This window comes from Aedes aegypti, chromosome 2 (genome assembly GCF_002204515.2).
Source record: "Aedes aegypti strain LVP_AGWG chromosome 2, AaegL5.0 Primary Assembly, whole genome shotgun sequence".
Lineage (NCBI taxonomy): Eukaryota > Metazoa > Arthropoda > Insecta > Diptera > Culicidae > Aedes > Aedes aegypti.
Window position 1 is genome coordinate 56973409 of NC_035108.1, and position 72089 is coordinate 57045497.

Sequence of the window (72089 nt, forward strand, 5' to 3'; positions counted from 1 at the left end):
CTAATTTTCTGTAACTGCTAGATAATTTGACCACATTTTATTAGACACAATAGTAAACGATTATCAATTCGTCATCAAACGTCAACATCCCACCGCAAAATCGCTAGTGTTTGGAGGGGATTTTAACCTCCAAATTGCCAAATAACCTCCAAATCATCACCTCCAAGTTGGTTCTAATACACTCCGTTATATGGAATATGGTGGCGCGTCGATCGTCGCAAGTTTATCGTTAAACAGTCAATAGTATAATTTTATTCTCATACGACATGTGTCGCTTCCGCGCAAGGTTTGATGAGGGCAAAGCCTAAAATTTGTTTACTCAGCACTAGCGCCACACAGATGGTGGCGGCTTCAAGAACTAGTGCTTCCTTCAGGGGGTTGACTATGCCCGACATTAGGTTCAAGGTATAGATTTTGAGAAAAATCGATTGTCGCGTGTCGATGATTTCGGCTTCCAACTGGAGTCATCATATTTCACCTTCTATTCTATTGTTAGATACCATTGAATTAACCCGTATAGGTCACTGCTCGACGAATACTTCTTCTTCTTCTTCTTTCTGGCGTTACGTTCCCACTGGGACAGAGCCTGCTTCTCAGCTTAGTGTTCTTATGAGCACTTCCACAGTTATTAACTGAGAGCTTACTATGCCAATGACCATTTGTGCATGCGTATATCGTGTGGCAGGTACGAAGATACTATATGCCCTGGGAAGTCGAGAAAATTTCCCACCCGAAAAGATCCTCGACCGGTGGGATTCGAACCCACGACCCTCAGCTTGGTCTTGCTGAATAGCTGCGCGTTTACCGCTACGTTTATCTGGGCCCCCTGATGGATTTCAATTATTTGTCAATATGCTATCGAATGCGACCCAAGTAACCACATGCATGATATTATTGCCCCAAATAGGGTAACGACTGTTTATTTCTTTCTTAACCACTGACAGTTGGCGCAAGCGGCAAAAAGTACAGACAATAACCTTTCGAATATTCAGTTTCTCTCACTGGCCGCCGAGCAGTAACCCTGATGTTTGTATTCCACGCGCTAAGCTGGATTCTCAAATTTCTCAAACTTCCAACACAAGCGCATGGAAGAATGGTAGTCGAGAGCTGTCAAAACGTATGGAAAATAATGAAAAACATAAATTAATTGCAATTAGGAAACTGGATAAAAAAATAGTGAATAGAAATCTAGTGTAAATTGAATACATAACTTTTTGTGTGTAGTTCATCTTCCGTGGTGCTTTCTTTGCTTCGTTCATTCATTCATTTATTTAGTTAGCATCTAAACAGATAAGGGCTCATTCATTTATTTCATAACGCTGAAATTGGCCATTTTGGACATCCACCCACCCCCTTGTAACGCTTTTTGTATGAATATTATTACATTTTTGTATGGGCCATAACATCGCGAGGACACCCACCCACCCCCTCTAGCGTTATGAAATTTGTGAATGGGCCCTAACACTGAATCAACAATTTCACGCCACAATACTCGATTCGCGCTTGATCCGCCCAACTAGCTCGCTGCGCTCCTCGCCTTCTTGTACCAACCGGATTCGACACGAACACCATCTTTGCAGGGTTGCTGTCCGGCATTCTTGCAACATGCCCTGCCCATCGTATCCTTCCAGCTTTGGCCACCTTCTGGATACTGGGTTCGCCGTAGAGTTGGGCGAGCTTATGGTTCATCCACAGACAAACAGACGTAACACTTAGAACAAATTTCTTCAAAATCCATCGCCCAGTTTACACCATCATCATCTGGTGAGCATGTTGCACGAAAAGGTGTGGGCTCATTCATTTATTTCATAACGCTGAAAATGACCATTTTTGACACCCACCTACCCCTTCGTAACGCTTTTTGTATGAATATTCTACAAATTTTGTATGAGCTGTAACATCATGAGGACACCCACCCACCCCCTTCAGCGTTATGAAATTTGTGAATAAGTCCTGTTTCGTGCAACAAGATCGGCAGATGGCGCTAGTGGGAAACGTCAAACGCAAAGAAAAACGATGCGCGCGCCTCTGGTTGTGAGATTTGTAACATAGCGAATTTGAAATGATCGTTAAGGGGTCATGCACAAATTACGTCACGCTCCGAGGGGGGGGGAGGTGGTCAAGCCAAGCGTGACAAGCCTTACAAAAATTTCGAAGGACTCATACAAAAAACGTGACAAAGGGGGGGGGGTCAAATTTAGCGTGACATAATTTGTGTACCATCCCTAAATGAGTGGTCGATGGAAATTTCGTCAGTGTTACGTCTGTTTGTCTGTGGTTCATCCTTCGCCGCCACACATCGTTTTCCTGCACACCGCCGAAGATCGTCCTAAGCACCCGACGTTCGCGTTTTGTACATGGTACATTTGGTGCGGGCGTGAATGTTTTTTGACCGCATCTTCTTCTCGAGGCCATAGTAGGCCCGACTTCCACTGATGATGCGCCTCCGTTTTTCACGGGTAACGTTATTGTCAGCCGTCAGCAAGAATCCAAGGTAGTCGAACTCGTCGATCACCTCGAACGTATCCCTGTTTATCGTAACACTGCTACCTAGGCGAGCCCTGTCGCACTCGGCCCCACCAGCTAGCATGTACTTTGTCTTGGTCGCATTCACCACCAGCCCAACTTTTGCTGCCTCGCGTTTCAGGCGGGTGTATAGGTCTGCAACCTTTTCAAATGTTCGGCCGTCAATGTCCATATCATCCGCGAAGCAAACAAATTGACTAGATCTTGTAAAAATCGTACCCCGGCTCTCCGCAACAACAGGCACGAAAGTCCCTTACCCTGTCGTAGTCCCCGGCGGGATCCAAACGAACTGGAGTGTTCGCCTGAAACATTCACACAATTTTGCACAACTTCCATCGTCGCTCTTATCAGTCTCTTGAGCTTCCCAGGAAAGCTGTTCTCGTCCATGATTTTTCATAGCTCAACGCGGTCGATACTATCGTATGTCGCCTTAAAATCGATGAAAAGGTAATGTGTTGGGACCTGGTATTCACGACATTTTTGGAGGATTTGTCGTACAGTAAAGATATGGTCCGTTGTCAATCGCCCGACAACGAAGCCGGCTTGATAACCTCCCACGAACTCGTGACAGAAGATGATCTGGGATAATACTTTGTAGGCAGCATTTAGAATGGTGATCGCTCGGATGTTCTCACAATCTAACTTGTCGCCTTTCTTGTAGATGGGGCATTCCTTTCACTCCTCCGGTAGTTGTTCTGTTACCCAGATTGTGCCTATCAGCCGATGAAGACAAATGGCCAGTCTCGCCGGGCCCATCTTTATGAGTTCAGCTCCTATACCATCCCTACCAGCAGCTTTATTGTTCTTGAGCTGGTAAATGGCATCCTTAATCACCCTCAAAGTGGGGGCTGGTTGGTTTCCATCGCCTGCAGATTGACGAAGGCATTTCCTCCGTTGCCCCGTCCTTCATTGCCAGTGCTTTCAGCGCCGTTCAGGTGTTCGTTGAAGTGCTGCTTCCACCTTCCGACCTTCAAAATGCTCCCATGCTTATCCCTGCACATCTCGGCTCGCGGCACGAAGCCGTTGCGGGATGCGTTGAGCTTCTGATAGAACTTACGTGTTTCTCGAGACCGGCCCAGCTGTTCCGTCTTCTCGCACTCCGTCTCTTCCAAGTGGCGTTTTTTCTCCCGAAAGAGGCGGGTCTGCTGCTGCCGTTTCCGTATATAATGTTCCACATTCTGTCGAGTATGTAGCAATCCATGTCACCCACCGTACAACACAGTGTGGTCAAAAGTATAATGCCAAACTGGTCAAATCTAAAATGTATATGGTCATAAATATTGCAACTGTGGTTAAATAAGCCGAAGATATTTTCTTTTGTAGTGATGTTGACTATGTTTTGATAGAGTAACAGATTAATGTAATCGGTTGAAAAAAGTTGGTGCAGTTCTTAATTTTACCATGGATTCAGTATTTACAGTCGACTCTCCACATCTCGATGTTCTACATCTCGATATCTTTCCTTATGTCGATGATTGCTTCGGTCCCTTCATTCTGCATACGATTTCTCTCTCCATATCTCGATATCCTCCTTATCTCGATATCTCCATATCTCGATGTGTTCCTGATGATTCTATGTTTCTAATTTTCTCTCCATATGTCGATATGAATATTATCAAAGGTTACTAGACCAAATTTAAGCGATTCAGATCAATTTGAATACTCGAAATGAAGCTTGTTTGTTTATTGTTTTCCTAGTAACGGATTGATTTTCAATCTAGTGTTCATTAAATTAATGTACTGTGTCTCGATCTCTCCCTATCTCGATGGTCCCTTCGATATCGAGATGTGGAGAGGCGACTGTAGTTTCTGCAATAAAATTCATTTCAGTGTACCTGTGGTAGTTATGTATATAGCTAAGTAGGCCATGCTAACAAAAATAAGGATTATCATTCAATCTGTCAAGTCCACAAGTACCACATTGGCGACGAGCAAGAACCCAAGAACAGCGGATAAACCAGTCGGAAGTTGGATCAGAATAGATCTCAAGGCATCTATAAAGGGTAACTATAAACGTCTGATTTTCCGAAAGATAGAATCTTATCGGATCAGACTCGATGGAAAAAGAAAAGTCTCGCCTCAATTGAGGGAGATGCCTTAGCGGTGGATGAAAATCCACCCGGAGAAGGCAAGAAAGTCTCGCCTCAAAAGAGGGAGACGCCTTAACGGTGGATTAAAATCCATCCGGAGAAGGCAAGAATGTTTCGCCTCAATGGAGGGAAACGCCTTAACGGAGGATGAAAATCCTTCCGGAGAAGGCAAGCATATCTCGCCTTAATGGAGGGAGATGCCTAAAGGGCGAAGTAAAATCCATCAGGAGAAGGCAAAAATGTACTCAAGGAACGTAGTAGAAAATTTGAAAACTTGATCGCAACATCAAAGAGATAGAAATGAATACGAATGTCAAAACCGGATATAAATTCGGGTTTCTATGGTAAATAAATCTCCCGTAGAAGGAAAAAAAATCCTAAGCAATAGGTAAATGTCCAACTGAAGAATTTATAAAAAAGACAGACCTACATGCTCAATAAATGTTGCAAATATTCATCTTAACGTGCATGAAATAGAGCAGCCACAGGATTGATCTGAATCGCTGAAAATCGCTGAAAAAATAATCAATGTCAAACAAGACCATCTCTCGTTATAGAAAAGGAGATGTGGTAGTTATGTATATAGCTAAGTAGGCCATGCTAACAAAAATAAGGATTATCATTCAATCTGTCAAGTCCACAAGTACCACAGTACCCATTTATGGGTTTTGGAAATTTACCTATTTATGGGTAAGGCCCACCGCAGACAGACGTTTAAGCAGGAACAAATTTATTCAAAATTCCTGTGTAAATTCTACCGTGGTGTCACCTAGGGAGCAAATTGCTGCAGTACAGTCACAGAGAACAGACGTTCATCTCTTCTCGTCAGCGTGTGTAAAGCATTGTACTGGTCATTTTAAAGTATGTCGTTATGCTCCTGTTACGCGGCGCTGTCGTCAAATTGAGAACGCCGCTTTTTACACTTTGGCGCTAGTGTCGATAACAAAAATTGCCACTTGTCGCTAGCGTTACTTTGTGTGTTAATGCATTTTGATGTTCACTAGTGACATCGTGTTGTCGAAACGAGTTTGTATGTCGGGCTGTCATCGTTGGCGGCGCTGATGTTTGATTCGAACCTTTACACATGGTTCAGATGAAATTTTGTTCGAGCCTCCATGTCTGTTCTCTGTGGTACAGTGACAGTTCGTAAAAGCACGTGGCTTCATCTTCTCGCTTACCACCCAGTCCACCACCCACTGAACAAAAATATCAAAACAATCACTTTAAAAATGATTCACACAATTGTGATATTTTCACGCCAATTTATTTTACATGAGTTACGATCATTCAAGGGTGTTATACTAGCATGAATCTGTGAGTAAATTAAATGCCAACTTGTGGTAAAAATTACAATGGATTTAATTAACTTTTACATGAGAAATTAAAATCAAAAGGGAACATCACCCACCCAGCGCGAAAAAAAGGTGCATAGTTTTTAGCGTTGAGCACGTGGACTGTGGGAGCGGTTGTGTGTCATGATGTCAACGAAATGTGATCAGGATGGTGGCGGGACGCATACGCCACTAACGCCATCTGTTAGCTTATTGCCACTTGGCGATTTGTGGCGGCCATGTTTTTACACAAGTGGCTGAGTCTAACTTGAACGTCTGTCTGCGGGCCCACTAAGTGTGTGCACTCTTCATCAATTATGGGTAAACTTTACCCATATTTGGGTAGACTGATCTGACCGTAGTTGAGCCCAATAATCCAAATTTGGCTAAATTTCCAAGGCCTTCATTAGGTACTTTGCCTTTGAAGCTATAAGAAAAATTTACTTGAATTTGGTTTGATTCAACGCAAAATTGAGTTCATTCAACCCAAGCTTGAGAATAATGGCACAGACAAACAGACGTAACACTGACGAAATTTCCATCGACCACACATTTAACGATAATTTCAAATTCGCTATGTTACAAATCTCACAACCAGAGGCGCGCGCATCGTTTTTCTTCGCGTTTGACGTTTCACACTACCGCCATCTGCCGGTCTTGTTGCACGAAACACTTTTTCGTGCAACATGCTCACCAGATGATGATGGTGTAAACTGGGCGATGGATTTTAATGAAATTTGTTCTAAGTGTTACGTCTGTTTGTCTGTGATAATGGCATTTACCCAAATTTGGCTTATTGGGCCAAACTACCCCCATTAGGTAGGTGCAGCTCTCTCTGTTTATGACAACATTGGTGGGGAAGAGAGAGAATACCGAGAGATTTTGATATACTTATTTTTGGGTAAAGGCCACTCAAAAATTAGGTAAACTGTTTTTTCCGTGTAGCGTGTAGGTCATACCGGGATCACAGAGAACAGATATGGAGGCTCGAACAAAATTACATAAAAATCATGTGTAAAGGTTAGAGTTCTCTCCCCTCTTCTCTGGTCTCTGATTGTTGATGACCTACTTATAAAGCTAAAGCATCAAGGATTCGAAGTAATAGGGTATGCAGATGCACGGTGCACACTGGTCCAGGAAGCTAATTTAGGCGGACATGAGGTTTTCGTCAAGATTTATTGATTTTAGAGCCATAGTTTCTTCTGAGAATATGTTCAGAATTTTTAGTACTACAAAATGTACGGAACAAAAATGTGTTTACGCTGATCGCAAAAGTGACGTATACGCCAACTTTTTTTATTTTAACGAATCGTAAGTTGGTATGTTCAGCAAAGTTGTAGCAAATGATCATAGAAACAACTTTGCCGTACAAACTTTTTCTCGGTTTTGCTTAAGAGCCGAGATAATTAAGTATTTTTAATAAATAATCGTTTTTTGCTCTTAAGTGTTTTATATTTTAGTTTTATTGGCCTACTATGTTCTACAAAGTTTTTGTGCTTATCATTTGCTACAACTTTGCTGAACATACCAAAGTTGTATTTCCTATGGTTTTCATGTTATATGAGTTTTTCGTCTAAAATTAGCTATTTTGTATGCCTTGTATCTCAACTATGAGCACCTCAAAAAAATATATCTTTCCACCAAATGATTTTGCAGTCTTTCAAGTACCTGTAAGCAAAATTTGGAGAAGATGATATTTTTCTAACTCGTTTAAAAGCGATTTTACCAATAGACGATATGAGATAAATCTATATTTATTGAATATTCATACATGTTCAACTCACAAAAGTCATGGCTACCTAAGCATATCAAACCAAAGGTAACACGTGTATTTATATAGCAATATAACGTACATCGTTTTTCAGTTGTTTTCGATTAACTTGGAAGCTTCTGCAAGAAGTTCATCGTCTTTTTCTCTACTAGTATTTAATCTATTCCTAAGCAAGATCATCGGGTTGGAAGTCAACATAAGCCGTATAAAACACATACCGTCAAGCTACCATTAATAAAATCTGCATCTCAAAATATTTGTTTCCATATCACTAGGAACCATAAATATTGGAAAGGGTCCATTCACCGTGCATATGTGTTTCGACTGAAACACAATAAAAAAAATCTTATTTGCATGAAATCTCATGGTTCATACGATGTAATACATCTTCCTAGAAGTATCTACAGCGAAAACTTGTTGAAGTTATGAAAAGTTTGATACTCTAACGTTAAAATGAAAAATGTTAATTTCTGGCGTTTCTACTAAGAGTCTACTAAAGTCCCATTATTAAACAGAATTCACATGATTTTGACTACATAAACTAGGTTTTTCAAAATGTTTTGTGATAAGAACTACTACATTTCATCAGTTTTATTTTATTTTGCTGACAAAAGAATGATTTGTGGACATTGTATGAATATTCTGTAGGAATTTGTAGAGGTGCACGGTGAATGGAGGCCGTACGGTGACTGGTGACTTAACGGTATACAAAATTTACAGTCCGATTGAATTTTGTGGCATGATTTTCCCAAAATCTTCTGATGGATTTATTCCGCATTTCTTATGTTTTTTCGGCGGCATGCCGGACAACATCACTTCATGCTAAAGTAGTTTTTGTACCGTTGGAAAGAGTACGTACCAAAAGTTGACTACTTTTAAAATGATTGAGATCCGTAAAAAGAAGCTTTTACAAGTACGTAAACGCTAACAAACGTGCGCGATTGAATCAAATCGGGTAGGTGTCTTCGGGGGACTTATTCTTCGATAATCGAAGATAAAGTGCTGTGAAGACACCAACAGGATTCAATGAAATCCAGCACTTTTTCTCACAATTTCGCACTTATGAGGCCGCACTTTGCAGTCCAGTAGTGAAAGAAATACACAATATCTACTTCCCGTAAAAAGCGGCGTGCCGTGTTACGACCATTTGAGTTCCTACCAGCTGGTTCGTACAGTCTCAGCCCCAACCTTCCTTTGAGGGCTTTTCGTGGCGATGCGATCCTTTAGAATGTTGTTACACTGCTGTTGGTGTTGTCCGGTATGCCGCATTACCAAAGAAAAACATGAAACGTGGAATCCATCAAAAGTTTCTTGGAAAATCATGCCACAGAATTATCGGACTGTAAATTTTGTAGATGTATTTTATATGGCTTATGTTGACTTCCAACCCGGTGATCTTGCTTAGGAATAGATTAAATACTGGTAGAGGAAAAGATGACGAAGTTCTTTCAGAAGCTTCCAAGTTAGTCGAAAACAACTGAAAAACGATGTACTTTATCTTTCTACATAAATACACGTGTAACCTTTGGTTTGATATGCTTAGGTAGCCATGACTTTTGTGAGTTGAACATGTATGAATCTATATATAAATAAAAATGGAGTGGTGTTTGTATGTCACGAAATGGCTTCCGAACGGGTCAACCGATTTGAATGATTATTTTTCCGTTTTGTTCGTCAAGTGTTCCGACATGTTTGTGTGTATAAAAATCCCAGGATAATCACCGGAAAAGTCGGAAAAACGAGCGTGAACGGAACTGTCATTTTGTATGGGTCGATCCATAGCGTTTTTCAACAGCCTACTTGATGGCAAGACGAAGTTTGCCGGGCCCACTAGTATTCAATAAATATGGATTTATCTCATATCGTCTATTGGTAAAATCGCTTTTAAACGAGTTAGAAAAATATCATCTTCTCCAAATTTTGCTTACAGGTACTTGAAAGACTGCAAAATCATTTGGTGGAAAGATATATTTTTTTGAGGTGCTCATAGTTGAGATACAAGGCATACAAAATAGCTAATTTTTAGATGAAAAACTCATATAACATGAAAACCATAGGAAATACAACTTTGGTATGTTCAGCAAAGTTGTAGCAAATGATAAGCATAAAAACTTTGTAGAACATAGTAGGCCAATAAAACTAAAAAATAAAACACTTAAGAGCAAAAAACGATTATTTATTAAAAATACTTAATTATCTCGGCTCTTAAGCAAAACCGAGAAAAAGTTTGTACGGCAAAGTTGTTTCTATGATCATTTGCTACAACTTTGCTGAACATACCAACTTACGATTCGTTAAAATAAAAAAAGTTGGCGTATACGTCACTTTTGCGATCACCGTAACCAAAATTTTGATCCGTACATTTTGTAGTACTAAAAATTCTGAACATATTCTCAGAAGAAACTATGGCTCTAAAATCAATAAATCTTGACGAAAACCTCATGTCCGCCTAAATTAGCTTCCTGGACCAGTGTGCGGTGTCTTTGTGAAGCAATTTTATTACAAAAAAAAAATAGGTAAGTCTGAAATTTCAAACTAAAAACAATTAGATTATTCTCTTTCATTTGCGACCAAAATCAAAATAATCGGTCGGGGGGTCCAGAACATTTTTTTTAATTTTGTGTTAAGTGTTTATGGATATGCGTTGTTGTACCAACGCACATTGCGTGGAACGTATGGAGGTACGGGACAAACTGCAAGATCAAACCATTTGAATACCTTGGCATGAAAATTAAAGTTGTTCTTGCGGTCAAAAGAGCTGTAATAAGCATAAATGACATATGATATACGCATAATCGCAAAACTGTCTCAAGCATCATTTTAATTATTTTCCACGAAAACCTTTGAAAGTCGTACCTAAATTGATCATAATGATGTAAGAAGTTATTAGGAAATATTTCTCACATAATTTATGATCTCGTCCTAAGGTGAAGATGCATCGAAGTCAAACCTCGAATTTTCAAGAGCACAAATCTATAGAAAAAGACAACCGTCGAACATTTTATTGATTGGTCGCCACCAGCGAGTGACCAGTGAGTTACCGGTTGTCTGCTTCTCTAGACTTGTGCTTTTGTAAATTCGAGATTTGGCTTCTACGTATCTTCACCCTAAAAATCATTGGTAACTGAGTGTGTAGCTCGTTGTTATTAAGCAGATAAACGGACCAAAATAAAAACTGTCACTGCTGGGAGACAAAGGAGGATCTTCTCTTCATTGTAGCATTGTGAAATAAAGTGTAAATCCATTCGTTTGCTCAGTAATAACAAGCTACGCACTTGGTCACCTATGGCTCTTAGGACGAGAGCGTGTTTGGAACAAATCTAAAAATTTCTTTATTGTTATTTCCATATAAAGCTACATTGTCTTTGGGCCACCTTTAAATCTCCACCTAGAAAGCTGAAAATTTCACAGAACACTATTTATATAGTAAGGATGACAAGGAACATATGGAAGATTGGATTCTCAAACATTTTTAAATTTTGAACCACCCCAATGTACATAAACCACATAAACACACGGATACGCAAATACAAACATATGTGCAAGTCTCTCGAAATCAAACAAAAAACAAATTGTCTAGACCCCCCAACCGATTATTTTGGTTTTTGCTGCAAATGAACGCGAGAGACCTAGATTACAGACAAACAGTCGTAACACTGACGAAATTTCGAGCAACATGCTCACCAGATGATGATGGTGTAAACTGGGCGATGGATTTTAATGAAATTTGTTCTAAGTGTTACGTCTGTTTGTCTGTGCCTAGATTTTATTGTGGCGAAGTTTCAGACTTACCTATTTTTTTGTAATAAAGTTGTTCTACGAAACACACCGTGAGATGATATTGTTATTATAGTCCGCGGTAAATTCGATAAAACTGTTTCCGAGCGAATGCAAACAGCACTCAACTTAACTCTGTGTTTGAACGATTCCTTTGACAGAAATAATTTACAACAATCGGATTCCAACTACCAAGGGGGTGGCATGAGCCAATATTTACCAACCCAACATCAATTCAACATGGCGTCCAGTGTTCTTGTTTTGATTATTTTGGGAGGGGCAAAACATATGTTTTTATGGGTAGGAGACATCAATTATACCTCGCTGATGCGTTAAACATTAAACAACATGATGAACTAATGAAAAGCGTCATCAAATACGACGATTCAATGCGATATGTTTAATTGCCAGAATCTAGCACTAGCAACGTATGAGCCGTATACTCGAAAATCAGGAGCACGGTTAGGGCAAACCTACCAGAAGGTGGGTACCAAAACTCGAAGTACCAAAACGACGTGAGGAAGAGCCGAAATGTATGCAGGATGACAGCCGTGTCAGTCCCCTGCCAACTACAGCCATGGTAAAATCAAGCGCATTTCTGGTGTGCTGAAAATTGCCGGTGCGAGCGCTTAAGTTAACCCACAGAGAACAGACATGGAGGCTCGAACAAAATTTCATCTGAACCATGTGTAAAGGTTCGAATCAAACATCAGCGCCGCCAACGATGACAGCCCGACATACAAACTCGTTTCGACAACACGATGTCACTAGTGAACATCAAAATGCATTAACACACAAAGTAACGCTAGCGACAAGTGGCAATTTTTGTTATCGACACTAGCGCCAAAGTGTAAAAAGCGGCGTTCTCAATTTGACGACAGCGCCGCGTAACAGGAGCATAACGACATACTTTAAAATGACCAGTACAATGCTTTACACACGCTGACGAGAAGAGATGAACGTCTGTTCTCTGTGGTTAACCCCCTATAATGGTAGTTTTTGCGGCACATTTTTTTTTGCGTGTAGTCTTTTGATAAAGGCCGATACGCCATCTGGATCTGGAAAGAAATGAATTATTGAGTGATGGCAGATTGTTTTCTCAATAATGGATCATTAAAATAACCAAAACGGCCGCTATGAAAAGCACAGATAGCGCCACCGTAGTCTTGTGTGTTTGACATAACAGCGATGCTGTCACAATGTTAAATTCCATATACGGTAGCGCCGCTGTTTTGATGCGGTGAGTACCGAAAGAGTTAAGCCCTCAGTACACTGTTTGTCAAGTGTGCAAATTTTTCCGCACGCATAAACCAACATGCAACCATCGATCTCAACAATGACAAAACATCTGAAGTGTCAAGTGGATATTGAAGTGTTAGTTTATGCGTGTGGAAAAATTTGCACACTTGGCAAAGAGTGTACTGAGGGCTTTACCACGCTTTACCTTCAATGATCCATTTTGTTTAAAAAAAATAGGGGACATTTATGATCTGCGTTTAGGGTGTTTAGGATTTACTAATGGTGGTCTGAAAGATAAGGAATTTTGCCGCACAAAGGTTTAATTGATTCAGGCCAATAATATTTTTCTATGGTAGCTCTATATTAGTACGAATAAAACTTGCAATTTGGTTGAGGACCATTCGCAAATTTTCCAAATTTTATAATACTGAAGGGGTGGGTGGGTGTCCAAAAGTTGATACAGTTCATACAAAATTCGAAAAATATTCATACAAAATGCGTTACGAGGTGGTGGGAGGATGCCCAAAATTACTATATTTTGCGTTTGATTTTTCTTTACGTCATTGTGCGGCGACTGAGTGGAAAATTCTCGCCGTGTGCAATTTCGTAACTCTCACCCTGAAAACCAGATGTCGCGTCCGTTTCACTTTCCTTCCGTTCCGTTGGGCACAGCACTGTCTAATCCAAACCGTCAAAACTGACAGCCACCAAACTGCCAGCAGCCAAAGTTGTTCATCAGGTTCATCATCTGTGAAAATCGCACGCTCCTGGAGTTGCTGCGTGAAAAAGTTCAAAAAGTCGTGAAATTACCATTCAAACCCCGTCAAAAGTGTGAATTATCGCTGTCGAAGGTAAGTTCTATTCGAATTGGATGAAATTTTCGCTCTGCAAATGGATTCTGGGGAGAAAATGGTATTAGTGAAAATTTCTTTCCATCATGGATGTTGTGTCGCAGTTGGAGAAAGGCAGCGCTATGCCCTGGCGGCCATTTTGAAATTCGTTGGCACGACTGGGTGCGAAATCAATATATATTTTTTATTTATCTATTACCTGTTACAGTTTTAATCGTTTGTTATATTTACATATGTTGTCGTTTTAAATTTTTCAGTTTATTTTAGTGGGCTTTTTTTCCAAAATTTGTGATGTGATGCAGATAAAGTGTAAATAAATAACAGGGCTGGTGGCGAGTCACTAGTTTAAGACAGTCACCTAGGTTTTGTTATACGATTTTGAACAAAAATGTACATATTTATTTAAATTATGTAAAAAATCATAGGCGGGATGGGATTAAAAACAAGTTATTTCAATTACAATGACCCGCACACCATGTTTGGGGTGAGATAAGGTCATTTTATATTCACTTGTAATCTAAAACCAATTTTCACCCGTTCTAGGCACCTAAATTACTAGCATAAACAACAATGGCACGCTACCGCGAGTGGGACCTCCAGTGCAAGGTCTACGTTGGCAATCTGGGATCGTCCGCCTCCAAGCACGAGATCGAAAGCGCCTTCGGAAAGTACGGCCCGCTGAGAAACGTTTGGGTGGCCCGCAATCCGCCCGGTTTCGCTTTCGTCGAATTCGAGGACAAACGTGACGCCGAAGACGCAGTGCGATCGTTGGATGGAACGTAAGTTGGGAATCGATTAAATTGTAGACAGATTCTCATCTGTAATTTTGTTCTTACAGGAGATGTTGCGGAACTCGCATCCGAGTGGAGATGTCCTCCGGCCGGACCCGGCGTGATGACCGCAGAAGGCCCCGTCGCTCGTACAGGTAATTTTGCTCGTTTTCACACACGACCCGTCGCGACAATTCAAGTTACCTCTGCCAAAGAGGAAGAAGACTACTCTTGATTGATTACTCTTTTGCTCCCCATCTACCTACACCTACGTGACATTTTTTACACCTGTCGACCAGTCTGTTACGACGCGTTTCGTTCTCATTAAAAATAGAACGTTTTCATCCGGTTGGACAGACAGACAGTCGAAATATTTGCATATTTAGACTCGAAACTGAACATTCGCATGACATATATAACGAAATACTATGAGATTTCTCAATCTTTAAGAAGACACTGATGCTTCTTTTGATTCGAATTGTGGTTCAGAGCAGTACGATCTTCTACGTAGCCGGTGATAGTTCAGATTAATGTTTAGCCAGGGTACTTTTGCACCAATTTTTCACAAGTTCTCGAAAAACTCTTTCGTGTCGATATTAGTGGTTGCTGATCTGGTTTTGAAAATATTCCGATGTTCCTTGGGGGACCGACTTTCTTCATATAAAATAACTTTGGCGGCAATTTTATTTTTGATTTTTATTTTATCAAACAAATAAAATGTGGACTATAAAACGGCAGTGAATGAGGATCTATTCTGCAAAAATCATACAAATCGGTTGAGTATTATTGGAGATATCTGAAAATTACGATATGATGTTTTTTGAAGTTATCAAAATGCTAATTTGGCCAGCGTGGTACCACCACGCACCAAAATGCTCATTACTTAAAGACGGCTGTGCCATAATGCTTAATTTTCTCACAACATACTCTCATTAATGTATTGTTCCCAAGAGTGAATATCGAAATACGAGAAAAATCTAGCCTGAGAAATTTACGTGGGTTATGGCTTCGCGTCGGCTCAGTTTCAAAAACAAGATGTGTTTTTTGAGTGCTTGTAAAAAAATGTTGCAGAAATATCGTGAAACAAAAAAATATCGCGATTCGAATTTTGTTTTTGCGGTAAAAAAATGAAGCTGCTAGTAAGGATTAAAGATTCCTGGCGAGATTTGAACTGGATTCTTGCCGAGATTTACGCAATAAAATCCAGTGCAATGTTTTCATTATCATTGGATGAATTTAATGGTATTTTGTGCTGGTGGATGACATGTTTTGTAGAAAGAAATCTACTAAAACCGTGGCAAATGTCTTAACGCACATCAAAGAATGTTCTGGGAGCATCCTTGAAAAGTTCTCAAAGATTTTTTTTAAGATCTCTGACAGTTTCCTTCTTGGAAGAATCATGGCGAGAAATGTACCTTTAGTAGGAGATATCCGCTTTTGTTCCAGGGTGGCCACCGAACCGGGAAAAACGGGAAAAAGGCTGAAATTTGAGATGACCACCGTGAAAATTGTTTATAGTGACCACTTTTTAGCTCTAAAACTACAAACCATAACACAACTAGGGTTATTGACGCTGTTACGGCTTACCAGCCGATTGGTAGTTAGAAAAACCTAAAGTTTATAGACACATATGTCAATTTGGAAAAATTGAGATGCAAAATTATTAAAAATAATGGAATCGTTCTGGTGGGCTTCGATCACACAACTCCCTAGTACGAAGAAATCCAGGAATTTAGCTAGAATTTTCTCCAACATTTGTTCCAAAAATTCTTGAGTATTTTTTCAAGTGAAATTTCCAAATACTCTTCCTAATATCCGACCATTTCTACACAAGATTCCACTTGTTAGAAGTTGGGAGTTTTTCAGAGGTCCATTCAAGAGCTCATTAGGACTTTTTACAAAACATTCATCAGAGATTACTGTAACAGGGTGTCCATCCATCCGAGAAATCCGGGAAAGCAGGAAAACCCGGGAATTACAAAAGGCCGGGAAATACCCGCGAATTTGTACAACATACCGGGAAATATGTATTTCATACATTAGAATACCGGTTTGTTTCAATAGGGCGATATTCGAAACTAAAGAGGCAATAGATGGCTCTTTTTCAGTGGTAGGATCGGTGTTCCCTTAATGGACAGTCCCCTATAGTCGCACTAGTGGCTTTTTACGGCCGTTTTGCTATAAATCTTTTCAAAACATTTTTTGACATGAAGGTCAGGAGCTATTTATCTAAGTACCAATGATTTACAGCTTGATTTTGTTCAAAAAATGGTCGAAATAATTAGTTTTGCTTAAAATTTGAGCTCCCTTGCGCCTATAGTAAACCTATTGTTCCTATAGTAGCACTACTGAGAGAAACTATTTTCTATTATACGAAATAATTGAAGAATTCAGAACTTTTTTACATCAAACAAAAGCTTTTGATCCACACTTTGTAGGAAAAATATAAAAGTTTTGTAAAAATACGGTTTTGATAAGTATTTTGCCAACGCCGTGATGCTAGTGCTACTATAGGAACTGAAATTAGAAATAATGCTACTATAGGCACATGTATTCCTACAGTGGCACACGCGATAATAAACATAAACATTTGAGTTTTCGTAGTTTTCATATTTTTCCCACAAAACCAAGATAATAAGCTATCAGATGATGTATAAATATTGACGCTAGCGTTATTTTTCGATTTTATACGAATTTTTGTTCTTAGCTGTGCTGCTATTGGTACATCGACCCTAGTAAAAACGAAATCGTGAAGCAAAGAAAGCATCACGCAAGATGAACTAAACACAAAAAGTTATGTCTTCTCTTTACACTTGATTTCTTATCACTACATTTTTGATCCAGTTTCCTAATTGCAAGTAATTTACGTCATTATTTTCCATACGTTTTGACAGTTCTCCGACTATCATTCTTCCATGCGTTTGTGTTGAAAGTTTGAAAAATTTGAGAATCCAGCGTAGCGCGATCATTGGGTGGAATACAAACAACAGTGTCGTCGCTCGGCGGCCACTGAAAGAAACTGAATGTTCGAAAGGTTGTTGCCTGTACTTTTTTGCCGCTGGCGCCAACTATTAGCGGTTATGAACGAAATAAACAGTCGTTACCCTATTTCCAGCCTATGGGCGAAACGAGAAAACTGTACTGTCCATATTCGCATAACAATCCCATGTCTATAAGAAAACTCATAGAACATGGGACTGTTATGCGAATATGGGCAGTATATGTCAACTCAGAGAGTGCAGAGCTACTTGAGCGCTTTCATGATTCACTTTGGTATGGGGGTTTCCTCGACCGAATTGGCTGAAACTTTGCAATAAAAAGCACATCAACCCGACGCATATTGTAGCCAAATATGAGCTTAGCAGCTTTAAAAAAAACCCCACTGTCGTCAGGTTTCCTTAAGTACCCTCCTTAAGTTCTTGATGGGATGCTTGATAGATTACTATTTAGATTCATGGCAAATTTTTAATAAGATCTTTGCAGGATTCTCCACAGGAATCGAGGCAATAATAGGCAGGGTGACCAGCGCACCGGGAAATCGGGAAAACCGGGAAAAAGCCGGGAATTTCGAATCACCGGGAGAAAACCGGGAAATATACGGGAATTTCAATTAGCACCGGGAAAATTTTGCATACCAGCACGATCTCTATTTTAGTGGATTTTTATAAAAGCTTCTGAATTAGAATCCCAAGTTAGCCAATAAAGTCAAGAACATATTCTTGTATGTTACCACTTGCTCTAATTCAGTAAATAATTAGCCAGTAAATTAAAAACTTTTAATGAAGAAACATCTTTTCATATAGTTTTATGAAGCATTTTATGTTAAAAACTACATTTTTTGGATGTTATAAATTTCTCTAAGCAAGCTTGAAATTCACTAATATAAAAAAATGCGTTTACAACATATGATATTCATTGAAGATTTGCCATTCGCTTCTTGTTTGGGCTTGGTAAAAATAGTATAAAATTCTAATTCATTTCAGAATTATGATTAGAATTATTTTGTATCAGCAACAATTGGCCTGAGAAAATGTTGTGGGTATTAAATATAACAAAAAAATCTATGCTGATGATTATGGAACGAAATGTTGAACAATTGGGTCCTAAAATGTTTAATAAAATCTTGTTTTTATTTAATAACACGAAAAAGCATGTTACTGTAACTACTTTAACAATTTTTTCCGCTCAAATAATGGCTATGTCATGTTTAAAGTTTAATTTAAAAATTTGGTCCATAAATAAACCTTGACACTTTTGCTCATGTTTGACGTTCGCTTAGTCGACAAAAACACCACAGGGGTTTTAGTTCGACCACTGGGGTTGTTCTTATCTGACATTTCGTAAGGGACACGGAAAACAAAATACACCCAAAATTTGAGTTTAAGCCAAAGGATGTGACAAAATCTAAAAAAAATGTTTTTTTGGGCTTAAACCAACGGAAAACATTAGAAAATTGAGTAAACATGTGTTTTTGGCCTAAACTTAAGCGTTTGGCACTAAAATTGGGACAGGGCTTTAGGACCCTATTGATAAATTCATTTTTATGTCTATAAAATCTGTGACCGTTCAAAATTTAAACTGTGATTCATTCAAAGATTTGCTAGATCCCATCGTATAAACAAGGGTCAAACTTTTTTTAACACTGAATTTTTCCATAACAAATTCAACGATTACTTACCGTCGTAAAATATTGCTTCATAGATCAAACTGGAATTTAGCAGAATCAGTATAAGCCCAACAAATTTGAATGCGCAGCAAAAAATCTGATTTCCGTATATCCCTTATAGAAATTCTTTGGTTTATAATCAAAAAAATCGTACCTAAAAGTCGTTTGAAATGGTAAAAAAAATCGTAAGAATGTTTCTTATCATATCATTAAACCGGGAATATTTTTGAAGTACCGGGAAAAAAACCGGGAGAAAACCGGGAATTTGAAACTGACTTTTCACTGGCCACCCTGAATAGAGTGTAAGTGGCATTTTGGTCGGTTTTGAGTTGATTATAGTGAAACAATCTACTTTCCAAGCTTTCTAACGGTAATTTTTAGGTGAGTTATCCGTCAAATATAAAAAAATAACATAATTCGCAGAAGAAAGCATTTTTTTGGTTCCCATACAATTTGTATGAAAATTTGCTAAAAAAACTTCAGTCGATTTTTTTCAAAACGAGCTTTTTGCTTTTGTATCTAGCCGCCTCAATTGGTACAGTGGGGGACCGAAATCCGTACAGGCTCAAAATCCGTACACTTCATACAAATAGTAGGCGTTTTGTATGAAGTGGGTGGATTTAGATTAATTTTATAGGTGTACGGATTTGGGTCCCACACGGTAGCTTGCTTATAAGGTTTTTGGTGGATTCTCCAGAAGAACCTAAGCTGATTTTTTAAATTTTTAGTAGATTCGCTAACCGCCGAAAAGCTGAGACAAAAACAATGTCAAAATTCTTGGGAGATCTGTTGAAATTTTGGGAAAATTTATTAAGAATTCCGTTCGATGGTTTCTGGAGTTACCAATGACACTGATTCTTGATGAAGCCTTGTCTGTATTACTAGTTTCAATAGTCCTTATCCTATGACAGAGTTGTTATGTTACTCTTAACACGATTTTGTATAGTTTCCTGCAGATTTACAGTAAATTCTTTCAATCATTGTCGTCAAATTTGGAAGATCTTCAACGGATATTCCTTTAGCAAAGTCCTTGGGTATTCTTGGGCAGATTTTTCTTGCCGAGATTCTTGGCCAAATGTTTGATATATTGTTTAGAAGATGCTTTTTCAATCTATGTTGAAAATTGTATATGGCTTCATATGGAACAGTAAAATGCTTTATGTGGAACTATCGTTTTTGTTGAAAAGCTCTCCTTTGACCTAGGATGAGTTTCACAAGAAGAATTTGAAAACAGCCAAAATTGTCTTACGTAATTAATGGACAGCCCCTTAGACCTTAAACCTACACGGAGCCACAAATCAACCCAACTTTGACTTCTTTTGGCTTGATTCGGCTCTTCCGTAGACTACATTAGATAGTTTTCGTTCGCGAAAAAAAAATCCCAGGGTAAAAAAATACCCAGCGTTTGCTTTAGAAGTCTCTGTAGTGGGTTAAAACAACTTAAGGTGAAGATGAATCGAAGCCAAACCTCAAATTTTCAAAACCACAAATCTGGAGAACCAATCACCCGTTTGAGCTGGAAACTTAATCGATTGGTCACCACCAGCTTAAACGGATGTTTGGTTCTCCAGATTTGTGCTCTTAAAAATTTGAGGTTTGGCTTCGATTCATCTTCACGTTAAACTTAGGTAAGCTCGAAAGAACCCAAATTTAGCTTATTCCACGTTCGACGCTGGGTTGGTGCGTCTCTCTCTGTTTTTGACAACATTGCTGTTGCCAGAGAGGCAAAACAACCCAACCGTGGGTAAAAACTAAATGCAGTTTACCCAAGTTTAAGTTTAAAGAACTTATTTTTTGGGTAGTCTGACTTCTCCGTGTTGATGAACCATACACGCAAACAAATTGTGCGGTAAAAACTACCATTTTAGGGGGTAAACTTAAGCGCTCGCACAGGCAATTTTCAGCAGACCAGAAATGCGCTTGATTTTACCATGTCTGTAGTCGAAATCAGATTGTTGTAAATTATTTCTGTCAAATGTACCAGTAATGTGGTGGGGTGTACCGTAAACATAGTAAATTGGTCTAAAATTGCATGGTTGTTTCAAGAATGGGCGTAGTCAGCTAAAATAGTAATTTCTACCACAGACTTTTTTCCCGTGTATGGGTGAACGTGGTTTACGGCTTAAGCGAAGGTGAAACAATTGGCTCTAAGGGCCGGCCGATATCTCCCCTTTGTTTAAACCAGGCCTTTTCGAACCGCGGGCCAATTTTATGTGGAAGGCCATATCGTCTAATACCAAAAAATCTTTTTTTCTTTATATCATGAAATAATTTTGCCCAGAATATTTTGAAGAAACCATTATGCATTTTTTACCCTGTGAGAATAATGACTAGGATTTTATAAAAAATAAATTTAGAATTCTGTCAAAATCCCGTTTTTTTAAATCCTGCTTTAAATTTTGTTAGAATCATGATTCATGATCCGAAATGTGTCAAAATCCCAGTTAGGCTTTCGCAAAAATCCCTCTCAGTACTAGGGGAGAATTCAATCGAAGAGGAATTGTGCCAAGGACTCCTTTACAATCCAGCCCAATATCTATTTTGAAATTCTACCTTGAAATCTTAGAGAATGCTATCCAGGATTACAAAAGAAACCTGTTATTAAAAATTCGCCTAATATTCTGTTAAAATCTTTCCTAGAGTTCAATAGTAAACTTGCCAAGAATTTCGCAAAACTACGCATAACAATATAAAAATCGTGGCTAAAAGTCTATGGGATGTTGCTGAAGATTCTGTGCGAATCCTGCCCATGTTATTCGTGCAAGGCATTGACAGAGCTCTTCGAAAATCTTGTGCATTATTTTTATAATCTTGCCTAAGATTTTACGTGAATCGCTTACAGTCAGTTGATTAAATTATTTTCCAAGATTCTGTGCGAATATTGACCCATGATTCAGTGAAATTATGTTTGAAAATTTTGCCTTTCGACATTTTAATTATATTTTAGCTTCATTCATCAAATATTGATGGAAGTCATGATAGAACAATTGTTGTAATCCTAAAAAGGTTGATGTTATTAAATTGTTTAATTTTATAATGTCGTTAATTATATATCGGTCTTTTTCAAGTCAGATTTATCTGTAGAACAAGTTGAACCGTTATTAAAACAACAATTGACAGTGCTTAAAATGTAGCTGCAAACAGAGCTGTTGAATGTCTTGAATTTCACGTGACTTTGACAAATAAATATTGCTAATATCATCGATCCCCGTGGAAAAAGTCATCGGAAAGCATTTTTCCAGTGACCTTTTCCAAACTACTATCGGCTGGCATTATGAGCTCAAGTGATATTTCGCATAGAAGGGTGCTATGAGCATTCTAAATTTTCCAAAATTATGACATTTAACAGTACTGGCTGCACGACACGAATGCACTATTTCAGTGTAAAGTGTCGCTAATAAAGAAAAAAAAATACTAGCTGCAAAACACCCAGAAATTTTTGAAGGTTCAACTTAAGACTTCGAATAATTTTAGTATGCAAGATGATTTGTTAAAATAATTTAAATCAAGTTAAAATATTAACTGGAAACAAAAGTGACAACTAAACTAATTAGCCCTAGTATGTTCTTACTTCAAGTTGGTAGAATAGTCAACAGTCCATATATGAGAACAATCTTTAAACCCGCGAGCCGCACGAAATGTAGTCGCGGCCCGGATGTGGCTCGTTGGACAGCCCTGGTTTAAGCAGTAAATTTCATTTACTCATATGATTAAACTAGGTTTTAGGCCTAAGCGGTGGTGAAGAAACCGCTTATAAGTGTGATACATTGAAAGTGGAAGATAGAAGCAATACAACTGCAGAGTACGAGGAAAGGGGCGGGTCTGGGATTGACCCAAGACTTTCTAATGGATCATTAAAATAACCAAAACGGCCGCTATGGAAAGCATCGATAGCGCAACCGTAGCCTTGTGTGTTTGACAGAACAGCAATGCTGTCACAATGTTTAATCCCATATACCAATGTTGCTGAACAACGATCGGAAACGCGAGGCACGATGAATTTTCGTAGGCATCAAAACAGAATCTGCGAATAAACACAAACAACCGTTCGGGCGCTTCGTTCGTTCGTGTTTCATTTTCGGATCGCTGTTTCTCCCGACGCTATCATCGGGTGATTTTCCATCGCTTGGTAATGTGAACGGTACGATCCACACCGCCTGCTCTTCGCGAAGAACAGAAAAATATTCATTTCGATCATCTTCATGTGGGCTTGCAACAATCACGCTAAACTTGCTCCGCTCAAAAATGAGTGCCGAGCGCACAAAATTGGCCTCTTTTCGTGCAGCACAGATTCTGTGCAAAGGGGCTGTACACAGTTTTGTGCAAACGGTGGTAAACAAAACTGAATGAGTGAGTTGCGCACAGAGGAGGAACGCTTGGAATGCGGAATTCGTTTCCATTTTTGTTTTGCTTCTGAAAACATTAAAAAAAAACATTCCAATTTTAAAGATTTTCAGAGATTTTTTCATTTTCAATAGCCGAAGCGGAAGCAAATGGGGAAAAACTTTCGCATTTGCGACCACCTTCCGGCTTTTCGCTTGAAAACATCTCAGAAAACTCCCCATCTTACCAACGGCCAACTCTTTGCTGCCACGTGGGATATCATTGACCGTTCCCTTTCCATCGGTCTCGGACAGCCGAAGGCGAAAACGTCGGCAACTCACAGAATTAGTGCGACCTACTCAGAATTTTCACTCAGTCAGCCAGTTCTGCATTGGTTGTCTCATTCACATGCGCTGCGTGGAGCTGGCTTAGCGTGGAGTGTTTGCTTGACTTTACGAGAAGAAGCAACCTTGCAATGAATCACGAGAATGAACAGCACGTGGATAAATGAATCCTACGAGGGTAGAGGCTTCGCGAACCACTTATCGGTGTGTTCATTTTGCTTCTTCGACGTTGCATCCGTTCGCTTTTTGCGATGCTCTTCGTGACGCAAAAATGAAAAATGAATTTTGGCGAATGTTGGATCGCGAAGATGCGTCGATCATTGTTCACGAAGAAGATCCATCGCAACCCTGCCATATACAGTTGCGCCTTTGTTTTGATGCGGTGAGCACTGACAAAAACGACCTTCAATGATCCATTATGAAGCAAAAGCGGTAGCCATTAGACCACCAACCCCGTCAGCCTTTTTGGTTCTTGTTCGGTCCCTTTTTGATGGTTGTAAAGTTGTATTTTTCTGTATTAGGTGCATAGAACAGTAAAAGCGAAAATGTCTATGGCTGGTTTATCAGAGAATTTTAATTGTCCAAAAGGACGACCATCATTATTTGCTTGAAAACTGTTATCATCGTTGTAGCAACTAGGCTATCGATAGAAGACCGTACTGTAAATTGCATAAATTTCATAGAAGCGACTATTGCATGTAAAGAATATCAAATGTCATTACGACGGACCAATTTCTCAGACAAAAACTATGACTTATCGTATATCTAGTACTTATCATCTTTCGTTTATTGAGTTTACATTTAAAATCATGTCTTGATCCCAATCAAAACTATAAGCGTATGCCAATGTTTTTTTAACCTCCGGTGATCAACCAAATTTCAGGGCAAGCTCTTCCAAGAAACTCTGCGTCAGCAACTTCCGCCACAGAACTTCATCTAACCAACCTTCTACTAGTAGTTCGTCTGTAATGACTAGCGAAAGCATCAAATCCACCACCAAAACCACCACCACCACAACCACAGCCATCACCACAACCAACCAAATCACCACCACCACCATCACCGCCAAAGAAACCTCTTCAGCCTCTTCGATCTCTTCTAGACTTGTTCGCTTTTTCGTCGTGCAAGCTCGTCAAGTAGTCTCCCATCTGCTACTACTATCGAAAGTGCAACCGCCTCAACCGCAACCACCAACATCACTTCTTCTACTACTACTACTACCGCTACTACTACTACTACTGCTACCACTGCAATCGCCAACGTCAGCACTTCAACAACTGCTGCATCGTTCGACGACATCGCTCAACCAGCTGATGCTGCTGCTGCTGCCGCTGAAAACAAGCTTCTTCACTTGCTCTCAACCGCAGCAACAACAACAACAACTTCGACGAAATTTGTTGAAACTTATTCTTCCGACCTGAGGGAAAGCGGCCAACCCTTTCAACCGGGCGGAATTGAGCTTTTGCTTTGAACCACATCAAGGCTAGCAAATACGAGCACACAAACACTTGAAACGTGTGCCGACCGCGAAGTAGATTCTTCGATGAATATCTTCGCGTGCGATTGGGCAACCAGCGATCTTCTCCATCTCCATCAACGGCGAGCTTCGACGATCTTCCGGGCGATCTTCTCCCAACCGCCCTCCGTAGTCCGAAACCGAGCGCTATCAACTCTACTCGACGGCTACTCATCTCATCAGTCTTCCGAATTGTTCTTCCTACCACTTCTACGACACCATCGTGACAACCCTTCTACTACTACTACCTCCACCACCACCAAAAAAAAACACCAGCCACCTATAATACTACTGCTTCTATAGTATCGAAATGTGTAGTGCGCCAAACCGCAAATTACGCTATCTGCAAACGACCTTAACATCCGCGTAGCCATCCGTAACGTGTGTAAAATGTTAGCTCGCCAAAAAAAAAAAAAGTTCGAGCGCTGTAGATAGTCACCACGCAAGGCGTCACCAATTTGTGTCGTCGTCGTCGTAGTCGTCACCGTCGAACCTTGGTCATCATTTCAACAACACCACCAAATCAACATCCTAGCTTTTTCGAAAAGATAGTGAGAGAGAGATTCGCCACAGGCCTGTGTCCAATACAACACAAAACTCAGTAATAGCCTGCGACCCTCACACACACCTCGTCCCTTGGAAAAGGTAGGATGCAATTGCAATTCCTGTATTTTTCTACTTTCTGTTTCGTTTTTTCTTTGTTTATTTTTCTTATGTTCGTTTATTTTTACTCATGTAATCAGATGCGATTTTTTTTAGATGCTAACACAGGTTTTGATTTGCTCTTTTTTCTCATATCGTTCATTGTTATAATCTCTTTCCTTTTTCTCGTTGAAAACCAGTAGTAGTCTATAACCGATAAGAGACCCGTGCGTAGTTTAAGTACGTGGTAGCTGTGTGTAGTTTAATCACTCGGATTTGTTCTCAAATCATCCTAACATACAATCCTTCCCTGGGCTCCATAGTGGTTGAAAACGACGTTTTCAATAAAATACATCCATATTTGAAACCCTTTTGAAACATATGTGCATTGAAAGCTGTTTTATAGATGGGAATTATAAATAGATCATTCTTGGAAACCTAAAGTTCTAATATGTTCGACAAAAATGCACTTTATACTGTTTCAAACAACTTTGTAGAACATTGTATAGTCCTAAAACCTTTACAATTATACCCGTTTTCTTGATAACGTGTTTTTGGAGGTCAACTTTAACAAAGCTCTCTGTTTCAATTTGAGTAAAATCATTAGTCATTTATGTTTTAAGCAAAGTTGTTTGCCAAAAAATGCCACAATTTTCTTCTTCTTCTTCTTCTTCTTTCTGGCATTACGTCCTCACTGGGACAGAGCCTGCTTCTCAGTTTAGTGTTCTTATGAGCATTTCCACAGTTATTAACTGAGAGCTTACTGTGCCAATGACCATTTTAGCATGCGTATATCGTGTGGCAGGTACGAAGATACTCTATGCCCTGGGAAGTCGAGAAAATTTTCAACCCGAAAAGATCCTCGACCGGTGGGATTCGAACCCACGACCCACAGCTTGGTCTTGCTGAATAGCTGCGCGTTTACCGCTACGGCTATCTGGGCCCCAAAATTTTCTTCTTGAGTGTTTTGAAAAATTCTTCTAGGTTTTGCATCAAGGAACCCTATATCGAAATTTTCTAGAAAATATTCTAAGAAAAACTTCGGAACGAAGAATATTAGATTTATGGATTAATTACTGAAGTAAACTGCATATATTATAGCAACATCCACCACCTTTTAATGAAATTCTTGTATAAATTACTATTGTAAATTCCGCATTATATAAAACGGTCCGAAAAATATGCAAATCTTCGCAAATTTTATTTAACTTGCACATTTACCTTTCATTACTGCAATATTTCGTATACTTGTTCCTAGATCTGGAAGTACTCTTGGTGAAAATTATTGGAAATGTTTGAAAAATTCTTTGACTAATCAAGTTGGACTTTCTGTAAGAATCCGTAGACCACCCTTAAAAGAAATCATGGAGTGAATCCTGAAGCCTCCAAAAATTCCAGAAACAACACCTTCAGAATTCCCTCCAAGAAATTCTTTATCTGTCAAACGCTAATTTCTTCGTTAATGTCTTCTAAAATTGCTTAGAAAACTCCCTCCGAAATTCTTTCAGGATTTTCTCCAGATAATCTTCTGACAACACTTCTACTGATTTCTCCAGTTGCTACGTTCGAAGATATTCCGACAGGAATAAAAAATAGGCTCTCAGATTGATACAAAATTGTTTCTAGCATTTATTTAAGCCGTTTCCATAGATCCCTTCAAAAATTCCACCTTTGATTCTCACAAAAAAATTCTACTTCACCCTAGTTCCTAGAAAACCAATGAAGTTCTGGAGCTACCATGAAAAAGAGAGAATTAAAGTGTAATTATTGTAGAAGATCTTCTAGATCTAGAGATTTTTAACAAATTCGTTTAAACATTCCTCAAGAAGTTTCTGCAGGAATTTATTCATTTGTTTTCCTTAGAGTTTTCGCGCCAGACGTCCTTCAAGAATTACTCCTTCGATTTTTACAGTTTTCTTCAAATCATTCCACGATTCCTTCAAAAAATCCTGAACAGATTCTCCCAGAAATACACATAGTTCCGATAAGTTCTAAAAACTAAATCCATACTTTCTCAATACATTCACCCAGACATTCCTCATGAAATTTCTGCTTGAATTTCCTCCAGAGTTTTCTATTGGAATTTTCCGAACATTTCATCCAGAGATTACTCCAGTAATCTCTTCTAAAGTTAGCAGTTTTCTACCAAATTTACACGATCATTCTATCCTCACATATTTTTTTTCCCAAGGATTCAGTGTTGTGTATTTTAGGGATTTATCCCGCAGGATCAAGATTGGTAATTTATCCAATATGTTTTGTCTGAAGACTCGGTCAACACTTCCTCTATGATTCTGAAGTTTCTTCAAAATAAGTTGACTTCTTCAAGAGATCCTCGTGTACTACACCAGGAGTTTCTTCAGTTATTGAATTCAACGTTGACATTACCTGCATCCTACAACTCATTGGACGAATTTCTGAAAGAATTATTGACTAATTCTCAAAGAAATCTTGGGAGGAATCGGTGGAGAAATTCTTGAAAGTAGGAGCATCGATCTCTGTCCAGTTTTTTCCTAACACCGTTCCGAAAAATATTCCTTGAAATCACCCACCATTCCTCCAGGGGTTGCTCGATAAGATTTCTCAGGAATTCATATAGAAATTTCTCCAGAATTTCCTAATACTTTCGTTCAGGCATTCCTCATGAAGCTCATGTTGGAATTTCCTTCAGAGATTTCTATAGGGCTTTTCAATCCATTTCACCCATAGATCACTGCCGTAGTCTCTGTCAAAAATTCTCAAATTGTCCATGGATTCTCCCGAAGCTCATCTAGCATATCAGAAAATGCTACAGAAATTATTCCTGTTATTCCGTCGATTTTTCTCACTTATTTTTTTTCCCTATGCTTCCGCCCCAGTTCTGGATTTATCCCAACAGGACTTTATCTGATGGTTTGTCCAAAAACAATTTTAGCAATTCTTCTGAAGACTCGTTAAAATCTTACTCTATGGTTCAGAAGTCTCTTTAGAAACATCTTCTGGATCGGTGCTCTCCTGTAAGATTGGTTATCGTGTACTTTTTTCTTTATTAACGAGATTTTCAGCCGGGATCGATGGCCTTTCCTTTCCGAAGGAAGTTGTCACTATACCGTTTACGTCATAAGTGAATATCTTGGGAATGGGGTTCGATCCCAGGTCCTCGGCGTGAGAGGCGTGTGTTCTAATCATTAATCCGGACCCGTCCCCTTTTGTCATGTATTTACTTGAAGTTTCTTCAGTTCCGGACCTCCCGAAAAAAGAGTTGACAGTTCCCTAGAAGAAGACTAGAAGTTATTCCTGGTAGAACTTCGGGATAAATATTTTGAGAACTTCTTTGGTAAATTTCTGAAAGAATCTATTAAGGAATTCCCAAAGAAAACTTGGAAGGAATCACTGAATTCATTCTTGAAAGTATCAGATACATTTCTGGTCAGTCTTAGAAAAAAATACCTGAACACAGAAACATCCTTTAGAGGACTTACTAAATCATCATCACAGCAATCTCAGGAGTTATTTTTAAAGATACTCTTAGATAAATTACTAGTTAAATTCTTGAAGAAGAACTAATCAACAATCGTCGAAGGAAATTCTAAGATGGAATGCGGATGAACGAATCTCTGAGAAAAATCTCTGAATCCTGATATTCTTGCAAAAAAAAAAAAACTAGTTCAATTATTAAAAGTATCCTGAGCCAAATTTTGGAGGAATTCCTTGGGAAGTCCGTGAAAGAATCATTGGATCAGCTCCAGAATAAATCTTTGGAGTAATACCAGAAGAGAACGTTGAACAAATACCTGAAATATCTGATAAAGTTTGTAGAGAAAATCATAAACAATTCTTGAAATAATAGGTATTTGACGTAATATCACGAGGAATCAAAGAAATTTTTTGAATCTACCTCTTAGAGATGTTTGGTCGAAGCAATCCATGTAGAGATTTAGGAAAGTTTCCTGTTTGGTTTGTTTTTACACATGGGATCTCTAAAGTTCCTATTTTCTTGACAATTAGTCGCTACCAGTCCTGCAATTGTTTCAATAGTTGAATAGTTAAACTGATTTCTTAAAAGAACTTCCTTGCAACAATGTTTGGTCTAATCTATTTCGGTATAAAAGTTGTTGATAGTCTTGGAAAAGAGAAGATTAAAGGTGATGTGTTCAAATGTTAATCCATTAAAAGGAAAGGTTAAATCACATTGAGCACATTTAATACATATCATGAATTACAGAATTCGTTCTTATTTGATTTTTAAGCACGGCCAAACAGAAAACGAAAGCCCTAAAGAGAGAACGATGATAAAATCCATTTTTTTTTGCTCATTTTCCATTGGGAGTAGGGGCTTTATTTTACTGACAAGTTAAACATTCCCCGAACATCCTATAGCAATTGTGCTCACCAGGTTTGGAGTTTGCTCAGAGGGGTTTTATCATACACTGCTATCCCCCTGATCAAATCAGAGCTGTAACAAGGGATGACCAACATATTCTCATGATGTGTTGCGGATCATGATTGTTACAGAGAGCGATAAGTGAGAGATTTTCTCGATTATCTCAAAATTCAATCTCTGCCTACCATTCCTTAAAAAATCTCCATATAAACCCAGCCCAGGGTTGTTCACAGTCTTTCCCACATAATACGGTTCATTATAGCATTCTAGCACATCCCAACTTTTGCTCGACGTTCATGAAATATCGACTTTTTCACTAAGAGTCGTCTGCTACTACATCTTTTGTCATTTGTGCATCGCTGTTATGATCATCGATTGCTTCTACAGCTAGTTGCGTCAAACATCGCAAAAAGATCGATAAGCTCAGCTTTAAAAAGTCAGCATCATCTATCCAATCATCCCATCAAAATCGACGACACATCACACATCTATCTACAACAACACACATCTGTACCCCCCAACGAGACTTTTTTCTCCGCCCAACGATCGCCGACCCAAGATCGAGAGTAAACTTTGGAAGCGCTCGTGCATCGCCATATCTGCCCCGCTCTTCTGCCCGTCAAAAGCGCCAGTCGCCAGTCCCTGCCAACATTCACCTACTACTACTACTACTACAAATCTGCCACCACATTTCTTCCCGTGTCAACTTGTGCAACTCTGCTTACGTGCGCTGTTCGAGAGCTCCTCCGGAGCAATCCTCAGCCTACCAACCAAAGATCAACTTCTGTGTCTTCCCACGACGTGCCCGGAAGCGGTACCACCACCCACAAGCTCTGGACCAAATGCCCAGCACTGAACAATGACTTCCACCACCCACCGATCGTGTATCGTGTCGGCTGCAATCTTCAATCTTCAAATGCAAAAGATCATCCCATCCCCTCTCATCTAAGGAAGTCCTCGTTCGGTACCGTCGAATGGTTCCACCGCTTCCGCCGCGTATGGGCGCTAACTCCCTGTCTTCAGCCTGGAGCCTCCTCCGCAGCATTGTCGACCAGCAAACCCATCTTCCACCTCAAAACTACATCGTGTGCGTTCTACTCTTCTTTTCAACCCGATTCAACAGATCCCGATCGCCACGCCGTTCCCGTTCACGCTCCCGCAGTATGAGCCGTGACCGCGACCGCGACCGCCGCAGCCGAAGTGGATCCCGCGACCGCCGCTAGGGAGGAAGCAGTTACAAAAGAAAAAAAAAACGGATGAGGACGACTTTCCGCCAGACTTGAAGTAATTATATTTGAGTAATTTTTAATACAACCCCCACAACTTACCTACAGTGACGAAGAAGATGAAATAAAGTTCAAATCTCCCGAAAATATCAAGAGAAATTACAAACAGTGACCCAAATTATTTTCTCGAAACAAAAACGGTCGGATTCAGGAACCACACGGAGTTGTTCATCTTTTATTGTATAATTATATATGCATAGACACGCAAACACATTTAGTAGCTCATAAGGTCGTAATACATTATTGTATGTAGAACACACCCAAACACTCCCTACTTTGAACATCCAGTATCTGTATCAGTCAGTCACAGCAGGAAAGCAGGGCTCAAAGAAGGGCGTCAGAAATATTGAATTCGTACCCCTCTGAGAAGGCCTATAGGGACAGATGCGTTTTTTCGCGGAAAGAACAAAATAACCGAGTTAGGCAGTTCAGGACGGAAGAAATGTGTAATTTCTAGGTTTGAAATTCTCTCACGCGGTAGGGAAGGAAGGAATCGTAGAATCCTTTTAGTTACGGAAACGTAAATGTATTTTTAGTTTTTTCAAGTTACATATTAAATAAAGTGAGATATAAAAAAGTGTACAAGCTGTGAGGGAACGACTTTATCACAACGAAAGAAAATCCATAATCCGCCTTCACAGAGGCTTACGCTCAAAGATCGTTGGGTTGTATTTCATCATCCGTGTTGCCGTAAGCCGTTTCCATTACGATGCGATCGTTGGCGCGGGCCGCATTGATGTCGTCCATGTCTTCATCTTCCTCATCCGAGTTGTCCGAATCGTCGCTTTCGTCGTTTGCTGAAAAAAGGAGAAGCCAGAGTCTATAAATGGAGAGTTGCGCGAAGAGACTTCTTTGAATGGTTGTTCTTCTTCGTTTTCGAAAATAGCCCCTATCTGTTTTGCGGGTCTGCTCGATAGGTAGACGGTTTGACAGTTCGATAGGTAAATTTGGTTTCACTCTTCGCGCAACTCTTCATTCATAGACTCTGGTTCTAACAAATGCTATGAAGGAATAGATCAACTGTGATAGATTAAGAGTGGAAGATTCGCGATTACGAAGGTTGAGTTGACCCTAAGCGTGAAGCTTTGATTTTTTTACATGGCAAAGCAAAAATCGAGTCTAGTACACGACACTGAAGACGGCCTTACAGTTGAGGTCGAAATACGCGTATCTGTCAAAGGATACAAACTCTAGTAGAATTAAATGGTATAGTACTAAATTCGGTTTTTTCATCTACTTAAAAAAATCAATTTTCAAATGCCTCTAAAAAATTTAAAACACGATTCAAATAAATTCTGTTAAGTGTCCGGGGTTAGACTCTTAATAAGCTTTAGAATCAGCAGGTCATTTAAAAATGTTTAATATATTTGATTTTGTATAAGGGCATTTTTTTAAATTATCGGACAGGTTTGGGCCGGAGGTTCTCCGATTTGTATAAAATTTTCAGCACAGGTAGAGCTCGTGGATACATGACCCAAAGGAAAATTCAAAAAAATTATCCAGCTTTTTACGCTAGCTTGCCATAAATTTAGAATCGCCCCCTTTTGACGTTGCTTGCCAACACTATAATTTTTATGGTTTAATCGAAGCAAGCTTTGTGAAGAGGAAAATTTTTGTTGTTGACAATTCAATGTCAGAATTTTTAAATTGTGGTTTTACAAAATCTAAATAGGAAATTTAAGATATATTTTATAATCTTTTATCTATACATTTTAGCTCTACAAGGAACAGGAATCAATAGTAACCTGAGGTCCAAATTGAAGACACTATATGCTCAAACATTTACCAAACCATCAACCTACTGATTAGTATTTTAAAGATGCCTCTGGCTAGAAGGCAAACCGTTAATCTCTGTTCAACATTACGGCGATTGTGAAAAGATTTTAAAGGGTGTAGACTGTGGAGAATAAGATCGGGCCAAATTTGTAGATAGCAAGTTATATTTTTATTACCGTCGATTTTTTATGTCAGTTATCAGCATTGTCCCTTGCACAATCATTTTTCAGATTTTTAGAATTTGCGATTGTCGATTCAATCCTAGATTTAATCTATTGGTATGGTTATCCGTAACATGCAAATAAATTTACAGCTCATCTGGGGTTCGAAGGGCGAACTTGAGCAAAAACTCAATGTAATTTATCAGCTTGCCCTAAAATTTAACATAGATCCGTAATACTATTCTGCAAGCTCGCAAAATTATGCTTTTTGTTCATAGCCTCTGCGTGAAGGACACAACATTATGACTAACATCATCAGCATCATCTTTGTTGGAGGGATTTATAAAAACCAACAATAAAGTCAGCATATAAGGGTCTTCTGCATTAGTCTCCTCACTCCAGATATTTAATCAAGTTTAAATGGGGCAACTATCACATTTTCATGAAGCTATCAACACCAGCCTGAGATATTTCATCATCCGGATACCTAAAATATAAGAAATAGACATTATATTCTTGAAATAGTGTTAGACTACGAATAGTTGCAAAATTCTAATACGTAATAATTCATAACAAATGTAGTGAAAATTTTTGACAATTCAATCAACAAAGTCAGATCACCGCCTGCTAAGACGTAGCCATAAAAAACATAGGCAATAAATGTCAAAATCTAATCACCCCTTGTTGTTTTATAGCCAGCGTAAAAAGCTGGATAGTGGCCTATTTTCCCGGAAAACTCTAGATGAATTGAGTATCCGCTCATGTTCCAGTAGCCCGCTCACAACGAAAAAAGGTAAGTTTAAACAAAGTAAATATGAAAACAATAGCCACTAGACTATTCAAACAGACAAATTGAATTATACTGTGGACAATGTTTTGCGTATTTACTCAAATTACTTTACTTTTTTAACTCGTGAGCGGGCTACTGGAACATGAGCGGATACTGGTACGTTGACGGTACCTCAAACTTTAAAAATTCATATCTCCTATACTATGCATCGTAGAACAAAAGTTTTTTAGTGAAATCGAAAGGATACTTCCTCAGAAATCTATTTAAAATATCAAAAGAAAAACATTTTCCGGAACATTTTTCACAATGGAGAAAATTGTCGGAAAAATAGCGAAAAAACTATCGTCTGTATCATGAAGAAAATTCGAAAAAATATGTTTTGTTTCATCAATCCATACTCTAACTTTCGTCCATAGACGCCAAAGTGGTATCTTTTACCGTTCAGGTGACAGAGCTGAAAAACCGATGACCACCCGCGCGCCGCTTCCCATAGGAAAATGTGTTCTATTGTGGGCCTCATAACCGTGCGCTAACGGCGGCATTTATTTACACGGGAAAATAGGCCACTATAATTTTTGAATTTCATCTTTGGTCATGTATCCACGAGCTCTACCTCTGGTGAAAATTTCATACAAATCGGAGAACCTTCGGCCCAAATTGTCCGATAATAAAAAAAGCCCCATAAGCATTTGAAATTTCAGTCCCAATACCTTGCCGGGTAAAATTTTCGATTCTTCACGCATCGAGTAAACTTTTGCCAGATGGCATCACTGTACCTTTGTACACTCAAATAGAAGCAAGTGAAAGATACAACTACGAAGTACGAGGAAAGGGACGGGCCTGGGATTGAACCCATGATCTTTTGCTTATGAAGCAGAGGCGGTTGATATAAGACTACCAACTCCATCTCGATTCAATGACTCATTTGATAAAATCAAAATTCAATCAATCGTGGTCGTTTTTGGCCAATTTTACATAGGCGCTATTTTTTAAACCGAAATAGCAAAGGAAACTGAAGGACCTGTGTGGAATTTATAGGAGTTTGGAAAATAGGTTTATGAAATGTAAATTTCGTTAAAAAGATTTAAGTTCAAGAATTGGTATTCAAAATTGTACTAGTAAATTTCATTCCTTATTTTCTCATCGTTATTGATTTGCCAGTTAAGCCCTATCGCAAATCACTCTTGAGCTTAACGATCAACGCTCCGTGCTCCGTCATCGTAAACATCGTCATCATCGAAACTTCAAAAGCAGTAATTCTGTTCAAACCTAGAAATTATTCGACGAAACTGTGTTCACTGTGTACCGGTTGGATTTTCCTGTAAATTTTCTTGATTTTGAATGAAAAAACTGCTTTCGAAAATTCCCAAATTAATGACGGATCCTGCCCCCCTTCGACCATTTTGTATGGAAAAAAACCTAGAGTTGCAAATGTTTTGATTTTTTTTTATTACCGTGAGGGCCCCTAACTCTGCGCAGCTCCTAACTCTGCGCACTTTTACCAAAATCCACCAAAATCTGGTAAATCATTTAAATTTTTGTTTAAAATTTGTTATCCATATATTGATACAATAGTAATAAAAAAGTACGTGAAGAATTTTCTTGACAAATTTTCGTTTATTACTTTAATAAAAAATAAAATAGCTTTAAAAATATTGAAAAACGTCCAAATTGACTGCCCGTTAGCAAAAATGCTAAGGGAGTACCTCATCACTTAAGTCATTTGAATCAAGTTAAAGAGAATATATTTCAGATTTTTAGTATGTAGGCACTAGTTTATTTATCGAGCAATCATCACTGGTAAAGTGCACCTTATTTTCTCTTCATTTTCTTATTCTTCTTAAGTGCGCATAGTAAGGAACCATTTTTCAACTATGTCCCTTACTATGCGCAGCAGTTATAAAACGTTATATTCAACATACAATCAACCCTCCAGAGGTCGATATTGAAGGGAACCAACGACTTGTCGACACCATCGAGATATGGAATGGAAATGTTTTGGTAAATTGTTTAAGGGGATCATCATAGTAAGGGAAGATTAAAAAATGACGTCCAACATATTTTAAGGATTTCTACACTCCGTCCCCTCAATCCCCTGTCGCGATTTTAACAGTACCTAATGGATGCATTGTCACATTTTCGTAGACTCCTCCTTCCCTGAACGATGGACGTAATTTTTGAATGCTCCCTAACCATGCAATAGAATAATTTTGATTTTTTGTATAGTTTCATGAGTCAATATCGAGTAATGGAACATCGAGGTTTAATCGTATTTGCTATATAGAAACGCCAATAAAGTACTGTTATTGATCTGAAATATGAATCGTTCATTAAAAACGTCATGCTTATACAGGGCGGCGATACTTGTCGATTGAGTGATGAACAATACATTAAGCATGAATATACCCTTTCGCTTAAACTATTCATCGTATTTAGTAGGAATGTTCGGGTTTCACATATAACAAATCAGAACCAGGTTCTTATTAATTTTATTCAAACTCGGACCCGAACCGAATAAAAGAAAATTTGGTTTTTATATTTTCTAGTGAAAATTCATAAACAGTCAAAGCTAATTTTCCTTTACACGCCAAGAAAGAATGCAAAAAAGATGTAGTTTGTACCCTTTTTGTATGTTGCTTTGAATTTTAGAAAACTAAGTTAATTACATGTTTTGGAAATCATATGATGATTTCGATTATTTTGAGAGTTCCACTTAATGGCATTCAGTAACAGTAATTATCATGGATTGAATTAAAGATAAAATTCACTTCACTTAATAAACTTCTATGTTAGAGACATTCCACGCTCCACTGGGGACGTAAAGCCGTATAAAGCAAGAAAATTAAGATTAATTCAGAGTTTGAATGCTAGTAATGCTTTTAGCAAAATACTTCAACTGTTATAAATAATGTATCGAGTGCGCAGAGTTAGGAACCCGAATGCGCAGAATAAGGAGCATTGCAAAAATGAGTGCGCAGAGTTAGGAACACGGACACCCTTGAGAAAAATTAAAAATTTGCAATAAAAATCATTACTTAGTGAAGCTTTTATATTTTTTCCTTATACATGAAATCAATAAGTATTTGCTCCCAAAATTTCAGAGGATTGTGTTTTGTTTTCAATTAATTACAGCTGTTTGAAATTTAAAAATCCTTAAGTGCGCAGAGTATGGGGCCTTCACGGTACCTAGGTAATTTTCAAAATCCGATACTGCTGTTTTTTTTCTAATGGAATACTGATAGTTTTTATCTGCTGTACTGTAGTAAAACCCCATCCAAAGACTATCTACTGTTAGCTCACAGTTAAAATCTATTAAGGTGCTCAAAGTACACCAAGTAGAGAAACAGGCTCCTCCACAATGGGGACGTAATACTAACAAGAAGAAGCAGTAGTAGTGTAATTCAAAAACAAACTGAAGCCAAAAAAAATATGCTGGGGTTGGAAAACTGCCTGTATTCTTACCATCTTCATCTTCCGAGTCCATATTGTCGGTATGTTCATTTACGTGCTTCCCGATCGGAACCAGATCCGCGCCTATTTGTTGGATGCGATTTATCTAAAAATGGATTACAAAATATGTAGGAAACAAATATTTTTAGTAGTACCCTCAAAGCCAAAGCAACTTACCCATTCCTGGTTTTCGGTCTCCATTGCGTTCACTTCGGCATCCTCGTCGCAGCATTCGTCCACCGCAAACCACAAACTGTTGGCCACGGCTGGCCTCAGCGATGGGAAGAACGGGAGCATTTTTGGACGTAAAAACTACTGAAGCTAGAATATTGTTTGCCCTAAAAGTATCCACATCGGTCCGGTTCGTCCGGTCGTTCGATAAAATTGAATTTTGTAAACAAACAAATTTATGACGCATGCCGTTGTCATGCGCATGTTTTGCGGAGGGGTAGGAAGGTTAGAATCCCGGTACTGAAAAATTAAAACAAAACGATGTTTGCCTTCAAAAATACACTTTGAAAATATTCTACATCAAGGAACAAAAACCCATATTTGAGTATTTTTCAACTTATTTATAACACAGACAAACAGACGTCACACTCTCACCGATGTCCATCGACAACCTTTTTAACGGCCGATTCAAATATATGGTTGGTGGCCAATCCACCACCTGCAGCGCTCGCATCGTTTATGTTCGTGTTTGACGTTTACACACTACCGCCATCTGTTGGTCCATCGGCCAAACACACCGATTTTAGCATTGGGCGTACATGTCATCGTGGCTATGATTTTGATCGCGATTTGTTCTAAGTGTTACGTCTGTTTGTCTGTGTTTATAAGTTATTTTCCCTTCAAAAAAAAAAGCAAAACGGCGAAGCTGATAATAGTCAAACCAGAAGGATGAGGCCAAAAGGCGCAATCGCTGCTGTCAAACTGAAGGAGATAAAAAACCGAGGGGCGCAACTATTCTGTATTTTGATTAATGACGCATTATGCATTTTTATTTATTATAACATGTGATTCATAATATGAAAACAAATCAAATGGTTTGCTACATAAGTAATATTTTAGCGGATCATAAAAAAATGCTTCATGCGATTTAATCGATCGGAAACAGAATATAGAATAGAAATAAGGTCCGCTTAACTTCAAACCGAAATTACTGATAATGTAATAGTTTTCACATTCTCCCTAATTCTGGCTCTGCATCGAATTGGGTTGTTTAGTGAAGATACATTCAATTGTTTTGTAGCTTGATCGAAAGAGCACATTTTCTAAGTATGACATGATTTTATTGCACTTCAATATCTTAGGGTTCATTCACGTATTTCATAACGCCGAAAATGATTTTTTGACACCCACCCACCCCCTCGTAATGCTTTTTGTATGAACATTCTAAAAATTTCGTATGAGCCATAACACCATAGACTTAAAAAGCGATAACACCGCGAGGACACCCACCCACCCCCTGCAGCTTTATGAAATCTGTGAATAAGCCCTTAAGGCCGGTTCGCTACTGACAAGAAAAGGAATCGCCTATCTCGATGCGTGGAAAATTTCTCCCAAGAAATGGTCAAGAAAATCACTTTTTTCTGATCGCAGTACGCAGTTGAGAAGAAATGTCACTTCAAAGGGGGCTCGCTGTAGGATATTTCTTGACCCTTTCAGTCAAGGAATTTCTTTACTTTTCTTGAGCGAAACAGCATACTTAGCTTTAACATAGACAAACAGACGTCACACTCTCTTCACTGTCAATCGACCACTTTTTCAATGGTCGATTCAAAAATATGGTAGGTGGCCAATCCGCCACCTGCAGCGCTCGCATCGTTTTTGTTCGCGTTTGACGTTTACACACTACCGCCATCTGTTGGCCCGTCAGGCCCCAAGCACAATGTGAACGGCAACGCGGTACAACGGCAAAACGACATGCCCATCTTGATCTACACATTACTTATCAATGCCATGTTGACTGAATACTTTTCAACATTGACTTGACAAGTAGAGTGTAGCTCAAGATGGGCTTGCCGTTTTGCCGTTGTACCGCGCTGCCGCTCACATTGTGCTTGGGGCTTCAGCCAAACACATTTATTTTAGCATTGGGCGTACATGTCCTTGTGACTATGAATTTGATCAAGATTTGTTCTGAGTGTTACGTCTGTTTGTCTGTGCCCTTAATGATAATATTATAAATTATTAAATAAGTTTTCAATCCGTCGACTCAATGACATTTTAATTTACATAATGACAGCTCGTCCCGAAGTAAAATTTGCCGAGGGGTGATTCAAAAGTGATTTCCATACTAATTTCAAATGTGTTTAAAAATAGCTCCAGGTCACGGAAAATAGGGTCCTAAAGCCCTGTCCCATTTTTAGTGCCAAGCGATTAAGTTTAGGTCAAATGTTTACTCAATTTTCTAATGTTTTCTGTTGGTTTAAGTCCAAAATACATTTTTTATGTTTTTTTAGATTTCGTCGCACCTCTTGGATTAAACTCAAATTTTGGGTGTATTTTGTTTTCCGTGTCCCTTCCAAAATGTCAAATATCATTCCCTGTCGAGCTTTTGGACGAGTCGAACGCATTGTTCCGTTCATCATCACGCGAGTCTCAAACAAGTGGAGTTTTATTTTTTCATTCCTCACGCCGAGGGTGTTTTTTTTTTATATCATTTGCCATTCCTGCTTGTGAGAAGTAGGGTAGGTGTACCAGTTATCGCACTAGTTAGAGTGATATTCCAGATAAATGACTATTTAAGTATGAAATCTAACAGAGATATCATGTACGATACATTTTTTAGATACAATGCTATGTTTTTCAAAGGATGTAGTGCTTTAATTGAACAATTTCTATTAATATATATGTTTTAACGTCATTTTAAATAATCTCTTCTTTGTACCAGTTATGGCCATAGTGTTCCTTAATTCGCTATACATGTGTACCAGTTATGGATCTTAGATAGCCTGACAAATAAATTCATACAACATATTAGGAAATCATCCATGTTCATTTTAGCGCATTTCAGTGTCGATATAATTTATGATTGACGATGAAATATTATCCCAAGAATGGTTGCATCGTATACATGCGTCATTGGATGACTTTGGTGATGGTTCAGACCGATATTAAAGTGACCAAAGATCCCCTGTTGGGGATCGTCCATTAGGTACTCGATTTTCTTACAAGTAAAGTACTAAATATACAAAGATTCCGTACGAAGAGGGAACTTTAAAATTTTAAAATTTTAGGTAATGCACTTAGTAGTTGTTTCTTTTACAGTGATTGTTGGAGTTTTTCAAATTTCAAGTAAAACAAAACTAATAATGTGTACATATTATATTTTATTTGAATGTAAGTAATCGATTCATACAGTCACGGTAACAACATCATCCAATCAAATTTTTTGATTGTTTGCTACGTTTGGCCTTAGCCTTAGATTTTGCTTGTTCTTTTTGCTGCTCTTTTTCTACTTTTTTACGTTCACGTTCCTCAGCCTTAGCCTTTTTAATTTCTTCACGCTTCTTCTTCATTGCTTCACGATCTTTTGCTCTTTGTACTTTTAGGTTTTCGTTGACACGTTTTTCATCTTCTTTCTTCCGCATTTCATCAAGCCGTTCCTTTGCTGTTAAAACTGGGTAATACTGCTTCGAGTAATTACGATGCTTCGTAGAACGTCGTGGTGTAGGTGGTAGTTTCAAAAACTCTGATAGTCTTCGGGCCGGTCCAGACATCATTGCTACAGAATCTGTCGGAGACGTTTCAGGGTGAATTGAATCTTTGTCGCGTTGTATGTTATCTTCAAACTCAGCATCAATAGTGCGACGGTATTCTGAGCAATTATCAGCTAAAATATAAGCAAAGGGTATTAAAGTACTTTATATTTAATATTCTGAACATCATACCTTCATTATTCCTTATCGCATGATCATTTCCAGCATTTTGCGTTGAATTGTTAGTAGGTGATTCATTGTTGAGTTGGCAATAGATGATATCCTCTGTTTCCATTTGCGACGAATTGAGTGATTGGTTCCAAGTATCAGCTGGCACCTCAATTACAATAGGAGGGATTTCATGAGGTAGATTCATATTATCAAATGCAACTGATTCTTCCTCGTCGTTGCTCGTTGCAGCAATCGAGCACATAAGAATACTATCATCAATTGCTGCTGGATCGGTCACCATATCAGGAACAAGTATGTCGGAAGCTATCTGGAGTCTGTTGATATCTTCACCATCTACCGTGTCGCAATTTGTTACGCTGATGTATGGTCTAACAAATTCTTGATAAAAGAATCGAATAGTCCGCTCATCTCGAGAAAGGAGGCCAACATTTCCTTGAATTCTGCTCATTGTTTGAGGTCCAATCATATCTACAGCTTGGATAATTTTGTTTATGTGAACAGACACACATTCATCAGTTGTTTGAAGGGACACAGCTGTATTGTCTCGTGTATTCAGCGTGGAGGATTGTAGATCAACAGTGGTGAATGAATCATGTTGAGGTGATAATGGTGAAGGTGCCAATTCAGCTGGCGGATCAATTTCGTGATTCGAGGCCTCAGATTCTTCGGGAGCATTGCATGTCCGCGCGATACACTTGCTGTAGTCCACATTATCAGGTTCAAATGGACACAATCCACAAACCCTGAATCCATTTTTAATGCTTGCAGGTTTTATACCTTGTGCAACAGTTTGTGCTAATACTTTACCGAAATGTACCAATGTTAGGATTTCTCCATGATGGTCTGAACGCCACTGTTCTACTCCCCGTCTCCATTCGTCCTTCAGCGGTTTAAACACCGCGACGTCTGCAGGTTGTGTTATGTGGGTTGTGTTCGGATAAAGGGAAATTAATACTATTCCTAGCGATAGGCAAAGGTCTGCTACTTCCAAAGACTTGTGGGATGCGTGGCCGTCGACGAAAAAAATAACAGGGAACACTACATTCTGTTGTACCAGGAAAGGATGAAGGATGTTCTGGATGTAAGAACGAAAATTGTTCACATCCATCCAACCTCTTTCGCTTTGGCCAATCCCCCAGGCGTCCGGAAATCCTGCAATAACTTCTTTGCGGAGGCGTTTCCCTGGCAAGATGACATGAGGAGGTACAATACATCCAGCAGCGCTAAAAGCAAACATAACCGTAACGTTTTGCTTTCCTGGTGCTTGTTCGACCTCATAGACGTTGCGCGATCCAGTCCTGGCGAGCACTTCTTTGGACTTTGGATGTAAGTAAAAGGATGTTTCATCTCCATTAAAAACACGCTCCGGGCAATCCAAAATCTCCAACATATCATGCTTCTCAAGCCAGCCCCTAATGGAGCGAAACCAGCCTCGAATATCTCCCTCGCTAACTCTGGCGCTTGCAGAAGACACTGTTTCCGGAGTCCGCAGAGAAAACCCTGGATTACGACGCATAAATGCACCGAACCATTTGCGTCCTAGAACAGTAAAACATCACATTATAACATGCGTTTGGAATGCACCTCTAATGCCTAAATTTCCGCAATATTTCCAGACTTACCAGGGCGATTGTTTTTGAATGGTGTCTCCCGTGGATTAGCTGATAAAAACTCTCCAACTTTGAATTTCAAACCGTTCTTTGTAATCGGGTACCCGCGCTCTTGCATCCCAATCAGCCAGTCAACAATCTGTTGTTCCTCCTCCTTTGTCAAAACGGATCGAGGTCCCGAAACGTTCTTATGCTTCCATCGATCACTCATTCTATATCGCACTGTGGACATGGGCAGCTTTAGTAGCTTACAGGCCGCATACATGGATTTCTTTCCGGATTTAACATATTCCATGCATTTTTGAATCGTCTCCTCCGTGTGTCTCACTGCGCTGATACTCTTACGTCGCTTAGCAATTTTAACCATCCTAAAGAACAGATTTTTAGCTTTCAATAGAACATTAATTACCTAATTAGAGAATTCAACATACCTGGATAATATTTTACAAAAAACACTGGCAGAATTAATGGATACAGCACTAAACTTTCGAAGCAAACGACACCGCTTTCAGATTTTTTACATCTGTTGTGACAAACTACTACTAATATTTTTCTCGCTAGCTTTGATCCACTTCGCATGTTGCGAAATAGGGAACACTATGGCTTAACTTTGTCCGTGCATAAAACACCAGTTGTTGTAGATATTCGGACTCTTTAATATAAAATTGATATTCTTAAGTATTTTCATTGATTCTTAGAATATCCTTGTAAAAAAATTAGTCATTTTAAAAAATCACAGCCGCTCAAACAGGTTATTAAAAACTGGCTTGTGTGATAACGAATCCATAAGATAGCAGTGGATATGGTTACTTCGGAAATGAGAATACTTAAAAACACTAGAAATAAGAAAGGATAACTGTAGTAAATTGGCCGAAAATGTAAAAAATAGCCTTGCTTATGACAACTGCTTATTAAATACTGTTATAATTGATGGTAATACTCTATTTTTTCATTTTTTTGTCAATATAGTCATAACTGGTGCTATGGCGATAACTGGTACGCCTTCCCTATCTGCCGCAAGGTGATTCCTGCCGACGACGGGAAGCGAGCTGGCTTTGGCGATGCCATTGCAGCATCGTTCATCTTTAACCCAAGACGATCATCGAAATCAATCATCGTCATCATTTGGTCGCCAATAACAACGACGACGACAACGGCGACAAAGGCGCATCGGCTGCTGTAGTGATTTGTGCATCAACAAAACCTACCTACTCCGGACGGATAAGTAGCCTTCGCTATTCATTGTCTTTCGCCTTGTTTTTCCCATCCACCATCTATCACGTGCTAGTTGTTTTCGGGTCCATATCAGTGGTTGCCAACTTGCGGCCCACGGCCCACTTGAATTAGCTTAAAAGTTTTTTTATTTTTATTTTTTTTTTATTATTATTTTTCTTTATTATTATTATTATTGTTTGGATTAATTCTCTAGTAATAATTATCAACCCTTTCTTTTTTTTTTTTTGTACATATTAGGTTAGTTGTTGTATTATTATTAGCATTATTTTTTGCTTCTGTGGTCCACTACGTACTGATCCATTGCAATGGACGTAACAGATGACGGCGGGGGGCCGAAAAGATCCGATATCTCCGATGATGATGTTGAATCAATAGAATCTCCCTCGTTTGAAGAATTAAGTCCAACCATCCCTGGAAAGCTTCAAGAATCGATGGATACTTCCGTTAATGACACCGCATTGCTTCCCTCCACCTCAGGGGCAAACAATACTGGTTTCACAACACACCCCATAGTCAATCCTCCACATTCCCAGACAAATGACTCTTCTATCACTCTTTCCACTGTGACCCCCCGCCCAAAAGCCTATCCACCCGGATCTAAGGGTCCCTTTCTGGTTTTTTTTCGGCCCAAAGGCAAACCGTTAAACAAAATTCAAATTCAGAAGGATCTGGCAAAGTCGTTTCGAGACATTGTCGAGGTGTCTTCGCCCAGCCGTAATAAACTGCGAGTCACCGTCAGTGACCGCGAACAAGCCAACAGAATTGCTGCCTACGAGCTTTTTTTAAGGGAGTACCATGTCTATGTCCCTAGTCTAGAGGTCGAGTGCTCAGGAGTAGTCACCGAGCCGTTTTTGACATGTGCAGACATCAGATCTGGTACTGGAGGTTTTAAAAATCGTGCCGTTCCTCCAGTACAGATAATTGATGTCAAACAAATGAACCACGTGTCATCTGATGGCACCAAAAGTCCTTCAAATTCGTTTCGAGTGACTTTTTCTGGGTCAGCCCTTCCGGACGTCCTCGTGATTGGGCTTCTTCGTTTACCTGTCCGTCTCTATAAACCGACGGTTATGCATTGCGAAAAATGCCAGCAATTAGGGCACACCGCAACGTACTGCTGTAACAAACCTCGTTGCAGCACGTGCGGAGAGCAGCATGTGGAGGGCCCTTGTCCAAAGGAACCAAAATGTACCTGTTGTGGACAAGCTCCACATGAACTAGTCGCATGCCCGAAGTTCATAGAGCGGGAGAAACACACAATTCGCTCCTTGCAACAGCGGTCAAAGCGATCTTACGCAGAAATACTGAAGAAGATCGCTCCGGCCATTGATCCACCAGCCCAATCCATTAACAGCAATAACCTCTTCACTTCCCTGCCTATTGATGATCAGGGCTCTGGCTCTGAGGATGGGGAAGAGTATACTGTCATTAATACAGGAACCAAGAGGAAGCGAGCCATTGCAAAACGGCTCAAGCAACGCCAGCAAGCTTCTCCAAACGAAGCTGTTAGACAGGTTCTCCAACCATCCCTGGAAAAATCAAGAAGGGACAGAAGCCCCGCTAAAGTTCAACCTCCTGGTTTTAGATTATCAGCTGGAGACTTTCCGTCACTTCCGGGAACATCTAAAACCCCAGATGTCCCAATTTTTCACTCAGAAAGCCAGGAAAATCGAAAACAATATGTCGATGCTTCTGGAAAAATGACTCTTTCTGGGATAGTGGATATCATCTTCGAAACGTTAGAAGTCTCACCCGCTATAAAAAGCCTTATCAGTATGATTCTTCCTTTGGTAAAACCCCTTCTGAAGCGACTGGCTTCAAATTGGCCGATTCTTGATTCGTTCATATCCTTCGATGGCTAATTTAACCAACGAGGTCGGGGATATGATCGAAGTGCTACAGTGGAATTGTAGAAGCATTATTAAAAACATAGACGCGTTCAAATTTTTAGTTCACAGTACGCGCTGTGACATATTTGCTCTTTGTGAAACATGGCTAACTTCTGAAAAAGATGTCCCATTCCACGATTTTAATATTATTCGTCTGGATCGAGGGGATGGGTATGGAGGAGTGCTTTTGGGGATCAATAAGCTCCACTCCTTTTATAGAATTGATTTCCCCCCGATGGTAGGCACTGAAGTAGTTGCTTGTCATGTTACTATACGAGGTAAAAGTTTCAGCATAGCCAGCGTGTACATACCGCCCAATGCCAGAGTATCCCGCAGAGATCTTTCGGCCGTATGCTGTGCTATGCCTGCGCCATGGTTGATTCTAGGAGATTTCAATTCTCACGGTACAGCCTGGGGGTCACCGAGGGATGACAACCGCGCTTCCATGATATATGATCTTTGTGACTACTTCAACTTGACAATTTTGAACACTGGGGAAGCAACACGAATAAAACCTCCAGATCCTCCAAGCATTTTAGACCTCTCAATCTGTTCGAGTTCACTATCATTGGATTGCACGTGGAAAGTAATTCAAGATCCCCATGGTAGTGATCACCTGCCTATCAGAATTTCAGTTACCAATAATTCGAATCCAATTCATCAGATAAACCTCGCGTATGATCTCACCAAGCACATTGACTGGGAAAAGTACGCCAAGGGGGTTTACGAGGGCGAACAGCTAGTTGATGTTCTTCCTCCGTTGGAAGAATGTCAATTTCTCTCCGCGTTAATTATTCAGAGTGCTCTTCAAGCCCAGCGTCGCCCTTTTCCAGGATCTTCAGTACGAAGCCGGCCACCCACTCTTTGGTGGGACGACGAGTGTACGAAGGTCTATCGCGATAAATCCGCCGCGTTCAAAAACTTTCGCAAACGCGGTACACTAGAAAATTACGAGCGGTTTACTAAACTCGAGCGAAAATTTAAAAGCCTCGTAAAGGCAAAAAAACGCGGATATTGGCGTAATTTTGTTAACGGGTTATCGCGCGAAACGTCAATGAGAACACTTTGGACCGTCGGGAAAAGAATGCGGAACGCTTCTACGGTCAATGAGGATCGCGAAAGCTCTCCTCGGTGGATCTTCGACTTCGCCAAGAAGGTTTGCCCGGATTCCGTTCCAACGCAACGACCTATTAGAGACGTTCATACCGACAGAAACGACATGGACGAACCGTTTACGATGGTTGAATTCTCACTTGCTCTCCTCTCATGCAACAACTCTGCCCCAGGCATGGATGGAATAAAATTTAGCATGCTTAAAAACCTCCCAGACGTCATTAAGAGGCGCATGTTGAATCTTTTCAATCGAATTTTGGAGGGCAACATTGTTCCGGATGACTGGAGACAAGTGAGAGTGATAGCCATCAAAAAACCCGGAAAACCCGCGTCGGATTATAACTCGTATCGACCTATCGCGATGTTATCATGCATTCGAAAGCTGTTGGAGAAAATGATTCTCTTTCGGCTTGACAAGTGGGTTGAATCGAACGGCCTTCTATCAGATACGCAATTTGGTTTCCGCAGAGGTAAAGGAACGAACGACTGTCTTGCGTTGCTTTCTTCAGAAATTCAACTGGCCTATGCTCAAAAGGAACAAATGGGTTCAGTCTTCTTGGATATTAAAGGGGCTTTCGATTCAGTATGTATAGATGTCCTTTCAGACAAACTCCACGAATGTGGTCTTTCCCCAATTTTGAATAACTACTTGCATAACTTGTTGTCTGAGAAACGTATGAGCTTTTCTCACGGAACCTCAACAACTTCACGAATTAGCTACATGGGTCTCCCCCAGGGCTCATGCTTGAGCCCCCTGCTTTATAATTTTTATGTAAGAGATATTGATAATTGTCTCGGGGAAAATTGCTCGCTAAGACAGCTTGCAGATGATGCCGTTGTTTCTGTAATAGGACCAGGGGCGGATGATCTGCAAAGACCGTTGCAAGATACTTTAGACAATTTGTCTACGTGGGCTGTAAAGCTGGGTATCGAATTCTCTCCGGAGAAAACTGAGTTAGTTGTCTTTTCTAGGAAGCGTGACCCAGTAGAGATCAAGCTTCAATTCATGGGTAAGGAACTAACTCAAGGCCTTTCGCACATTTATCTAGGGATCTGGTTCGACTCTAAATGCACCTGGGGAAAGCACATCAAGTATCTGCATCAGAAGTGCCAGCAACGAATCAACTTTATGCGTACACTCACAGGAACATGGTGGGGAGCTCACCCGGAAGATCTGATAAAGTTATATCGTACAACAATACTTTCGGTCCTCGAATACGGTAGCTTTTGTTTCCAATCCGCGGCGAAAACTCACATCTTGAAGCTGCAGCGTATTCAGTATCGCTGTATTCGAATCGCTTTAGGATGCATGAACTCGACTCATACTATGAGTTTAGAAGTATTAGCAGGAGTTCTTCCTTTATCAGACCGTTTTGCGGAATTGTCGCTCCGGTTCCTCATCCGCTGTGAGGTGTTAAACCCATTGGTAATTGAAAATTTTGAAAAGCTAATCGAACGAAATCCTCAAACAAAATTCATGACACTGTACTACTGGTACATGACTCTGGAGATTAACCCTTCCTCGAATTTACCCCACGGTTGTTGCTTCCCAGTCTTCTCCAATTCAACTGTAGCTTTTGATCTGACCATGAAGCGTGAAATCCATGGAATTCCAGAACCACTCCGTTCGGAGTATATACCATTAATTTTCGCAGACAAGTTCGGCCAAGTCAGCAGCGACAGAACGTTTTACACAGACGGGTCAAAAATAAATGATTCCACTGGTTTTGGTGTATTTAATGAATTTCATAGCGCCGCCCATAAACTTCAAAATCCTTGTTCCGTATATGTCGCTGAATTAGCGGCGATACACTACGCATTAGAGCGAATAGCCTCTCTTCCCTCTGATCAATACTTCATTTTCACGGATAGTCTCAGCTCCATAGAGGCTATTCGTTCAATGAGGCCGGTAAAGCACTCGTCGTATTTCTTACGAGAAATACGATCTATTTTGAGTGCTCTATCGAATCACAACATCACCTTGGTTTGGGTCCCTTCTCATTGCTCGATTCCGGGCAATGAGAAAGCGGACTCACTCGCCAAGGTGGGCGCTATGGAAGGTAATATTTACGAACGGCGTATTACCTTCAATGAATTTTTCACAATTGCTCGCCAGCAAGCCATGATCAGTTGGCAACAAAAATGGAATGAAGGGGATCTGGGCAGGTGGTTACATTCTATTCTCCCACAGGTATCGAATAGACCGTGGTTTAAGGGGTTGGACATGAGCCGAGATTTTATCAAGGTAATGTGTCGTCTGATGTCCAATCACTACTCCCTGGGCTCACACTTTTATCGAATAGGCCTCGCAGACAGCAATCGATGTGGTTGCGGCGCAGGTTACCAAGACATCAATCATGTCGTGTGGTATTGTCCCGAATACGAAATTGCCAGAACCAATTTATGTGCATCCCTCAGGGCCCAAGGAAAACCAGATAAGGAAGACATTAGAGATGTTTTGGGTAGGCTAGACTTCGATTACATGTTCCTCCTCTTCAAATTTTTGAAGGATATTGACGTTTTTGTTTGATCACCCATGTCTGTCGTTCCGTTTGTCCACCTTGCTTTCCTTGAAACCGTTTTGTTGTATCGTTACAGGTCGTTTAAGTCCGCCCCATGATTGACGAACAGCACCATACCGCCACTTTGCTGCTAACTGTGATCAATCAAACCTTTAAATCCCATCCTTACCCAAAAAATAATTGTATTCCCTAACCTCGACCAAACCGCGAGTTTTTCGGTTCCCCAAAACTAACATAGATATTTAAGAAGCAAACAAGATTTTGTAAACCAAATCAAATGAATTCGGCTCCGTTATGCCTGACGGCGCTTGAGCCTATCAAATAAACGAATAAGTAAAAAAAAAAAAAAAAAATGTCAAATAGGAACAAACCCCAATGTTAAAAGATGAGCCCCTGTGGCGTTTTTGCCGACTCAGTGAATGTCAAACATGATCTAAAGTGTCAAGGTTCAAATTTGAACCTATTTTTGTAATTCAATTTTAAATGTGATATAACCGTTATTTGAACAGGAAAAATTGCTAAAGTGGTTGCAAGCAGTGTTGATAGACTCACACTCAAAATCTCAATCAATACGCTCTCCCGTGAGAGCAAACTCATTAGAGATCTGATCCGCAAATCTCACGCTTGAGATTTTGATGCAAAATCAACTCAATCAACTCAAACCGTAAAAAATGATTCAGTCGCAAAACCCGGCAAAAACTCGTGAAACCCGAATGTTGTTGTTTACGTTAGAAAGGATTAACATAATTTTACCAGACTAACAAGAAAATATTGCCGTGTATGAGTAAACTGTGGAAATACGAGGCAATGAGTTAAAAAGGTGAGCCAACTCATCCATGATTTTTTGACTGCTGAGTTGCATGATTGACAACTCACGCATGAAAAATCTCAAGCGTGAGTTTTGAGAAATTGAGTTTTTCACAACACTGGTTGCAAGAACATACTCTTTCGTCCTATGAAATAAAAACAAGATTTCATTAAAAATTTTAGGACCCTATTACGGAGAAGGGAGATTTACCTCGAGAAAACATATTCCATCAGCTATCTGGGCATTCTCATTTAGTAAGAAATGAATCCATGTCTAACTAACTACCTACACGATCTTGCTGGCATTACCAGTATCTTAAATTTTCTTCTGAAGGAAACTCACAAAGGCTACAGCAAATTTCCTTACTTTATATATGATGCTGGGCGATGAAAATTATTGATGAGTCGGTGGAGCAGTTCGGAAATGCAATGAAAATCGTCCGGAAGGAGTTTCAAAAACATAAGATCGAATCTGGAACAAGCAACAAAAAAAAAAAAACTTCGAAGAGGAGCATAGAAATAAAAGACGGTGCAGAAAATAAACAACATTCTTTTTCCTTTTTTCCTTAGTCCGCGTGCTATAAAATTTTGACATATTTTATTTCAGTGACTCGGAACGAGTAGGCAGTTTATCCGCCGAATAATTCGCCAAAAGTGGCTTTGTATCAGCCCTTAATTACGATAAAGTTCCAATTAGCCCTGTTAGTCATGCTTTTAAATCGACTATAGAACCGACTTGGGACCGATTTATACGGCCTACTGGTTACTTGGGATATTAAGGACCCTATTATAGACAGAATGTGAAATTATCACTCAGTAAATGTCAGTACGAAAAACCTAATAAATAGTTTTTCTCAATAAATGTTTTTCTTCTTTTACTCATTTTTTGTATTTTACATCGTTCGTACAGAAGGTGACTTGTATTTTATTTATACGCTTTTTATTCTTTGATCAAACATGTGGAAAGTTTGTGTGTTTGTGTTGAGATTTCTTTTCTTCAATTGGTTTTAAATACTTTTTTACTTCTGCTTGGTTTCAATTTGTCGTTCTGATTCCACACGTCGTTTTAGTCATCTGATGCAACAATTTTAGATTCAATCGAGAGAGATTGTTTAACGATTTAGCCTAAGTGTATTGGTTTCCAGTTCGCAGTTCGTTTTTATTGAAGCTGACTTTTGGATGTCTAAAACTCATTTCGTATCAATTTTGCGCTTAAACTAATAAAGGCTGTCTTACCACCGACTGCTGCGTGACAGGTTTTTTTTTTAACCTGAGACGAGGCGATCCTATAATGTTTTGTGTGGTCTCAACAGATCTTCGGTCTACACAAGAGCAGAGCAGCTTTGCTTCTGTAAATCGTAAATATGACTCAATAAAATCGGTTCTGCATGGGTTTGTCGCCTTTGTACAAATAAGTGGATAGAAGCCTATTCCACAGACAAACAGACGTAACACTTAGAACAAATTTCATTAAAATCCATCGCCCAGTTTACACCATCATCATCTGGTGAGCATATTGCACGAAAAGGTGTTTCATGCAACAAGACCGGCAGATGGCGGTAGTGTGAAACGTCAAACGCGAAGAAAAACGATGCGCGCGCCTCTGGTTGTGAGATTTGTAACATAGCGAATTTGAAATGATCGTTAAATGTGTGGTCGATGGAAATTTCGTCAGTGTTACGTCTGTTTGTCTGTGCCTATTCGGTCCAAGATGGGTATTCGACAGCTGAATATTGACTGACTAAATTTGGCATTGAGAGATATGGCTTTTTCTTCTATGCGTTCTTTCGCCGTTTTTTTTGGTGGTAGTGGTTCCTTTACTAAATTTCAGATTTATTGACACCTCGACAAGAGCTTAGAAAATTTAGAATTGTTTGGATTGCTATCGTAATTCGGTTGAACTCATGAACCAAAGATCATCGTTTGTAAATTGAGTTGTCCAACGTTACGCTTCTATGACATTCGACATTACATAAACATGCAGGGACGTTACCGGTTTTGACGTTTTATTTTTGGAATATTCTTAACTATACCGAGTACGGTTATTCGTCCCTTTAAACGACTTCAAGGAATTTGAGAAGGAGTGAACTCTTACATACTTGAGAATGTGTTGTCAATGTGGTTTGCGTTTTTAGGCACGAAAACTATTTGTTTTACTTCCATTTTTTCCCTTTATATTTGTGTGTCAATGCTGTTTGAATTTTTACAAAAAGGTACAAAAATATATACGGATATAAAACGATTACGTCTATTTTCAACTACTCATTCTGTACTGTTGATTATTCGAAACAGAAATTCAACAAACTTTGCTTTTCCACTTTTTGTTCATTTGTTTTGTTGATTGGTGGTTCTTATCCATTACATTTGTTCGTAAAACGGAAACTACAGCTAGGTATATGGTTTTTTTTGGATTTAGGGCTTGAACATGCGCTCTAACTTGTATATAAAAACAATTAACTACGGGATGTGAATGTTTGGGATACAGTTCTCTTGTTATTTGGTTTTGCATTTCTATACGAAGATGATTTGGAATTATTTTGATATACTCTAGTCTAGTCCACTTCGGTTTGTATTATCCTTTGAATGTTAATTCATTATTTTGGTTTCATTTTGCTTAAATACTTTATCGATTCACACTTGCTCTACGTCTTTTTTTTATCTTCGCGTTCTATTCTAAACGATCTGCTTTGTATCAACATTGTTTTATTTGCTCATAGAATGATTTCTTCGATTAGTTTAATCATAACTACAATGGTATTGGGACTTATTTTTACAAGGAGGTTTGCATAGAGTTTCTATAGTGGAGCTATCAAGGTTATCGATTTTGAAGCAACATGTCGTATATTTACAGATGTGATTTCTTTCTTTATTTTCTTGATCTTATGATCCGCTTGTGTAGATTCTGCTTCTCAATTAAGTGTTCGAAGAGAACTTATGCAGCCATTGACGTGAATGATCAGATGTAGTACGTCGAAATAATTCCAGATTCAAGCTTTTCTGCAGAATTCTATGGATCATTGCGATGATTCCTAATCCATAAACTAAACCAAGGATTGCAACAAGAGGTTTTCAACGAATCCTTCAAATACCTATTGGTCATGAAGTTCTTCAAACAACAATTACGGAATTCTTTTTATAGAGATTTATAAAAAGATATTACCAGGAATCTATTTTTTAAACATCTCCATGAACTACATCCACAATTCTTGTAGATATTATTCGAGCAATACTACCAACAATTTCAATCTCGTCTAGACAAAAAAAGTGTTTTTCTAACAAGGAATAACAATAATCGTCCAGATACATTTTAAAGCGAATTCGTTCTAGGAATTCTTGTAATTCCAAAAAGAATACCTTTATGGTCTCGGTTCCATCACCTCGCTGAGCTTATTGTATTAACAGCGAGCTTCCCAAGGGATAATAATACCCTAGGATGCTATTAGAGGGTTAATATTCTACCGAGATTCCAATTGAAATCACTCCTGACACAGATAACAGACGTTTAAGTCCAATTGTAAAGCTGTGTAAGATAATTGATGTTCTTTTTAAATGGCAACACAAGTAGTAACATCGTGGAGGCGCTTTTATCGCTAAGCTCCCATGGCGTGGTGAATATGAAACATTTCAAGATACCTATATTCACCACTGATTACCGCAATACGTTTTGTGGCGGCGCTAGTGTTTTAAAAGTGTTTTAGCTTGAATATTTACACAAGTTTTCAGAAGATTTTTGTTCTAGCTCAAACATCTGTTATCTGTGCTCCTGATATTTTTCATAAAGTTGACCAAGAATTGCGGTAATGACATCTTCATGCATTCCGCTAGAGATTTCACGAGAGGTTCGACCCAAAGAATTTTTTCAAGTATTTCCTCTTGAAGTACTCCTGGGATTTACCCAGGATTGCTCTAGGAGGTTTGGTTGAGTTGCTCAGATTTTTTTTGGAGTTCAACCTGGAAAACATCCTGTTTCGGATTCTTCTAGGGCTTATTTTCAAATATTTTTTTCCCAAAAAATGTTTGAAAAATAAATAAAACATCATAAATTTAAGATCCTCAGTAAGTTTGCCCTAATTTTTTGTTCTAACAGATCTTTGGAGAAGCTTTTAAGCATTCTTTCACGATTCTTTCCTGGAATCACACTAGAAATTAATTTAGGTTTAACAATTCAATGTCATCATACCAGCTGAACAATTTCCCATGTCGCTCGCATATAGGGTCCAAATCGGGAGCAAAAGCCGTGAGATTGATTAGTTTGGGAAAATTCATAAATATTTCAATCGTGTGGGCCAATGAGCTTGCGTTGTCTGAAGTTTCACGTGCCATAATTACATGCCCCGATTTAATGTCTCACCTATAATGCGAAAGGTCATACCTATCCTGTGCTGTGATTCACGTGAACACAAATGCAAACACGTTGGATTTTGGGACGCACCCGGAGTATTTACCGATAGGATGTTTCACCGTCATCGCTCCACCACTATTCACACAGGATTCGGATAAACATACGAGTTAAAATTAATTACTTTACCGTTGCGTCATCAATCTACCATCCATCTGCTCGGGTCGGTCTATGGCACAATGTGACCGGTCAAAAGGACAACGGAAATTCGAACGAAAATGCAGGGCTTGTTGAACAATTTTGTCAGTTTCTATTGAAATGTAATGGTTCGTTCAAAGTGGTGGATTTTTAAAACTGACAGTTTTACAGCCAGTTGTTTTAGGGACAAACCTTTGGCAAAAATCCCTAAAAAATGTAACTCAAATTTTATAGCACCTCAATGCGATTTTTGTACAAAAGGTCGAAAGACAAAACATCGACAGGACAAAAGATCGAGAAAACGAAAGGTAAAAAATGATTTACTAGGTTGAAATTGTTCCTGCTTTTTAGAAAGGTTGCCGATCTTTTGTTCCTGCTTTTTTGTTCTTCGATGATCTTTGTCTTTTCAACCTTTTGTCTTTCGACCTTCTGTTCTTTTGACCTCTTTGTCTTTCGACCTTTTTTAAGTATGTATTAATTTTTTAAAGAATGCATTAAATTTAAATTTAGGTATATCATTGTTGTAGGATTGACCTACAATAGGGTCCTAAAATGTTTAATGTAATCCTGATTTAATTTAGTAACACGAAAGAGCATGTTACTGTAACTACTTTAGCAATTTTCCCCACTCAAATAGCGGCTATATCATAATTAAATTTTAATTCCAAAATTGGGTCCATAAATGAACCTTGAAACTTTTGCTCATGTTTGACGTTCGCTAAGTCGACAAAAACACCACAGGGCTTTTAGTTTCAACACTATGGGGTTGTTCCTAACTGACATTTTGGAAAGGACACGAAAAACAAAATATACCCGAAAAATTGAGTTTAAGACAAGGGGTGTGACAAAATCTAAAGAAACATAAAAAATGTTTTTTGGACTTAAACAAAAGAAAAACATTAAAAATTGTGTAAACATGTGTTTTTGGCCTAAACTTAACCGTTTGGCAGGGCTTTAGGACCCTATTCAAATATACTTCGTGTAGGCTTCGTGGCCGTGCGGTTAGTGTTACCAAGCATTTAGCCGCATCGAATTAAGGGGTGTGAGTTCGATTCCCGCGTCAGTCCGGAAAACTTTTCGTCAGAAATGTATTTCGACTGTGCCACTGGGCGTTGCATGCTAGTCCGTTGTCTACTGCGGTGCTTCCTTCAAAGGGCAAATCGTCCACTGGAGGCATTAACGTGTCAGTGCCTTTATAAAAGGTAGATACGGATCGGAGATATCGAAATGCTTAATTCACAATAGGGTCCTAAAGCCCTGTCCCAATTTTAGTGTCAAACGCTTAAGTTTAGGTCAAAAACATATGTTTACTCAATTTTCTAATGTTTTCCGATGGTTTAAGTCCAAAAAACATTTTTTTAAGTTTATTTTTAATTTTGTCACACCCCTTGGTTTAAACTCAAATTTTTGAGTGTATTTTGTTTTCCGTGTCCCTTCCGAAATGTCAGAAAGGAACAACCCCGGTGTTAAAAAGTTGAACCCCTGTGGTATTTTTGTAGACTAAGCGAACGTCAAACATGATCTCAAGTGTCAAGGTTCATTCAGGGATCCAATTTTTGAATTAAAGTTTTAATGTTATCCGTTATTTGAGCGGGAAAAATTGCTAAAGTATTTGCAGTAACATCCCAAGTAACCATAAGCACTAATAATAATCCCTTAATCAGCATCATAGATGCGTACATGCATTATAATAGCACCACAAATGCTTACACACCTTATAACAGCACTTTCGATGCATAGAAACCCTATTACAGCATCATTAATGCTTCTAAGCCTGATGCATACAGGCATTAAATAAGCATTATATTGGCTTTATATTCGAATACAGGGCATGTTTAAATGCCATCCAGTGTTTTGACAGATATACCACGTGCTTTGTGTTTGCATATAGTGGTAAGAGGGAGTCAAACATAAATCTTCTCACTACTACAATTGCAGGTTTTATGACGGGGAAAAGTGATGGTTTAAATTGGTCACTTTTCTTTCCAATACTATTCATCTTATATGGCCGTAGGAGCAAAGGAGCAGGACAACAACTCAACAATACGGGTGTCGCAGGTTCGAGACGCAAAATGAGGAATTTCATCATCATAAAACGAGGATCAAAATGTGGCAATTGCAAGTCATCAAAAGGATGAAAACTACCAAAACGATTATGTCTGATACGGAGAAGTACTATCTGTATCATTTTATTACATTTTTTGCATACTATTAGAGGTTTCCGTTTTCATTCATTCATTTATTTACCTCGTTAACCAGTTGCTTGGCCGCATACGCGAAAGCTCTCTGGCTGCGTACGCGAAAGCACAAAATATTCGCCCTTAAAACCTGGCGAAAACAACTGACGTTTCTCACGTGGTCTTATATCAGCATTAGTGGTGCAGAGAAGCACGTTTATATCTTGGCACTATAATGGCACGCTATTTCGCCTTTTCTGGCATTATAATAGCATTATATGCGTATATAAAACTGACATGCATCAAATGATTACCCTATATGCGCATATAATGCTGTTACCGTGCCGCTTTATCGTGCTTACTGGTTACTTGGGATGCTCTTTCGTGGTATTAAATGAAAACAAGATTTCATTAAACATTTTAGGACCCTATTGAAATTAAAAACCTTTTCACAAAAAATAACATAAAAATAGACGAAGGTGTAGGAAAAATAATTACTAGTGTTCGGATTTCATTCGACATAAAGACCTTTCAACTTGTTGACGCAGTACCACAATGAACTTTTGATACGGTGGTAAGGACAGATATGGTGGTCAAACTTTTCCGATGTTGAATTTCTGGCTCTGGCAGACTTCATGACTGGTAGTCTGCCATACCCGTCCATCACTGTTTAGCGAAAATGAATTGGTAGTTCGCCACGAGGCTGTATACAGATGCATAACAGTTGATTATTCTGGGATATGGTGCGATTAGAATTTCGATAGAAACCACATCTGTTTTTGTTTAACAGAGACTGAAATTATATTTTGGCGACCGGGATTGTAGAATTGTTTTAATTTTGTCGCGAGATGCTTATGATATAATGCCAAATGCAACGTAAGTATTCAATTTAACCTTCCTGATGTATTAAGGTAAAGTTATAAATTATTCAGAATTTTATACACTTGTATGGTAAGACGGTTCAAATTTCATGGTTTTTTTTCTATCTAAAGACTGGATTCGAAAAAAATGCGACACTTTGTTTTGGGATTAACTTTTTATCGCGTGAGTAAAAAGTAATGACATTTTTGGTAATACTAATTTAGAGTGTTATGTTTATGATCCTATGCATACCATAAAACTTTTGACTTTTACTGTGCGCGCTGTTTTTAAGTCCCAAGTAAAAATGGAGCAAATGTCAAAAGTGAAAAGCAGTTTTCGCCGTTAAAATCGACAAATCGAAAAAAATAAAAACACACAGCTGATTAATTTCCAAAATAAAAAGGATGTGTGTTTTTATTTTTTCAGATTTGCTGATTTTAAGGACGTAAACTGCTTTTTCATTTTTGACATTTGCTTCATTTTTACTTGCACCTTAAGTTACCCGTGAGAGACAGCACTAACACACGCCCAACCCCCCCGCGAAATGACAGATAATGCGATTTTCACGTACCTACTTGCAACCAAAACAATGGGGCCATCCGCGGCAGCCGGCACAATTTTTCACTATGGCAGATCGAGATTTTGTTTCGTTGTTGACGGATGCAAAATAACGAATGGAATGTTATGAAATAAGGGCGAGTCTGATATTTTCTCCTTCCAATGAAAATATATTTAATAAAATCACAAAGTTTAAGCTCCAAAAGAACTAAACAGAGCACCATGTTGTTTGGTGAAACGATTAAATGACTTATTAATGGTATATTTTGTGGGGAATAAAGAAATGCTGTTTAATAAAGCGATAATGGTACATTTATTTTTGACCAGCATGTTTCATGGCTTGACGCACATATGGATTTCGAAGCCCTCAGAAGAAGGTGCGAGTCGTAATACATAAAAATATTTATTTGAACAGGGTTCAATGGGTTTGCATTTTTTACATGAACAGTTCGATGAGTAATTCAGTACTCAAAATGTCCATACTAGTAAGAATTTCAAATCACCATACATCAATGGAATATTTTAAACGAATGGATGGTGCTTCTTTTTCTTATATTCATGAGCTAAACAAAATACAGTATATTTTCACGTACGATGAGTGTCAGTACTTGCAAAAATGTAAAACTTGCAACACTTGCATTTTCAAATAAAACATTTAATAAATATTCAAAAAATAAAAACTGGTCAATGTTTCTCCGGATTGCGATACTTCCTTTGATTTTAAGGACCATAAAACACAGAGAAGCTAAAACTTTAACGTAGCTAAGATATCTGGGGATTCAAGTTAATTTTGAAACCTTTTGGCCCGCTAATATATTGGTTCCAGCTTCGAGAAAACATCAATATAGGCTTATTTGAAAACAATCGTCCATAGGATAACGAGAAATGTCATTAAAATAGTTTGTTTACATGCACATTTATATTCTCCTTCTCAAAATTAACACGTTTTTTTGTTTTTTATGTTAATATTTTCTATTAGCAATAGCTACTAATATCATTCTTGCTAATTCTTGTCGACAGATATAAAATTAAACAACTAACAATAAATCCGGAAGATTGCCGCTCTCGAGGCACAACAATTATCACTCAACATAATCGCATAAATTGTTAGTGAAACTTGGTGCATCGGAAAGAGAACTTTTTTCTTTCAGATTATGGATCGTTTGTTTGACTACAAATCGAAAATTGAAAGACGTGCAAGTTTTCTATGTGGCGCTTTTTATTTTTGTGCTCGCAACACTTTTTTTGCGAATTTGAATACTTTTTTCGCACACTCACCACCAGATGTCTAAATTATTATTTAAATAATAATAATTATTTTGGATGAACGGTTTATGAGCGGTAATGGGCGTCAAAAGTAAGCTCGCTTTCTAATAGGGATCCAACAGTTTGATGTTTGGCTTGGGTCCGTTCACTTTTAAACGACCCAAGTCAAACGTCAGATCGAGAGATCCCTACAAGACAATGAGCTTATTTTCGGTGGTTTAAGCGCATGTAAAAAGCTGAATATGATCTCAGACTCATTTCGAGCTGATAACTATAGGGCCCATTCACAAATTTCATAACGCTGGAGGGGTTGGGTGGGTGTCCAAAAGTTGTTACAGTTCATACAAAAATAAAAAAAGTATCTATACGAAAAACGTTACAAGGGGGTGGGTGAGTGTCCAAAATGGCCAATTTTAGCGTTATGAAATATATGAACAAGTCCATAGTAAATTTTTCATAAATTAGAGGGATTAGAAGCATAATGAACACGCGAGGCGAAATGAACACCCCTTTATTCTCTGAGAAAATGAATATTATTATTTTTATTCACAGTATGAAATCTGTATTAACTGTTTGACGGTATAACAGTTTATGGTTTGCTTCAATTATCCTCTCATCGAGTTCGGGACATTGTTGTTATTACTAGCAACCGCGTACGCGCTCAACATACTGCCCAATTTTCGAGGTTTTAGTGATTTTTTTCTCCGAATAAGTCACTCTACACTAAGTGACTAGTGTATACTAGTGACTATACTAAAAGTTCGATCGATATCGGTTAAGTTTTGGGAAAAAACCAGCGAAATTAGTTAGTCCGCGTGCAAAAAACATTCACCGTCACTGCATTGTTCGACCGGCACACGGTGTCATTAATTGAAATTCTGCAGTTGTGTGTGGCTTGGTGACCCGAGCAAGAAGAGGTGTCACAAAGTGAACAAACTGTTTTTTTTTTTTTTTTTTTTTTTTCTCTTTGTGTTTCAACAAAAGTGATTTTTCCGTGGTGGTAAAGTGGTAAAGTCACCTTCCTCACCGTTTCGCCGGCATGGAGCCGGCGAACGGCACCCCCCTCCGCCCAGGGGACCCAGGGGGCCCTGGAGGGGGTCGTGCCCACCCAAATAATTGGAAAGATGGTGAATACTTGGGTGCTCGCCTTCCAAGTTTTATGGACCGAGATGGTACGGCAGGTCCTCTGCAGTACCTGAAGATGACTGCCAAGAACGGATCCATACCTCAGGACCCTTTCCTTCTGCGTCTATCCGTGGAAAAATATATCGGCGCGGCAATAGATGGAGCATATAAAGAGAACCGGGGAGTCTCCTACGTTTTGAAGGTACGTAGCAACTCACAGTTCAACCGTTTACTTCGAATGCAAAAATTGAATGACGGGACAGAAATCTCAATTACCGAGCACCCTCAGCTGAATCAGCGAAAGTGTGTAGTGTCTAACGTCGACTCAACGGACCTAACTGATCAGTACATCAAAGAACAGCTCGCCAGTCAAGGTGTGAAGGACATCCGCCGGATTCGACGTCGACAACCGGATGGCTCCTTCATAAATACACCGACCATAATCCTTACCATCAGTGGTACCGTCATCCCGGACCACATAGACTTCGGATGGTCCCGTTGCCGAACCCGCAATTACTATCCTACGCCAATGCAGTGTTACCGCTGTTGGCGTTTTGGTCATACCAACTCCACCAATAAGTGCCCTGAACCGTTCCGCATTTGCGGAAAATGCTGCAAGGTTCATCCAGAGGACAAGGTACCAAAGACAGCTGATCCAGTTATGGGTTATTCTGCTACCACTGCCACTGATAATGAAACTCCGCGAGAACCTGCTACTACCGGCTTGATTCAAACGCGTTCGGAATGCGTCGACCCAATCTTTTGTTGGAATTGCAACACCAATGATCACCCAGCCTCCAGCAAAAAGTGCCCGATTTATGTGAAGGAACTGGCTATTCAGCATATCCGTGTGGACCACAACCTCTCTTACCCCCAGGCCCGTCGCGAGTACGAAGCACAGAACGGAATAGGTAATCGCACGGACACTTTCGCTGGAGCAGTCAACCTGAGCAAGGACGTCGAAGTTGAAGGGCTTAAGACCACCGTCAAACAACTCCTTGAGGACTCTAAGAGAAAAGACGAAAGGATTGCTGAGATGGAGCGCGCTCTGGGAAATCGTAGTAACGTCAACGACCGCCTTGATAAAATTCGTGAACACGGCACAATCGAAGAGTTGGTTCGCCAAGTTGCTGCACTCACTGCTACGGTTGAGAAACTCCAGAAGGACCTAGTGAAAAAAGATGCAATCATCAAGAAGCTTCGAGATGGAAAGGAAACCGAAACCATACCCACCCCCTTGGTGAAGTCTACCGCTGAATCCGAGAAGGAGAGCGCTTTCACTCTTTCCTCTAACGAAGATACTTCCTTGAAAGAGTCTATCACTCAGAAAGTGTCCCTATGGATCGAAGAAATGAAAAGTGAGATGAACGAGGAAGCGAGCGCAGAAACGAAAAAGGAAATTTGCAAGGAGAAGAAGCGGAAACAAAAAAAAGCCAAGAAACCCAAAACTACCGAAAACGACATAAGTGACTCAAGTATGAGGTCCACCCACTCCCACAAATTGGGTAAAACCGCAAACTCAAGCATCACCGAACAACCCAATTCATCCAAAAGGACCCACGATATCGAATCCATTAGCGACTCGACCGATACATCCCTCAAGGCCAAGAGGAACTCCAAAATCCAGAAGGCTGATGAGGATGTTATGATCGAATAAGCTCTTCTCCATTATGCTCAGTCCTCCCATACGACCGACAGCAGTCTGTACGAATTATTCATCAACCCCATATCTTCATGCCAATCATCAACCTCGATGACGATATCACCACGGAGTCGACTGAGCCACAACACAACACTCCACTCATCAATGAACATACAGCGGAGGTCTCGGGTAGCCGGGGCCCCGCCAGTGCGGAAGCTACACCCCCACCGGAACTGCCGGACCACCCCCGACACCCGAGTCCACCTCCAGCTGTCGGGACGCACAAAGGTTTAACCACCTGTACCCCGAATACCCCAGAGGACGGTCGAGACCGGCAAGGCCCCGTTAGTGCGGAAGCCAAGGTCGTACCGGAACTGGCGGACAACCCTTGCCATCTTGATCGGTCTGGAAGAGGGACGCACAAGGGTTCTACCCGTTCCCCTTTGGACGCCGAGGGAGTGAAGAAACCAGCACGACCACTGATGGCCCCAGTATTTATCCCATACCACCGGAAGAGTACCCGATCAACTATCAGTAAACCTTCGGTAGAGCTAAAGATCAACACGAATAATACACCGAAGGATGACGAGGAGTCTAAATTAGACACTAGGAGATACCCCAAAAGGATCCGATCAGCACCTGACCGGTACTGTCCGTGTTTACCACGTACCAAAAACGCGAACCGCTTACACCGCGCTCTCACGGAGGCAGAAGCGACTAATGCTGATGTTTATGACCGGATGGTACAAAAACGTGACGGCCGGAGCTCTATACCAGTAGCTGGTACCTCCCACCTGCGACCGCGAAGATTGGCACACGTCCCGCATCAAAGAGCAGCTGATTGTGTAAAGGACCTCTCGGGACATTCCAGATCATCAAATTTGGGAGTCGGGTTATATCTGCCTTTGGCAAGTGACAAGCTGACAATTGCGTCTAGTGGAGCCTTATCTTGTCCATTTTCGGAAGATTCCAGTAAAGATGTTACTCGAGGACATACAGTTTTCGCTGTGCAATGGAACATGAATGGTTACCTAAACAACCTTCCCGACCTGGAGATGCTGGTGAACCGTCACCATCCTGTAGTAATTGCATTACAGGAGATCCATCGTACAAATGTCGCCACAATGAACAATACTCTCCGCCGCCAGTATCGATGGTATACAAAAACTGGAGCCAATATATACCAATCTGCCGGCATCGGCATAAGCGCCGAGATCCCGGCCGACCAAATCAACATCGAAACGGACCTCCCCATTGTTGGAGTACGTATTCCATGGCCTTTCCCTGTATCAGTAGTTTCACTCTACCTCCCCAACGGAAAACTTGTTAACCTGAAAAAGAGTTTGGAAGAAATATTCCGGAAAATTCCTGGTCCGTTGATCGTCATGGGGGATGTGAACGGCCATCACAAGGCGTGGGGTAGCCCCCACAATAACACCCGCGGCTCCATAGTTGCAGCGCTTGCCAATCAGCTAGATCTTATCATTCTAAACGATGGATCAACCACTTTCTCACGCGGGCGATCAGAAACGGTAGTCGATGTCTCACTGGCCTCAGCAGCTATCACACATCGCCTCCTATGGTCAGCCGAACCGGACCTGCGTGGAAGTGACCATACACCAATCTTTCTCAAACTAGATAGCAACGCTACGCCAGAAACAAGTCGTCGCCCTCGATGGCTATTTGAAACGGCAGACTGGCTGACTTACCGATCTGTGCTCGACGAAAAGCTGAACTCCTCTCCTCCGGAGTCTATTCAAGATTTCATCAATCATATCAGTTCTACCTCTTCCGAAACTATTCCGAGGACTAGTCCTAACCCGGGTCGCCGCGCACTTCATTGGTGGACTAGTGAGACCTGTAAAACCGTTAAATTACGTAGAAAAACGCTACGAGTAGTTCAAAAACTAAGAAAAAAAATATCTCCCGACCATCCTGACCTTCTCCAAGCTCTAGAGCAGTACCACACTGCCCGTAACACGTGCAGGCAGATCATACGAGAAGCTAAAGAAAAATCCTGGACAGAGTTTTTGGATGGAATAAATGAGGACGAGTCTGCTTCTGAACTCTGGCGTCGAATCAATTGCTTCCAAGGCAAGAGAAGATCTCGAGGGATAGCCCTCATGGTTGACGACTGCTTGTCTCGCGACCCAGCTGTCATCGCAGACGCACTGGCGGATTATTTCCATGACATTTCCTCCTATCAACATTATCCGGACGGTTTTCGAATAGCTCACCCAACTCCGGATGAAGCAATAAGACGATTTGTTGTCCCGCCAGACCGCGGCCAGGACTTCAACGTGCCTTTCACCTTCAATGAACTCGAGTTTGCCCTCAAGAGGGCAAAGGGAAAATCTGCTGGACCTGATGACATTGGCTACCCGATGCTGAAAAACTTGCCTTTGAACGGCAAACTTGTGCTGCTTGATATGCTCAATCGACTATGGACCACCGAAACACTTCCAGAATCCTGGAAGCATAGCTTCATGATAGCAATTCCCAAAAACACTGGACCAGCATCAGACGCTAAAAGCTATCGCCCCATCGCACTCAAGAGTTGCGTTGTGAAGATTATGGAAAGAATCGTTAACCGCCGCCTGGTAGGTTTCCTCGAGGATAATCAGCTACTAGATAGCCGGCAGCATGCGTTCCGTCCAGGTTTCGGAACGGGAACTTATTTGGCTTCCCTCGGCCAGATTCTAGACGAGGCTTTGAAGACTGGTGAACATGTCGAGCTAGCATCTCTTGATCTAGCCAAGGCTTACAATCGGACGTGGACCCCCGGTATTCTCCAGAAGCTGGTAAATATGGGAATCTCTGGAAACATGTTAGCGTTTGTTCGGAACTTTTTGGAAGGACGGACTTTCCAAGTTCTTGTAGGAAATCATCGTTCTAAAATAGTCCAAGAAGAAACAGGTGTACCGCAGGGCTCCGTCCTGGCTGTCACCCTGTTTCTTGTGGCCATGAATGGAGTTTTCTTGGTACTACCGAAGGGCGTCTTCATCCTGGTATACGCTGATGACATTCTGCTGCTTGTGAGAGGAAAGCATCCAAAAATGATACGCCGTAAGCTCCAGGCGGCTGTTTCAGCTGTTGCTAAATGGGCTACCCAAGTTGGTTTCGACATGGCGGCGGACAAATGTGTTCGCGTTCACGTGTGCGACTCCAAACATCGCCCACCTGGTAAAATAAACATCCAGGGCCTTCCTATACCGACAAGAAACTACGTCAAAATACTCGGTGTCACGATAGATAGAAACCTATCCTTTCATGCACATTTCACGGCGGTCAAATCCGCCTGTAAGACTAGGATCAGCATGATCCAAAGTATCTCGGGAAAGCGCACCCGAAGCGAAAGGACCACCCGCAAACGAGTAGCTGAAGCTGTTGTCAATAGCCGTCTGCTGTACGGGATAGAAATATCTGGAAGATCTTTCGATGACCTTGTTAAAACCTTATCACCCACGTATAATAATTGTGTTCGTGCGCTATCCGGCCTTCTCCCCTCAAGTCCTGCAGTTTCCGCATGCGTAGAAGCTGGAATCCTCCCCTTTCAGTACAAGGCAACCATGGCATTGTGTTGTCGCGCAGTTGGCTACCTGGAAAGAACCGTAGGTAGAGGGCAGGACTGTTTCCTCGCGGAGCAGGCAAACCGTGCCCTTAGAGAAGTGGCCAACGCCACGCTTCCCTCGGTGGTGGAACTCCATCGTGTAGGACCTAGAAGCTGGTCGGCCAAGGAGATCACGGTAGACAAAACAATCAAAAACCATTTCCGTAGAAACGCCAATCCGGTAGCCGTTCAAGGTTGCTTTTTGGAACGATTATCTGAAGCCTACTCGAATGCCGAGGTTTATTATACAGATGGCTCCAAATTGGCCAACCGTGTGGGAGTCGGAGTTTTTGGCTCTGATACAGAAATATCTCTCCGCCTACCAAGTCAGTGCACCGTCTTCACCGCGGAGTCAGCAGCAATCTATCTGGCTGCAAAGAAACAAACCGACAGAATGAAGCTGATCGTTAGTGACTCAGCTAGTGCGATTACCGCTATATGCTCTGACACGAATAAACATCCTTTCATCCAGGCCGCTCAGAATCTTCTTGCTAATACGAAAAAGCAAGCGACACTTATGTGGGTCCCCAGCCATTGCGGCATTTTGGGCAACGAGCATGCTGATAGATTGGCTGCTATGGGCCGCCAGGAAGCTCTTCTAACGCCCAAAGTTCCTGGGGATGACGTCAAGTCTTGGGTGAAAACAATGATCAAAAGTGCTTGGGCTCTGAAATGGGATAGGGATCGGTCATTGTTCTTGAGAAGAATCAAGGCTGACACAGCCCTTTGGACTGATATACCGAACTGGCGGGAGCAGAAAGTCCTTTCTCGACTCCGAACAGGCCACTCGCGGCTCTCTTACAACATGAGTGGAAGTGGTAGCTTCAGAAAGACATGCGATATATGCAAAGTACATAATACGACGGAACATATCATTAGCTGTTGTCCCAAATATGACCTACTACGTAGACAGCACGACATAACATCGACCAGCCGAGCTTTACAAAACAACTCTGTCTACGAGAGAACTCTTATAAACTTCCTTCGGGAAGCCGGACTTTTCCTGGAAATCTAAAACCCTAAGAGACGGTCGAACGATTATGATAACCGCTGAGAACCAAGGACACGAATAGACAAAAATACGCTAGACAGTCTAAATTCATCATATAAAAACTCTGTAACTTACACTTGCTAGCTGGTTGTACCCTTAAGGTGCCTTCAGTATTTTCCTTCTTCTCGAGATGAACCAGCCTAGGGCTGAAAATCTCTTAAATAAAGACAATAATAATAATAATAATAATTATCCTCTGAAATTTGACTATAATTGGGTTATAAGCAAGGCGGTGGAAGAATCTAATTTTTGAGCAAAGTAATTTACCTAGAAAAGTTATTTTTGCTAGTGTGATAGATGGGACTCCCTTTCACCTTCTAATAGGTTTAACAGCCAATAATAATAAAGTTTTCACTAAATTTCACGAAAGTGTTCATTTTGACCCAATACCTTTTTTCTAGCCTTGTTTTCTATCTCGTTTTTCTGACATTTGATATGATTTTTTTCACCATGAATAAATGTAGCACGTCGTACTCATTACAAACTTGGAAGAACGCTGAGGGTAACTGGAAAATATGGTCATTATTATTAAAACGAAAGATTGGTTACCATAAGGAACTTACAACATGCTGACCACAACACAACTATTCAAAACCCGCTCGCGGGCGTAAAATTTTCCCGAGAACCGCACAAAATCTTCTCGACGGCCACAGTTCACACTAAGCTCTTACGGTGAATTTTACCGTAATCTCAACAGCTGAACAGTTCGGTGAAATAAAACACCGTAATTCCGTCGAAATTTTACGGATTCCGGTGATTTTTCACGGAATACTGTAAAAATTTACCGTACTCCGTTAATTTATTTTACCGAACTATTCAGCTGTTGAGAATTTACAGGAATCCGTAAAATAATTTAAGTGTGTTTGATGGTCACTCGTTTATAATGATATTACAAATGCCAAACAAAAACTGTATACCTTAATATATTTTCGTTAAGCATAATTCTAATTTACGCCCTTTTTCGGGCACACTCCATAATTTTATTGAGTTTGACAGTACCACGGACCAAAATTTTTCGGTACACTGACGTTGTACTGAAGCTGTCATGATGCTCCCGGGTTGCACACGCCGCACAGTAAAAGTCAAAAGAACAAAAGAATTTTTGGCACGTACCAAGGCTCATGTGTGCATCGTGATCTGTCAAGTAGTTTCCAAGATGCATTCGAAAAAAGAAGAGGCAAACAAATCTTGGGCGCGGTGATGAATCCTCAATCCTGGTCAGTGATGGTTGGGCAAAAGGCTTGGAATCCACCATTCCACCGTGTCCCGCATTGTGAAGATGTTCCAGGAGACGAAGACCATTGAACGCTGGAAGCGGCTGGAAAAGGAATACCCAGAGAAGGCGCGGAAGATTACTGCCTTATCGTTAAGAATAAACCGAACCTTTCCATCCGAGACGTGGCCAAAAACGTCAGTTCGTCGAAGTGGTTCGTCCAGCAGACTATGAAGCGGGCTGAGATACGTGTTTTAAGGCCAGGAAGGCGACTAAATGGATTGACAAGCAAAATACGGTGGCCAAATTGCGTGCGTTTGTCAAGCCAGCCTGTCTCTTCATGGACGACGAGACATATATCAAGGGCGGACACCAAACAAATCCCCGGCCTCGAGTTTTTTGTCGGTACGTCCCGCATGGAGGTTCCGGAAAAGAAAGACAAACAAATTCGCGAAAAAGTACCTGTTGTGGCAAGCAATCTGCGAGTGCGGACGGTACAGCAAACCGTTAGTTACAACCGGCCAACCATAAACGGGCAGATTTATCGAGAGGAGTGCTTGTAGAAGAGCTTGTTTCTTTTCCTTGGTCCCACGCTGTTCTGGCCGGATCCCGCTTCGTGCCATTACACCAAGCCTGTAATGGATTGGTACGAAGCGAAGGGCATTAATGTGGTCCCGAAGGAGGCGAACCCGTCAAATAAACCAGAGCTTCGTCCGATCGAAAAGTTTTGGGCGATAATGAAGAAGAAGTTGAAGAACGGCGAAAAAAAATTCAAAACCGATGAAGCTTTGAAGAAAAACTGGACAACTTCACAACATCATATAGTACCAAAGACAGCTCCAAATGTTTTTTACCCAGATTAAAAAAGCGCCATTATATCTTCTTCTTCTTCTTTTTCATACCCAATGCCCAGAGAAGTGTCAAAGATCCTGAAACGACCCGGAATCGAGCACCTTCAGCATGGCTTTGCTTTCTAGCCGCGGACTCAAAACACACGGGTAAAGAAGGCCGTCAAGGACGCCAAAACATAAGTTCTATCGAGGAATCCAATTCTCATGGAATTTCACCATGGCTTCTCTAAGGAATGATTCCAAGGATCCATCTAAAACTGTATTTTTAGATTTTTCAAATATACCTCCAGATATTTGTACAGGCCTTTCAAAATTTCTCAAGGATTTCTTAAAGATATTCTACCAGGGAATTTAAAAAAAATTGTAAAACTGAATTTCTGCAGGAATTTTTCCTGAGATTCGAACAGGAATGCTTTCGCAAACTCCTTCAAAAATTATGCTGTGATTTCTTCAAAGATTTATCTACGGTTATGTTTGGAAATTTATTCAAAGATTCCTAAAAAGAACTCCTTTAGTAATACTTCCTAGGATTCCTCCTAAAACCAATTCAAGAATAAGTAGATGAAAAAACCGAATTTAGTACTATACCATTTAATTCCACTAGAGTTTGTATCCTTTGACAGATACGCGTATTTCGACCTCAACTGTAAGGCCGTCTTCAGTGTCGTGTACTAGTACAGTTGAGGTCGAAATACGCGTATCTGTCAAAGGATACAAACTCTAGTGGAATTAAATGGTATAGTACTAAATTCGATTTTTTCATCTACTTATAGGTATTCTACTAAACAGATTTATTACCTCTTCAAGAATGTTTGCATGCATTCTTCTAGAAATTACTCTAGGCAATATTCTAGGGCTCTTTCCTCGGTTTTATCCAGATATTCCTTAAGAAAATATTTTTTCTTCATAAACTCCTCCAGTAATACTTTTACAAATTTCTCACGGAATTCTTCCTAAATTTATTCAGGGAAGGTTGCATGTATTCTCCGGAGATTCTTCCAGGCGTCCCTACAGCTTTTTTCCAGAAATTGCTCTAGAATTCCTTCAGGTATTTCTCAGGGATACATTCAATTAGTGCTTCTGCTATTTCTTCAGGGCTTAATCCATTCGTTTTTCAGAGAGTTTTCGGGGAATGCCTCCGAAAATTCCTGCAAAAATTCTTTCAATTTTTTTTTGTAGGATTACTTCTAAACATTCTGTAAGGAATTATACCATGTTTCTGTCATCCCTCCTTGAAATGTCTAAAATTTCCTCCCAGGATTTCTCGAGAAAATCTTTCAGGGAATCTCCCATGATTTTGTACTAGAAATTTTAGTATAATTACTCAAGGTATTTATCGATCAATATGTTAGGTTTTTATTTTATTTACAAAAGCAGGGATTCATCTAGAAATGTTATGATCAAATAATTTACGGATGCTTGTAGATACTATTCTAGAGATTACTATAAAAGTTTCATTGAAGATTCGTACATATATTTTTTTTTAAATTCTTTTCAGTAATTCTTACGAAAATTCCTCCCTAGATTCCTTCATGGATTCTGCCATAAATTCTAGCCTGATTTTTTTCAGGGATTTTACCAGATATTCCATTCTGGGATTTATTTTTTATAAAGACAATTTACACCGTCTTCAGCCAAAGACAGCGAACAACCAGTAGACTAGTGAAGAACTTCTCGTTAGACGAAAAGTTTCTCCCGATTGGGGTGGGAATCGAACTCACACTCCGCATGGCTGCGAAGGCTTCTTCTGGTATTGTTCCAGTTATTCCTCGCTGGATTCTTCCAGCAACTGTTGCTGAAGCTCATTTAGAAATTAATTAAAGGAATTTCAAGATAAATTTTCAGAGTAACTCCTGGAAACTATCCTTTGATATTCCTCAAAGCAACCCTGGAGAAATTACTGAAAGAATCCTATGATGAAATTTCTAGAGATATCTCTGTAAAGTTCCTGATGGAAATACTTCAGGCAAATAGTGAAAGTGTACAATGAGGAATACGTGCAATGAGTTGGATGGATGGAGGAATCATATTTAGAATGGTCTAAGATTTTCTAAGGAATTTATACATGAATGCTTGGAGGAAGCTTGGAAGAAATCATTTGAAGAATCTCTCTGGAAATTCCCTGGTGGGAGGGATGTCTGGAAAATGCTCTGGTGGAATTACTGAAGATTTTCTTGGAGAAAACACTGATGAAACTCTTGTAGAAACCCCTGGTGGAATTTCAGGAAAAAAATCTGTGTTAATTCTTGTATGAATCTCCTATGAATATTCTTGAATTCCTATTGTAACCGATCCCAAGAATCTGAAAAATGTATGGTAAAAAATTCTTATCAATTGACGGGTTTTCGTGTTTTAGTACTTGATAAAAAATATGTATCATCAAGGTACTATAACTATATTATATGTGTATATTTGAATCTGAATGGAAAATCATAAATTCGTGGCTGCCGGTT

General features: G+C 39.8%; 3 protein-coding genes across 5 annotated transcripts; 1 reads left to right on the forward strand and 2 right to left on the reverse strand.

Moving 5' to 3' along the window:
- The first annotated feature begins 13449 nt into the window (after positions 1 to 13449).
- On the forward strand, positions 13450 to 32077 carry LOC5570090 (RNA-binding protein 1). 3 transcript variants are annotated; one of them, XR_002499604.1, is made up of 5 exons: positions 13450 to 13585; positions 14129 to 14364; positions 14424 to 14510; positions 24572 to 25849; positions 31333 to 31438. XR_002499604.1 is itself a non-coding variant. In XM_021840891.1 (4 exons), the coding sequence occupies exons 2-4, from the start codon at positions 14156 to 14158 to the stop codon at positions 25107 to 25109; spliced, it is 615 nt and encodes a 204-aa protein (XP_021696583.1). In that variant the 5' UTR covers positions 13450 to 13585; positions 14129 to 14155; the 3' UTR covers positions 25110 to 25727. The 3 variants fall into 3 exon arrangements, 2 of the variants coding, with proteins under 2 accessions (XP_021696583.1, XP_001653077.1); XM_021840891.1 differs by lacking the exon at positions 31333 to 31438 and having other exon boundaries at positions 24791 to 25727; XM_001653027.2 differs by lacking the exon at positions 24572 to 25849 and having other exon boundaries at positions 13451 to 13585; positions 31333 to 32077.
- On the reverse strand, positions 31691 to 38062 carry LOC5570089 (anaphase-promoting complex subunit 15). The gene is made up of 3 exons (XM_001653026.2): positions 37850 to 38062; positions 37685 to 37778; positions 31691 to 32292 (listed from the first exon to the last, which is right to left on the reverse strand). The coding sequence occupies exons 1-3, from the start codon at positions 37967 to 37969 to the stop codon at positions 32147 to 32149; spliced, it is 360 nt and encodes a 119-aa protein (XP_001653076.1). The 5' UTR covers positions 37970 to 38062; the 3' UTR covers positions 31691 to 32146.
- A 2925-nt stretch (positions 38063 to 40987) lies between these two features.
- LOC110675570 lies at positions 40988 to 44182 on the reverse strand. The gene is made up of 3 exons (XM_021840892.1): positions 43191 to 44182; positions 41569 to 43107; positions 40988 to 41510 (listed from the first exon to the last, which is right to left on the reverse strand). Exons 1-3 carry the CDS (start codon positions 43543 to 43545, stop codon positions 41053 to 41055), a joined length of 2352 nt encoding a protein of 783 aa, XP_021696584.1. The 5' UTR covers positions 43546 to 44182; the 3' UTR covers positions 40988 to 41052.
- Positions 44183 to 72089: the final 27907 nt, after the last annotated feature.

Excerpts from the sequence above, each read along its gene's own strand:
- LOC5570090 (XM_021840891.1), top strand. The coding sequence starts at position 14,156 with ATGGCACGCTACCGCGAGTGGGACCTCCAGTGCAAGGTCTACGTTGGC. Across the intron at positions 14,365-14,423 it reads GTGCGATCGTTGGATGGAAC|GAGATGTTGCGGAACTCGCA; the intron begins GTAAGTTGGGAA and ends TTGTTCTTACAG. Across the intron at positions 14,511-24,790 it reads AGGCCCCGTCGCTCGTACAG|ACTTGTTCGCTTTTTCGTCG; the intron begins GTAATTTTGCTC and ends GATCTCTTCTAG.
- LOC5570089 (XM_001653026.2), bottom strand. The coding sequence starts at position 37,969 with ATGCTCCCGTTCTTCCCATCGCTGAGGCCAGCCGTGGCCAACAGTTTG. Across the intron at positions 37,779-37,849 it reads AGACCGAAAACCAGGAATGG|ATAAATCGCATCCAACAAAT; the intron begins GTAAGTTGCTTT and ends ATCCATTTTTAG. Across the intron at positions 32,293-37,684 it reads GGACTCGGAAGATGAAGATG|CAAACGACGAAAGCGACGAT; the intron begins GTAAGAATACAG and ends TCCTTTTTTCAG.
- LOC110675570 (XM_021840892.1), bottom strand. The coding sequence starts at position 43,545 with ATGGTTAAAATTGCTAAGCGACGTAAGAGTATCAGCGCAGTGAGACAC. Across the intron at positions 43,108-43,190 it reads ATTCAAAAACAATCGCCCTG|GACGCAAATGGTTCGGTGCA; the intron begins GTAAGTCTGGAA and ends TTACTGTTCTAG. Across the intron at positions 41,511-41,568 it reads TGCGATAAGGAATAATGAAG|CTGATAATTGCTCAGAATAC; the intron begins GTATGATGTTCA and ends CTTATATTTTAG.